Genomic DNA, 72,089 nt, shown 5'->3' on the forward strand with positions numbered 1-72,089 from the left:
ATTCTCATCACCTTTAAATAGCTGTGCTTGCCCCATTCCCTGAGATGCAGGGACTTCAGTGGCAATAGCTATAGAAGTGGAGTGTTGTAGGATTGCAGGGGTAACTGGTTCCTGAAAAAATCTAGCTGTTTAAAAATGGCTATGTTTGCAATTAGTTGGATATGAAATTACAGGCTTTGCATTATCAGAAGGGCGCCTTCATCTAATGTACACAGCATAGTCCTAAACACAGTAATGTAAGCATTAAAGTATACATTTATATGAGTGACATAAAGTAGTTTTAAAGTAAATATTAATATGAACTGCAAACAAGAGAAGAAGAGAAAGAAGGACTCGTAGTGTCTGAGGTGTGCAACAAGTGGCTAACTTGCATGCCACCAGTAATGACAACTGTGCAAGGCCGAAAAGTCCATCACAGTGCTGTGTTCCATATCAGATTAGTCTAAATGCTTTGGACTTTACAAGTTATTCCACATGGCAAACAATTGGTACTACAGAATTATGCATGAACAATACCTCAGAATGCATTTATTCAAAAAAAGTCATCTTCAGCTAAGCAGAGCCAATGCCACTTCAGATTTTTTTGAATACTTCCTGTAACCAATACCTAATAATTGTCTGTGTGTGTTTAAGATCTCATCCTCATATCTCCAGGGTCCAAAGAGCAATTGTACTGTCTCTGTGAAATTTGACCTCTTTATGTCTGCCTGCATTTTAGGTATTCCTGTTTCTTGTACCTCCTAAAATATGCAGGTTGATTTTTTACTCTAAATTGTTCATTATATTGTATATAATAGGGTCACCGTCCTACTGCTAAAAAAAGTAAGCAGCACAACTTCTCAAAGGAAGAGAAATCACTTACAAACCTCAGTTTCAGCAGAGATGTATAAAAAAAACTGCTTAGCCTGAAGATATGTAATAAAGTCTAGGCGATGCTGGGTTTTTGCTTGTATGTGTCTTCATAAATAGTTTTGTACACCAGAAAGATCAAACTGCATTTATCGTGGCATTCAGACTGTAGGCTGATGATACTAGAAGTGCATATAGAGCTCCTGATTTCATAAAGTTTGGGAAATGTTCAAAAGTAGCCAGTTTTTAATGAGAATCACAGAAACTAATATTAGAATTTGGGGGAGGGGAAATAAGATGTACAGCCTAACTGCTTCTTTTTCATTTCTTTTTTTTTTTTAGGGAACTGGTTGGATGATAGGAGTTGGAACCACAAAAACAGATGACTTCTTGATTTATTTTTGCCGATGTCAAGAAAAAATGCAATAACTAAAAAAATTAAACATATAGAAACTCCAAATATAAGGAATACTCTTTTGTGTGACATAAACAATTTAGAATCTTAAAGGATATCAGACAATAATTAGGCAAACCATGTAAGCAAATGGATGCTGTGATTACAATGCTGAAATAATATGGTAGTGGGTAGTATTCATTTTGTGTGGTAATAAATCACTTGTTACCTAGCTCCACTGGTGTAGAGTGATAACCCCCTGACTATAACACAGTCAAATTGTGGAAGAAAAAAATGACAAGACTTAAGACTGTTTGTCTCTCTTCAGAAGAGAAGGAAGTGGAGGGGACACATGCTCTTGGGAACACTCTCCATCTTATAATCCCCAATGGAGACAGGAGATCACACAGAGGTGCTTGTGTATAAGGACTGAAGGGAAAATTGATCATGTAACACAAATGAATGATGTGTATCATAAAGGCCTATGGCATTCCAGTGTCTTGGACACTAATGAGTATGCAACAGGAAGTCAGGGCTTCAGGGGAAGAACTTCTGATTCTCATTGGAATAATAGCATCACCCCCTGAATGCTCAACCCACAATCCCAGGGAATGAATGGACTAGAGTGCTTTCACTCTAGGGGTTAGGAGGTTAGTAGTGCAGCCAAGAGGATAAGCTCAAGGGACAGAGAAAGACTGGAACAAAACAAACAAATACATCACTTGCTGATAACTAATAAGTACTTGCATACATAAATTTGTGTGTGTGTGTGTGTGTGTGTGTGTGTGTGTGTGTGTGTGTGTGTGTGTGTGTGTGTGTGTGTGTGTGTGTGTGTGTGTGTGTGTGTGTGTGTGTGTGTGTGTGTGTGTGTGTGTGTGTGTGTGTGTGTGTGTAGATAGATAGATAGATAGATAGATAGATAGATAGATAGATAGATAGATAGATAAAAATACACAAATAAATCAACAAACAATGGGACAAATGGGAAAAGGAAGAGTACTGTATTTCTCATCCTGAAACGTCGTAGTACTATAATCCTTGTATAGTATGCAAATGTCAACCAAAGTCAGGTGTTTCACATCATAATAAATTCCTGCATTCTCTTATGAACCACTGCTGAAACAATGCAACTATTATAAAAATCATTCACCTTAACCTAAAAGAAAATAAAAAATAAAAAAATAGACTTTGCAATTCTGTGTCTCCACATATCCCATAAACATAGCATCATCTCACTCTCTCTCTTTCTCTTTATCTATATATCTCCTTCAAAAAATAAGTTAAAATTAAACATTAGTTTGATGAAGTTCTACCAGCTGGGCACATCTGCCACAGAAAGGACCACCCATGGAGAGGTACAAGAGAAGTAGAGAAGCAGCTGATTTTTTATAGTAAAGAACATCAAAAAATATTACTCGTAAACAACCACCAGTAATGAAAGAGAAGGAGACAATTGAGATTAAACTTAACTTGACTAAAATACAGATTACTTCACTGGATGTATATATAAATGACCAGACCATGCAATGACAGAACTTGGTAGTACTTGCAATAGTTCCATTCCAGCATTAGAAGACACCTGAGATGGGAATGATATTAGTCTGGCATTTCTGATGTGCAACACAAATAGTCTGACTATAGCTATAAAGTTTATGGAATGATCTATCTGATGGGAAAATACCCATAACCACTAAAACCACTGATGAGGCAATGACTAACAAATCATACAATACAAAAGCATCAGGAATCATGTTTGACAGCAAATGTGATCAAAGACCACTTTTGACTATATGGAACAGAAAAAGCAACAGAAAACCAAAGTTAATAGCAGCTGTAAAAACAAATACAACTTTTCATTAGAAAATATTTCAGATATCTTCTAAAATATGCTGTAAATGTATATTAACTATGCCCACCATGAATAAAGATCTTTAGTTCTTTAGCAATAATGAAATCCTGTATTTTTTACTAAAGTACTCAATAAACTTTATTTTTAGGTCAAGTATTACATGCCAGTACTTTGTTTTATCTTATTGAGGAGATACCGTAATGGTCTAGAGTTTATTAATTGCTGGTTTGTCTCCATTTTCCACTGGGAATTGGTGTGACATTTTTAACCAAGAAACATCTTTATTAAATTATCATATGTGACACAGGCAATCTTATATTTATATAAATGAAAATAAACCATAGCGACACAATCTCAGTTGCAAACATTATGCATTACAAACCGTGCAGACACAACAGTAGCTGCAAACATTATGCATTGCTTTTTAATATATCCAGTCATTCTTAGTCAACTATTACATAGCTCATTGGAATCCTGCCTTTGTTTAAACCTTGTTCCTCCTCTGTATGTATTTATCCCACATTTCCCATTTTTTCCTATGTAATTTGTTTCTAACCTTTTCTAAAAATCCCAGTTCCAGTTGTTTTATCTCTGTTACTATCTTCACTACTTCTAGCAAAGTTGGTAACTTTGCTTTACATTTTCTAGCAATTGCTTTTTTGACAGCCATCATAATTAGACTTATCGAGACCTTACTATGTGTGTGCCTTAGGGGTTTTACATTTGTTGTTTTGTATAAGCAATGAAACAAAATGTTTAACCAACAATAACAATTACAATTCGATTTACACACTAGTCCTGCAAAAACAGGCTAACAACTTTTTACCTTTATCAACTCTATGGGTTCAGTCATTTTTATCCAAAAATAATGCCCAAACCTAGCAATTATAGGTGTATTGTTAATTGCATCTTTCTCAGATATCAGTGTAAAAAATGTATAACAATGATAATGACCAAAGTAATATATTTCAGATTTATTTCACACAAACACATAGTAGCCATAGTAATGTATTCCAGATTAAAATCTGTCTAAAGATGATGATAAGATCATGAGGTACTTTTATCCACAGATAGCCCTTCACCCCACCAACCTATATAACCACTTTGTTGCCTGTGTATGTCTCTTATTGCTATGATGAAATAATCTATTTATTGGTAGTTTTGGATGAAAATGTATGTAAATGAAAAAGATCACTAGTATCACACATTAAGACCCAGCCATATACAGTTTAAGCAGAAGAGTATTTATAATGAGAGTATAGGAAATATCAACTACCTAATAAAATATACTGAGTCAATATGCACAATATCTGCAGAAGTAAAAGTCATCTAAATAATTCCACATTAAAGAGAACTATTATTAATGCAGATGTTACTGTTGGCAAGCAACTTTGCATCTCAGTTCTTCATCTCCAAATGCACTGCCTGCTACCCTTAAAGAATAAATGGCACTTGTTGCATTAAAAATTGGTGTGCCAATAGTATTGCCATAGCATTTCCTGAACTACATCAACTATGCAATAGAGAATGACTGGCAATAAATTACCACAGTTAATTAGTTAGTAGACATGCAGTCCAGGAGACCATTAAGGACCCTATCCCAAATTCCAATTGACCTAAAGCACTGCCTGGTTAAGGGACTTGGGTCACATGGTCAGTAACAGAAGGTAGAATGACTAAAATCATGCACCCTTGGCACATGAAGCAACTCTATTACAAGTCAGAACCTTTGCCCTCTACACTAACTGCTACATAAAGTAACAGATTTTAATTAAATGCAGAAATTCTTTAAAATTTGATCATGTAGAGAACAGTAAATCACAGAATTATACAACAATGGCTGCACAATGATCATCACTCCAAATATTGCAGAGTATGGCTGGAAAATGTCAACTCCTTCACATTTGCTTGAGGCAATAAAGAAGGTACTGCAAAATATGTTATTAAAATCCAATATATTTAGCCTATATTATACAATCTAAGCCTGTTAATCAATTAATTCCTTCGTTAGTACAATGAATAATGCAAAACAATTAAAGACAATACAGATGCTGCGACCACTTTTGTTCAACAACCCACAAGTTTTTTTGGGGGAGTGAGTGACATACTTACAGGGTACCTACATCTCATTTTTGTCCTCCTTATGACTTTCCTGTCATCAAAAATAGCTATCCTCTCTGACATCACTCAGTGCAGATCATCTGACCTACCTTAATGGCCAATAATGTCATATTGTTGCAACATACACCTCCATAATCAACTTAGCCAGATCTTGGTCAAATGGAGACATCTGCAGGATAATAAAGCAGGTTCCTGCCATCAATACTAATATGCCATTTCTTGTCTGTCTCTCCCCAGTTAACATAAAGCATTTTTCAAACCTGTCAATGTGAATACTATGTTCTTCTTTACTTTTACAATTATGAAAGAGATTTGGATTTCATTTAGAGCTTATAACACCATAACAACTCTGGTTCATATTTACAGGAGAAACACTTACAGTCATTTACCAAACAAAACACGCTCACATTGAAAAATAACAGCATAAGAAACAGTAAACACCTTTTCCATTGAAACTAGCATGTAATGAAATGCATCTGGTAACCAATTAAACTACAAGAAATGTCCTGGAATTCATAATCAAATAGTATATAGTGAAGCACTAATTAGTGTTATTGTGAAAGGTGCAGGAATTCAAAAGACAAATGTGCAACCCATTTGCTAACAGTCTGAAAAAAAACACTGGACACAAGTGCCCCTTTACAGGAGCAATCCATAACCACTGTCTGGTAATATAACTTAGACAGAGTCACACAAAAGGCAAATAAAACCTGAGGAAATCAAACCCTGTGCTACAGGCATCAGCTCTTTAACACCTCATAGCCTTATTATCTGTATTCAATTCTAGAGAAATTGTTGTAACCCAAACACAATGCATTTCACACATGCATGCCTACAAATATTAAACTAAATTAAAAATGTATTCATAGTTTAAGTATTAACTTTAAGCCCTATACACATAGAATGTGCAACCAAAGGTACAATTAAGTTTATAAACATTCTTCCCCATGGATGTACAACTGTTACCATGAATGTTGAGTGCTTTTTTGAAAATCTGCTACAGGTGCTCACATGCTAGTTGCTCTTGACACAACTGCTGGCTGCCACTTGTTCAAAAAGGCAAGTGCTCTAATCCCAGTAGCTCAATTTACTTAACTTCTTAGCCCTCCCAACATCCAATCCTATTATAATTTATAGTCCTACCAAGCCCTAACTCTATATCTAAAACTCCCACCCAGTTCCTTACCAGAGCCCTCTCTCCCTAACCCTAAAACACTGCTCCCCCTAACTAAACCTAACATACCCAATCACTCCCTAAACCTAAAACTCCAACTATCTTCACTACGTTTTAATTCCCCAGTCTCTTCCTTACCCTAATCTCCCTTCCCACTCCCTAAACCTAAAACTATCCTGATACTCCCTAACCCTAAACTCTTCTCCTGCTCCCTAATCATAAATCTCACCTCCCAGTTCCTAGCCTTAAAACTGTCATCCCACTCTCTAACTCTAAAACTTCCCTGCTGCTTCATAACCCTAAAATCCCCTTGCTGCTTCCTAAACCTAAATCCCCTTACCAACTGCTGTCTTAATCTACACTCCCACCCCCTCCCACTCCTTGCCTTGAATAATGTGCTTGAGTATGGTGCAACACCTGCTTGTCTAAACTCATCCTGTATGAGCTACAAGATGCTTGAGTCTCTGGCTTCGAGACAGTGGGCTTCAAACATTTAGGATTTGAGAACTTGAAGTAAAACCCTTGTTTTGACACTTTTATATTTATTCTCAATGCATACAGCATTGATATGCAAGTATACCTCACTAAGGCTTATAGCACTTAAGTGTATTCCTGATGATACATGCCAAGAATAAGGCTGTTTGTACAGTTGTGTTTGTCTGTTTAAATAGAATCTAATAAAGTACTATATGCAAGCAACAATCATATCATAAAACTTAATACTGAGATTACTCCCCAAAAACCTTTCTTAGATATCACTTACAAGAGAATGAAGCAAAGTGCAGTAATTCTTACTTATGTTTCTATATGTAGGAATATTTATGCTTTTAATATTAAGGCATGAATCAATAGACTCTGTAGGTACAATGCCTTTTTAAGAGGTAACATTGGAGCACTTGATGTTTAAAGACTTACTCAGAGCACTATAATATGAAATCTGACATTGTGAACATAATGGAACAAGCTTAGGTATGCTGGATGCAAAATATTTACAGGGTATTTCTTTAACTGCTGACTTATGTTGCTATCTATTTCCAAATATGTGGTTTTAATACAGAATGACTCATTTTTAGATGCTGCATGTGTAAAATTATGTTTACTGAACCAGAAACTAGGCAGACATATATAATCTGTTTTTGGGATAATAGTCTAATTTCAGTTTTCAAAAAGGATAAATATTCTGTTCATTCATGTTATAGGAGGAATAATAAATCACACAGTTATGGATGACATAGTGTTCTCCAACTGCAGTAAATATTTCATGTACTCCTGGTTATGTTAGCATTATGTATTACACTTGGCTCGAACGTTTTAATTTTCAACTTGTATAATAGAAATATGAAACATAAAATAAATAACAGTATTAGGATTAATGGAAATATTAAACATAAAATTAACAACAGTATTAGGATACCACAGTCTTTAACAGAAGTATTAAGTACCAAACAGAAAAAATGCAATGCATGTTTGACTAGCAAACATTAAATATGGGGTGCTAGTCCCAATACTAGATGTAGGGGAGAGCTTCCTGCAGTCCTGCCACTTATATGACCTAGCTTCATGTGTAATCCTCAAAGTTCAAAGGTCAGAATCAGAAAGGAGCTAATGGCAAGTAGGTCACTGATGCTACTTACTTTTGGGGTCATGGGGGGGTTGAAAACGGGCCATAAAAAGCAATGGCCCTTGAAGGCCACATTGTTAGAAGATGTGAGCATAGGCACTTGAAAGCCATGCCTGCATTTAGGATACTAGATGTTCATATTCCATGAGGTAGAGAGGACTACTGAGTCCAACAAAATACTAAAATAACCCCTCATTCCTAAAGCTGGCAAATTGTCACAGGACTATTAACACTGGCTGTGATGTTAATGAGCTGAGCTCAGTTAAGATCCCAGGTCCAAAAAGCCAGATATAGGTGGTATAAATGACTGGCTAACCAGCTCTTGACTGTCTTATCTAGGAAGAAGAGTAAATGACAGGATCAGTGGTAAATGTTCCTTGGTTGAGTCCAGTCGGATAACATTAGCAGGCTAAGTAGCTAAGTGTTCATAAATATGGAGCAGGAGTTGGATGTGACATGGGGACATGGTTACTTAGATGCATCTGTGAAGAAACTGAAAACATTGTCATCTTTGTTAACATGTCTGGCAGGAGATTTGTGCATATTTTCAGATTAACTTGTATTGTGTGCCAGCACGGTTTAAAGAGAATGTTTAAAGAATCTGTCACTCCTTTGATGCATTTCTAACTGCCCATGTTTGAGTGCATATTCTATAGTACAAACTGTGGAGAATCAGCTGAATAGTGAGGAATGTCATTGGAATGTTCCTGATTGCTAAGAGATTATTTAAACAGCTGATTGACAGAAATATATATTTTTTAAACAGCTGACTTGTTATATTTTGAAATTAGACAGTTGAGGCAGCAGTTTGTCAAGTACTGAGCAGTTTGTCAAGTGCTGAGCAGTCAGTGGACACCAAGAAAAGAAAACTCACTTTAGAAACTGTAAGCTTACCTTGGCCTTGCCACTATATGTTAGAGAAGATCAGGGACAGTATTCGTTAGTTAGATTAAGAAAGCTTAGTTATTAAGATACAGTTTTTCTAGAATAATGGACTCCTATCCTGCAGTCTGATTTTACATTTTTGGTGATTGAATTCTAGTGTTTATTGAGAATTATTGATTTACAGTCTTGTAATAATTTTTACTTATTATTAAATATTGTCATTACTTTACATTGCGGCTGGAAACCCGTGTTTTTTTATCGCGATTAGAGAGTGGTTCTACTGTTTGATGCTCCCCAGGCCTGGCTGTTCTGGTCATAGCTATCATTTATTCTGATAATTAATTTTCATAATTGGACACCCCTTTAGAAGGGCATGAAGACCCTCTGATTGGTGGCAGCATTACTATATTATTCTGGGAAAGAGGCACAGCTGGAAATCTGTGTCAGGCTTTCCCAGAAGTGTTTGAATGTGTGAGATTTAAATTTACTTTGAGTGTGAGTGTATCAGAGGTCTTAAACTGGGCACTTTGCTCTGAAGTGTGTAATAAGAAAATACATTTGAGTAGACAGAGGTATATAGTCCAGTCCTAGAAAATAGAGTGTGTTCCTGTTGTGCTCTTAGGGGAAAATTGTGAAATATTACTTCTGTTTAAGTGACAGTATCATATTGGAGTCAGTAGTGAGGATTGAAGCTCCTTAGTTACTGACCCAGGATAGTAAGGGACATCATTTAATTGTTGGCAATCTGGTGAGATATAGTTGGACATCACAGCATTTTCATGCTTAGGGATTATTAGAGGCAAGTGAAACCCCTCCCACCTACAGTATGATGAGGCATTTGGTCTCCAAACCAAATACTGGCTACAGCATTGCAGTTGTTATAGATTTGAAGATTTTCATGCCTTGAAAGTGTGGACCTTTCACAACAAGTCGACAACTAGCACAAATAAATATAAGCAAGCACTGTTGTAGTTAAATGGGTATAATGCACAAATACAACAAAAATAAAATGTTCTCCTTGAATATTATTGCATCACATGTTGGCTGCCCCATCCTCATACAGCATTAGAAATTCATGGGCCACAGTGGACAAATATAAACCTGCTTTGGAATCTGAACTCAGCAGTAAATGTGACTAAAAGAAAAAAAAGCGTGAAATTCTGTGGTACGTATTTCCAATTTACCTGAGTCTTAACAGGACAATTATGCTACTTTAGAACTGTCTTTGAACATGCTCCAAAAGAAGCTGTCATATTCAATTATCTGCTGTTTACTAACTTTATTAAAAAAAACTTAATTCACTATGGAATGAAGCGTAAGTTCAGGTTAGATGAATTAAACAATAACAAACAGTACCAGAAGTGGTTAATGGTGTGCTAAAATAAAATTCCACTGATAATATCCCCTAAAGTCTTGATTGCTGCATTTGAGTCTTGCAAAAAAGTATAAATCTTGTTGCTTCATTTCTCATCTACATCATTCCTGAAGCAAATTCTGGCTATAGAGGTAAGCTGTATATGTAATACCTAAATGCCTGAAAAGCTGATACCAGGTTTGTAATTCTTTCTTGTATGATGTATTTAAGCTGTAATCTGAAAATAAATGTTTATTAGTTTGCTGCTGTTCATAGCAACCAGTATAGTCATAGCTGACGTGTGTTTGCTTACCATTATATAAGGACACGAGTACCAGGATTCATGTACTTTTCTTATTTCTTCTTCTTGTTTTAGTAAATTAAAAATAAGTTGCAGTAAAAATAGTTTTGGAGTTTAAAGGAAAATATGATACAGACTATTACGATCGATTTTCCAGTCACAACCAGCTTGTTATGTACTAAGAAATTCTCTTCAAGAAAAGAGCAAAATGAAGCTGAAAGAAGTCATCTTGCCATCCAGAAGAAGAACACTTAACAAGCAAGCTATAATCATGCATATCTGATTGTAATTCTTTGTAGAACATGAATACATAGTTACCCCAATTTATTACTAGTTAAATGCTGCCTCACAGACAGCAGCTTATAAAAAGCAGTAGTACACTTAATTCTGTCATATGCAAAAGAGAAGTACGGTATTCCAAAGTGTTTGCCAGCTTTTAAGGTTCTCAACACTCTTCTGTCTTGGCTGCTATTGGTCTCTGTTTATGACTGTGGATAAGACTAGAGCTTAACAATGCAGAAAGCTATTTAATAAAACTTTGCAGTGCATGGAGCATGGTGATTATGCTCCTATATTTGTAAAAATACAAATCATTTAGGAGCTACATTGGCACAATACCCAACCTTAACAAATATTAAACATCCCCTGCTTAATTTGTTAAGGTGAGGTCTCATGCTAAGCAGTAAAATCTGCCAATACTGACCAGCAAAAACAGCAGCAGAATAAAAGATTAGCTTCTGCTTGCTGTCTGTATTGATAAAGTATCCCTTCCTCTTACAAATGTAGAAACTAGTCAGAATAACAGGATGTGTGTTCAAAAAAATGCGCCAAAAATCTGGACATTCTGTAAAAATCTGGACAGTTTAGAGGCATAGCAAGGACAGTGTAAATGTAAATGGCTATGTTACATTACGTTTCTGACAGCACTCAGTGGCTAAAAGCTTTATGGCTTTGAAAGCCAGTAAAACACTTAGTGTTTTTTTTCTTCTTTCTTTTTACTGTAACTATTAGTACACAGATCAGATAAAGCATTTGAGGTGAATTTGTTGGCATCCATGGCTTGAACACATTAACATTGGTTATGACTGGTGACCTGTATGATAAACATCTTTTCTCATCTGAAAGTTGCTTAACAAAGTGTGTTTATACCATATTTGCAACACAGTGACTGTGCTCTATGCAATACATAGAGGATTATGATCAGGTTTCCAGTAATGATGACTTTGTTACAAACTCAGGAAGTGGAAGTCAAGAAATTTGCCTTGAGAGTGGAGTGAAGCAAAGCTCAAAAAATGAACTGTGACATCCATGTCAGAAAAACATAACAACTGACTTATGACCAATCATAATTCTTTGCAGTACATAGCACGTGAGCCACCTTGATGCGTACAAGGTACAGAAAAAAATAAGAGCATGAAGTATTTTACAGCTATGAAAGATGTAAAACACTTGGTGCTGCTTCACAGAAAGTGGCCACAACCAAACATATCATTGATCCTGTAAAATGTTATAATGCATTTCATGCCATCACACACGAAAAAAGAAGTATGGCAAGTTTTTTTTGCAACATTTAAAGTTGGTTAACCTACTCATAGATGTTCTCTGGTATCTGGAACTGAGTACTCTTTATGGTCTAGCATGATACTAGACTTTAACAGTGCTGACAGATGTTTAACAAAACTTTGTTAGATACCCTTCTTACATAGAAAGATGGTTAATTTTTTTTACAAATTTAGAATATAATCTTGGCATTTTGTTTACTACAGTTTGTTGTTTAAAATAACACAGAGTTTAGTTTTACAATGTGTGTGTGTGTGCGTGTGTGTGTGTGTGTGTGTGTGTGTGTGTGTGTGTGTGTCTAAAAACTACAATCAGAATCTGAAGGAGTAATCATAAATGTCTGTAGATACATGCCTTGCACAAAATACTGGTAGTTACTCAGTAAGAATGTAAATAGAATAAGTAGGCACATTAGGAGAGAAGGAGGTAACAGATGTATAATGACTGCAAAACTGAGTTATTTCTAGATTTGCAGCATACACTTATTTACTTTGCAGTTTTTAGCTTTCATCACTGTAAAAGCAGGGTGGAATCATGATAATCCTATATTGATTAATTTTACACACTATTGTTACAGTAAACTAATAACTTGTTATCCACAGATGCAGCCTTCCTTGACTTATGTTAATATGACATTTGCTGAGTTAGTTTTACTGATTCATTTAAAAGACAAGAAGCAATATTTGCTTTTCTAATAATAAGAAATAGTACCAGAAGAACAGATTTCTCTACCAGTCATGTACTGATTGTGTTGATTTATGAAAGGAATCAGTGACTACTGATGGCTGAAGAAGAATAGGTGCAATCCAAACTGAAGCATGAAACCCATTTAAATGCATGCCATACAAACATCTGCAGATTTAACATTATATGTAAAACTGAATGAAAATCATAAAAGTTCTCATTTATGAGGAGTTTTTAACAGAGCTTCACCTGTCATGGGATAATAACAAGATGTCAGTATTTCCTGACAGACTATCAGAAAATATTGCCATTTTAGTCTACTGAAGTGAAAAAAATTCTGCAAGTAGAAATCATGGGTGGGGGCAAAAAAGAATATAAAGCATTCAGTAACATATATTAAGTTCCATCTGACTGCATGACGTCCTGTACTTTCTCCACTGTCAGTGCTATTGTTTTAAGCCTAATGAGTTCAAGTTCAAGCTCACATTTAGTAAATGCTTACATAACTAAGCACTGTACACTTAAAGATTAGGAATATAAATAATTAATATCAAATAAGCAAAGTAATAATAACAAAATAGCAAAATAATAGAAAGTACAATAAAATGTAGGTTCTACTATATATAATGCCCAAACACAGAAGGGAAAAAAAATAACTTCAATTTTTTTATAGGGGACATGTCCACCTGAAAGACTGATGTGGGTAGCAAGCCTCCCACACCCTTAAAGGTATACATACCAACTCTACAGTCACATCAACTCTAAGAAGGAAGAGATCTACAAAACAGAAGGGATTGATTGTCAGAACACACAGAAATCACACCAGCAATGATTTTCTAAGGAGCATATTATGTTTTTCATTTCCTTTTTCTTTGAGTTTTCAAGGAATTTCATTATGATCACTTGTAGAGAAACTGACAACTTATTATACTTTCCTATTATTTTGATATGAAGAAAGCAAATAAATCCATTTTGACTGAGTCATGATGAAGACGGAATTTGTTAAATGAAAATTCAAAAGAAAGCAGATAGCTCTCACATAATGTCTTAAAACCAAATACATAGCAGATTAAAATAAGATACAGCAGTTAAAACTTTGCTAGTACATACTTAAACAGAGACATTTAACAAATATTAAGTTTGTGAGACATTTAACAAATATTAAGTTTGCAAAAATACAGTTGTACTAAAAAACACATTCATCACTAGATTTACTATTCTATTAGTGAATGAAACAATTTCTAATTCTGGAATAATGAGACCAACAAATCGTATGTCGAAAATGTCAATGACTAGACAGGAGCAAACAATGTTGAATATCAAACCTCCTGATCTGTACAAACACAGAAACAAGTGCTAATACGGGTCCAGAAGTAGGGCAAGTCTGGCTATTTGCTCATGTGAGCCTCAACATTTTTGGGGTACGATCTTTTGATCTTGTTATTCTGGAATCCAAAATAGTTTCAATTACTAGTACAAGATAAAGCACTCTTACTTCAGAATATTAAATCACTCTTCACACTTGCCAGTTTGTCAACTGTATATCCACCAATGTCTCCCTCCCTGTTCTTACCAGTTTAACAGCAAAGTGCACCTACTGTTCAAAGGTGAAAATGATCAAAGTACAAAAAGGAAAACTGCAGAAAACTCAGTCTGCGACCATGCATCCAGCAGCTATTTTCAAATGATACTATAAGTAGTATAAAAGGTAAGCAGTTCAAAGCAGCTAAATTTAATCAAAATGGAAGCTGTTCGAGATATCCATTTATGTGTGGTGAACAGGGGAATAAAAGTGGTAACTAAGGGTGATTTGGGGACTAGGGATTTAACCAGGCAATATAATACTAAATTTCATTGACAGTGCTCCTCAATCTGCAATGGTGTTTTTGAATGCAACCTGTTGACTAGCTGGTAATGTGGTAGGGTATTATTTTGTCAGAGATAGATATTGTCAGCCTTGTTGCTCATATTTTGCTACTTTGCATATCAGCAATTCATTCTACTTCTTTGTGCATCACATACCAACATTATATGTATTAAATATCCACCGCTCTCTTGGCACGTTACCTGTACTGTGCATAAATGGTAGGCAATTCCTCAGACTGCATGTGTGTACTATTATGCACCATGGTTCACTGTATGAACTGTATACAAACTTCATTGCATACCTCTGTTTACACAAACTGCCTACATGGGTGATGATGTACTATGCTTAGAAATATCCCACTATATCTATAATATTAGTATAAAACAAAAGCATTATTTGGTTACATAACTTTAAATAAATATAATAGAGAAACCTCAAAATTTGTATATAAGAAATCCAGAAATAAAAAAGTACAAAAACTGGAAAAGTAAATCATTTGAATAATTGTACTTTTAAATGTGGAGTATCTTTAACATGTAAATGCATTCTTAAAGCTAATGAATTGTAGTGCCCTATTACAAAAATATAATACATTTGGAGGTAATTTGAACTACTATACTGACAATGCAGTTTATTTACCAGCATGCGTTTTACATTTTAAGACAAATAGAAGGCAGGGCAATAAATAACAGAGCATTTATATAGAATCAAAAGGCTTAAATGATACTCTATACAAACATATGTTTACTTCAGGGGCTGTAGACAAACTTCAGTTTTTATTTAAAATATTGCTGTTAACAACAGAAGTGGAAATGTTGAATATCTACTATGTATAAGATAGGTTATGTGTAATTAATTTTAGCCGCCAATGCATTTCCACTCCTTAATGGATCGGTCAACATCATACCTTTTAACCTCTTAGAAAAAGAAATACGGACAAAGCCATAAATAATGAGGGGGTCAAAGGACCAAAAATAAAGAAATTTTTTAAATGTTGCTCTTAGAAACTTAGAAAGTTGATAGAATTATAGGTTTTACATCAGCATGAATTTTCTGATGGGTATGAAGTCTGAAACTCAAATGTTTATCATTAGTTTCTGATTTCAGTCCTCAATGATTTGCCAGTGATCTGCCAGAAAAACATAATTTTATGTGAAACAGACCAAAAATATGAGGCAAAAATCTGGACATTCAGCAGAAATCTGTATAGTTGAAAGGTATGTCACTCAGCATCATGCCAATGCTGAAAGAAAAGTTATTAAAAATTAATTCAACAGTGCAGTTAAATGCATTACTGCCTCATATATATACTCTGACATTGCTCTGAATAAGCACGTTTTGCAGTCCAAAGAAGCATGCATGACATACTGCTGCATGTTAATACTGTTAATAAAAGTAATTGTCACTTCACTAAGTTATGTATTTGTTTACATACAGCTTTAGTTCTGTTCAGCTTTTAGTGGCACTGTGCTGAGAATTTTAAGTTCTCTACTAAGCTCCCTCTGTTGTGTGAAAGTACCAAAACAACTGCCTTCCAGTCCCATTTCCACATTCTACCTTGTTCACCATACAACCCATCTACATTCTGGTTATTACCTGGCTTAATCAATAGAAACTTATTACTGCCAAAACATGTTTCAAACCAATCTCTAGCATTCTGAAACTCCTCCTCCTTTCAGTCCTTATGAATCTATGTTTTCCAGTGTATCTGCAGAACTCGTATTGCCCATTTTATGCCACTTTGGTCATCATCTTTAATGTCACCTTAGCCTGCATGTGACCTTTTCTACCTTGCTCTAGTTGTTCATCTGTTTTTTTTTCTCTCCAACTCCAATTCATTTCTGTTCCTCATTATCCTATAAGCCTTCCTGTTTTTATTAATTATCCACTTTACCTTCATTTTTGGCTATGCTGGATGTTTTTTCCTTTTTATACATCCTTCTTTCCTTCCTTCATATTTTTCTTTTTCTAATACAGGACTTTTATTCCCTTTCCCTCCCTTTCATATTGTTCTGTTGGTGTAGTCCCACATCTTACCAACTATTCTGTCATTTTTAACATCTCTCCTCTTATTTCTTACTCTACTTTCTGCTAGTATATTGTTTACACTGCTGCATTCTCAGATCCACTCCAGAGGCAATGGACTACAATCTTGGCTATCAGATGTCTGATGTTTATCCTTGTCATACTGCATGTATCAGTAGACATAGAACAGAATTTTCCCTTTCCTTGTTGTGGTTCACGGTATACAATCACATAGTTGATCGCACTGTGTGAGATTAACGTATGTGCGTAAATCAGGTAGCAGAACCATTAGTGCGAGTACTATGTTGTCGAACCTTAGAATAGCGAACAGCCACTAAAGCAAGTTTTGACAGTGTAGTGCAGATCACACTATAGTGAGGATTGTGAAATGTATCCTTTCCTCAGTGTAGTGCGATCTCGGAGTTTGTATATATAAGTGGGGGGGCAGCCCCCCACATGGGGGTGCAGGGGTGCAGGGGGGCTTTCCCCCCTGCAAAACATGTTAAAATATGTTTAGCGGCTATGAGCATTTCAGTGAAGTTGAAATGTTTGACATTCAACATCACTGAAATGCTCAGTTCGGCATTTACTGTGGTCGGTGTTGTGATTTCCGAACATTTTCTTCGGATATCTGCACTTTCGGCCACAGTAGTGTTGAACATGTGATAGTAAACCATGGTTCACACTCTTAAGACACCTTTAAGCAGAGCATCTACTAATTCATTTGCCTTCCCTTCTTTGTACTTGACACTTGACCGTGCACAGCTGGAAGACTAAGGTCTACAATGACTATGTTTTTCTAGTTCTCTGTCTCCATGCCTCTACATCTCCTGAACATGTGTTCCACCTGCTGGCCTGCATATGGTAATCACAGTTAGGGATATCTTACTTTTTCCAAGGTCAAGTCCTTCCTTCCTTCTTTCCTTCCTTCCTCATGCTTCATAAACCTACATGGTGCACACTTACCCCACGCAAAACATTTGCCAAATTCATGTCTTCAGTTTTACATGGCTCTCTTATACAACCTGAATTTGGTATTACTCTATCCATGTTAGTATATATTGAAAAACACCTCTGTATTTATACATTTATTTGTCTGTTTCATTTAATTTCATTTAATTTTTAGATGCATTAGATGCATTAGATAAAGGCATTCCAGTGGGAATGAACAGTATGTAACACAAACACAGTATATTACTTGTTATGGCATCAAGACCAAGTCTGCACATTACATAGTTCAAAGAATGTTCAGCCTACTAATTCAGAATGCTACAACAGATGCAGTATGATTATCTTGTCATATAAATACAGCACTCCTGGGTGAAGGAACTGAGCACAAGCCATGAAATGCAAAGCAACAGTAAGTCACTCAACTGAAGGAATTGAAAAGCAAGAAATACAAGAAAGTACTAGGAATGAAGTAAAGGCAAATTTTACCATAGCTTATTCTTTATATTTCACAATATATGTGATTATGAAAATGTATTTTTTTACATTATACATTTTTTGTAGTATAAAGCAGTATATGAAGCCAGCTGTGACTATGGTTTTGTTTTATAATTGCTGATCTCACTATTTCAACTAATGTAAGTAGACTGTACAAAGAATGTTGATATATTTCAAAAGCCTAATGTTACCTCTCATGTAGGTGGATGCCTGTTTCAGAAATTACTGTCTCGTATAATTTTCTCTCCAATGCTGCATTACAACAGCAGCATTTCCAGACGCTGACCCCCTAGCCATCTGATGATAGTACTACTTATATAGTTAAACAGTCATATTAGCATACATACAATTTCTACATTTGGCTGTGTGTTTTATGTCCTGGTAAATGCAAAATGCCCTTTATATACAGGTGCAGGTACATAACTTCACAGAGTACAGCAGGAGCATGAGGTGCATTACGTCACTGGCACAGAGTCATAGTGTATGTAATGGAAATTGGGTGCTAGACACAAAAGATGCTTTACAATCCTTCAGGGATAATTAATACTTAACAGTATATCCAAGAAGAAGAAGACTTTATAAAGCTTATATTCTGGTCACTTTCACAGATTAATATAGAAGACTTTGGCTATGAGCTGCTACTAAATTTCGTCATGCTATCAGGGATTTAATTCTTGCAGTCACCATGCACCTCCCATCTGATTGTGAAAGTTCTAATGTTCTAAAGTATGAAGGTTAAAAGTCTAAAATAACATCTTTTCTTAGTATAGCAGAAGCATATTAGAAAGGAGTGGGAATGGAAATCAAATCAGATGCAGATGAAAATCAGGCAACAACTGAAAGTACCCAAAAAAACAAAAGGGGAGAATATTCAGAGAAATGCCAGAAGAAATGGAAAGAAAACTGCAAAACCTCAATTACAATGGCAAGTATAGAGAACTCCCGGAACAACCACATGTTGGTCAAGATTTGATGCATGAATGATTATGGAGGGGTGAATTCAAACAAAAAAAGCAACAAGCTAATAATGGTGGCCTAATGCATTAATCAGACACACCAGTAGTACAAAAGGAGTTGTTAACTGCATTTCAGTATGTTATCATTTAGAGTTATTAAATTTGTTGTCATACTTCCAGTGCAAGAAGTATGCAAGAAGTTTCTTACTGTAATTGGTACACCTTGTTTGCATTAGCATAGACTAGATCCAGGCCTGCTGAATCTAGTTTTGTTTGTATGCTTGTTATTTCCCTGAAAAGCTAATTCCACCTAAAACGCGGCTTTACAGCACTTCTGTGGATCCCTAGTGATATCTGCATTGCTTACTATACTTATTTCCTTGTTTCACTTGAAAGAAAGTTACTGTTTGTCATTTTTGCATTTAAGTTACCTGGCACTTGCTCACTAAAGCAATTATATAAGTCAGCACTAAAAAATTAAAAGCACTACACCCTCACAAACTCCCCCTGGAGTACCTTGCTCCCCATTGGCCATTTTTTTCAACTATAAAGAAATTCCCAATACTATTCTAGCATGTCCAAAGGTCAGTTGTCAATCTCCTCTCCAGTCCAGCTGGTGAATCTGGGAATCTTGAGGCAATGTTACAACTGCCTCATGTACACAGACAACCCTCTCCTCCTCCCAACAAATTCCAACACATGTGAGAGATGCAACCATATAGCCTAACTGGAGGCTAAGCTCTCTTAACTCAGTACTGGCGTAACCAGTCAGGAGGAGAAGGAAACCACACTCACTACAATTCCAGTCTCACATAGACCTACCACGACAGCAAACCAAACACATAAACACACAAAAACATACTTGGAGGCTCTAAATAAAAATCTACCTAAGCAGCAGAGACCTCCAAAGCAGATACCCAAGCAACCGCTACCCCAAAACAAAACACGTGCAACACATCGCTCACAAAGCCAGTGTGCCGAACAGTCAAAGCCCTTAAGGCTAAACAACACACCTGATACACTTGTAATAGGTGACTCTATCATCAGGCACACTGACACCAGGCTGAACAAGGAGAAGGTCACGGTGAGCTGGCTGTCGGGCACTAGGATCCGCCACATAACACAAGCACTCAGGTCACTCCAAGGCAAGTACAAATATGACTCAGTCATTGTCCATGCTGATGTGAATGACCTGAGACGCACCACCTGGACTACATGAAAAGAGACATAGAGGAGCTCTCTGAGCATGTAGCCCAGGCCGGTATGACCCTGACCATGAGTAGCATCTTACCCTCACCAAGAATGATGCCACAGTATAAAGACAAGATTATCAATTTCAACAATTGGCTTAAGTATTGGTGTCATTCAAAGGGGATCCAATGCCTGTCAGCCTGGGATGACATGCTCGACAAGCCACGATATGCTCTAGGGACGGCTTGCACCTGTCACCCCTGGGCTTTCAGATATTGGCAAAGGCTCTTGCTACCCCATAGTGCCTTTTTAGGCAAGGCTCAAAGACAAACCCACCTCCATAGGTATCACAAGGGATAAGAAACTAAGAGTAATGCTACTCAATGCCAGAAGTCTAAACCTCAAGATGCTCTAAACTCTCCTTAGCATGGAGAACATCGATATCTGTGCAGTAACAGAAACCTGTTTCAAGGCTCTTGAGAGCACCCCAGCACTACCAGGTTATACCTCATACCATGCTTTTCGCCCCCAAAACTTGGACCAAACCACAAAAGGAGGGGAAGTATCAATATTCGGCAAAGATACCCACACCTCCAGGTTGGTGGCACAGCCGAAGCATCAGAGACTATCCATGTGCAACTAACAGTGGGTAAAACTGCCTTCCAGTTTATAGCCTGCTACAGACCACCCTCCCAAACCCAGGAACCCCACTGCCTTCTTGAGAACACTGGAAAATATGAAGGTCTCTCCAAACACCATTATATTGGGTGACTTCAACTACCCAACCATAGACTGGGAGCATTACTCTAGCTCCAGCACCCAGACCAAATGTACCTCGAATTTATAAACACAAATCATATGGAACAACTTGTTACCATTCCCACAAGAGGGGAAAACATACTGGACCTGATCATCACCAACATGGGGACTCTATGCTCCAGACCAGAAGTGTATCCCTCACTGGTAAGATCAGACCATAAACTAATCTCACTGGATATTCACATCCCGACCCCACCCCATGCCCAGAAAACCACAGTGAAAAACTTCTAAAGCAAATTTCACACTCCTCAAAACCGAGGTGGAATCCTTCAAAGCCCCGGCCTGTGGATAATGCCCAGACCACAAAATCCTTTATAAACGCATACTATGAACACCTTCAGGAATGCATGGATCATGCAATCCCAAATAAAGCCAAGACCATATCCTCCAAAGGCAGACATCCTGTCTGGTGGACCCCAATATAAACAAACTATACAATAGAAGGAGGAAGCTACTTACTACATGATAGAGCAAAATCCCAAAAGGGAAGGCATCTCTGATCAGTATTAGCAAAAAACTACGGGCACTCATAAAATCATCTAAGGCCAGCTTCGAGAGAAAAATTGCACAGGACACTAAGGATAATCACAAGGCTTTCTTTAGTTATGTTAGGAACCTGGGTGGGAATTCCCAGATATGCTCAGAATTAGTCCAAAATGACAAAAAATACACCGAACCCACAGACATTGCCAACATCCTAGCTGACAGGTTCAGCGCAAACTTCTCCCCTCCCACCAAAAGGGCTAATATCTAGCCCAACAGAGTGCTGCCCCCCTGACATCCCAGATGCTCAGGTAAGAGCTGCCCTCTCCAAAGCAAGAAACACAGCATCAATGGGACCAGACGGTGTCCTACATGAACTCCAAGAAGAGCTAAACCCAAACCTAAAACTACTGTTCAATCTCAGCCTTACTACAGGATATGTACCCAAAGAGTGGCGTACAGCAACAGTGGTCCCTCTCCACAAAGGTGGTGCCTCAACGGATCCTGGAAACTATCACCCCATACGTCTCACTAGCTTGGTCTGCAAAGCTATGGAAAGGATCATCATGGACCTTATAAATAAAGATATTGGGGACCTACAGACACTGGATCCTACCCAGTTCAGCTTTGTTAAGGGCAGATCCTGCCTCTTAAACCTGGTCGATTTCTTTGAAACAGTCACCAAGGCCATTGACAAGGGGAAGGTGGTCCACACAGCCTACCTGGACCTCGCAAAAGCCTTCGATACAATACCCCACTTGGGCATTATAGATAAGCTCACCAGCTTAAATATAAACCCCTATGTCACTAGATGGGTTGCAAACTGGCTCAAGGACAGAACCCACATGGTTAGAATAGCTGGAGCCATGTCCAAACACTCCAAACCAGTTACAAGTGGCATCCCACAAGGCTCAGTCCTGGGACCTCTCTTGTTCGGTATATATTTCTCGGAGGTACAGGCCAACATGGAAGGACTGTGGCTGACCAAGTTCACAGATGACTGCAAACTGGGCGCCATAATAGACTCTCCAGCCAACACAAGCATCCTCCAAAAGGGCCTCATAGAAACAGACAACTGGTGCCAGAGCCATGGCCTCAAGCTAAATGCCAAAAAGTGTATAGTCATCCCCTTTGGCAAAAACAAAGTGCCCACAAATTACCACATAGGTGGTAATCCATTAAGTACAGAAGAAGTAATTAGGGACCTGGGGACCCAAGTTGATAGCAATCTCTCATTTGACAACCACGTGGCCAAAGTGGTTAGAAAACATTTTATATAGCCCACCTAATCATGAAGGGATTCACATCTAGATCAGGGGAGGTCATCGTGCCTCTTTACTCATCCCTCATCAGGCCCATAATTGAGTACAATGCCCCTTTTGGGATGTACCTTACCAGACACCTGCAGCAACTGGAAAGACCCCAAAAGTACCTCACCAAGAGGATCAAGGGGCTCAAACAGATGCTGTATGCTGCCCGGTTAAACAAACTCCAGCTTTACTCAGTGGCATACTGTCTGCTTAGAGGCGATCTGTGCCTGACGTATAAAGCCATGTCCAACCCGGAATTAATGGACATGCTGCACCTCAGAAAATTCAAATCCCATCGAGGGACTTGAACCTCAGCACTGAAATAAATAGGACATGCTGGAGGGACAGATTCATAACCCAGAGGCTCCCTTCACTTTGGAATAAAATCCCAGTCCAGGTTAGGCAGAGTCCCTCATTGACTATCTTCAAGAGGAATCTTGATGAGCGGATGGGAGATCGTAGGTTTACCCCGGGTATCACTTCTGTGTCACTGTTAGACAGAGGCACAGTATACTAACCTCGAAAAAGGGCATAGCAAAATTAATTTAAAATGGGTGGCGAAAGCCATACACACTCTGACTAGGCTTATAAATGCCCTAGGGCAGATAGCCTAGTATGAACCTATGAACCTATAAACCTAAGACAGCTGCCATTCTTAGTATCACTGAGCAAGATTATTGGATAACTTTGGCCATGCATCGTGACAGAATTACAGTTCAATGGACAGATCATATTGTGGAGATAAAGTAAAACACTCTCAGACAACATTTGACAAGGATAAAAAGAGAAGGACAACAGTTACCAGATACTCTGCTGTTTTGACTGGAAAATAAATTGCTTTTCAAGGTATAGAATGAATATTGCAGGGACCCTGGTTAAGCTGGTATACATTGAACCAAAGGATATTACTGCTGAGGAAGAGCAAGAGGAGGGGGAAAACCTGAAGAACATCAGGAAGTATCTTATACTAATTGTCACCTATGGATCATCAGGCATACAACATGGGCACTTGGAACAGAAGGACTTCACTCTGTGTGGACGCAAAGGCAATCAGCACTTTATACATTTTCCTACTCAGGTCAGTAACTTAGATGGATGGTGATTGTCACGCTGCCAGCCCAGATATCTGGAGTTTTGTAAATAATTATATATAATTTGTGAATATTGACATGATTTATACAGAACCGAATGTTATATACTGAGCTAAAATGTAACCACAGCATGCCCTGCTGATGTAGAATAGAAATGCATATAAGCTATATACCTATGCAAAATGTATATCTTAACAGTAGAAATTAGAACATACAAAGTTATCTTACAAACCTTCAAGAAAATAAGTTGAAATTAAGTTGCTTTATGACTGTGATATAAAATTTCTCTCTCAGTTTGTAGCAGACGCAATGTCTAGAGCTAGAAGATTTTGTATTGTCTTGAAAGAGAAGTAATTACTAGGTTTAAAATGTAAAAGCGTTTTATTGTTTTACGACTTCCAAAATCTGCAAACATCTGAGAGATATGTATTTTTGACACAGAGATGTTAAATTCTTTTAGTTTCTGTCTTAGCCTGGAAACTGAAGTCACGTGACAAAAAGTGATGTCATCCACACTAACCCAGAAGTAATATTTGATACTAATTTAAGAACTCTAGAGAGACTGGGCATTTTGTATTTTGTCTTGGACCTAGCAAGAATATCCACTCATCATTGCCATCTGCACTTGCCTTGCTGTAAGTAAGATTTAAAGCAGAGCAGAGTATATCTTTTAGATATAGTTAGGAATATAGTAAATATTAGTTTAGATGTTGTCTGTATTTATTTGAGACTGTCCTGTGTTAACAATGTTGTTTTAAAATATTTCCTGTGATTTTGAACTCTGAAGTTACTGTGTTGAGTTACTGAGTATTGTATTGTTATTTTATTATTTATTATTAAATATATTTAAGCCAATCTTTGTGAATGTTATTTGTGAGACATATTTAAGCTCTTAGAGTACTTGCATATGTGTTTGGTGACACTGTACAGGCCACTATCGAATAGCCTTGCAAGTCTTGGTCAGACTACCATTTGGGTAATAGTAACATTACACAGTAGGATTGCACACCCTTTGTAAGGGCCTTATAGTAGCTGATAAGTAGTGGCTGGTGGCAGTGAAAACTACCTTATAGTATGGGCAGAAAGGGGCATAGCTAGTAAATTGTGCCAGCCTTTTCCCAGGTGTGTGTGTTTGTATATAAACCATATCTCAAGGTGTGTGTCTCAGCTACTTGGGTAGGGACACGAAGCACTGGTTGGGCAGAGAGGGTGCTGGAGGTCTTGGCTTTGCCCCTCAGCTGAGATCTTAACCATATAGCTGTGCAAGTGGGGAGTCTTATTGTGGATGTGGAGAAAGGGGGAGAAACCACTCCCAGACTGACTGTGATCTCTGTGTGCTCTTAAGGAAAATTGCACTTTACTATGTGTGTACTTTCCATCCACCCAGTGTGTACATCCCCTAACTGTTGCCAGTGGTGACGACTGAGGCTCCTTGATGACTGGGCCAGTGCAGGTACATTGCATATTAATTGGAGGACAGTGTTGGGATATCCACATCAAATATTAATTGGTTATCAGTGGTGGGATAGTCACATCACATATCAATTGGCTTGTAGTGGTGTGGATATTGAATTCCTGTACCCTGTGTACAGTGGCCACTGAAGGTGTTTGTCCTCTCAATCAGCCATGCAGTGAACATTCAGAGTTTCATATCACAATTGTTTTATTTTTTGTTGTTGCTGTTGTTTGTTAGCTTAGTTAGTCAGGGAGAGCAGGCAAGTATGTCAGCAGAGGAGTATGGAAAGCTGACAAAGGAGCACTTGGCTGAGGACTGATGTATGCCAACCTGACTAAGGCAGTAATGATTGTAGCTTTTGGAAGAGCTGCATCACAGACTAGCAATCAGGAGGATGAGCAGGCTGGCCTTGGAGACATACAACTCTCAGGAAATGGACAGCTCAACCTTTCTACAGAGGAATTAAAAATCCATATGGAGTTAAAGAAACTTGAGCTGGAGGCCAAGCATATGGAAATAGAAGCAGCAGAGAGACTGAGACATCTAGAGGCTGGGGAAAATGAGAAACTGCAATGTCTACAAGCAGAAAAGAAGGAGAGGCAGAGCCAACATAAAAATGAGATGATGACTCTTCTCTAGAGTCATAGAGGTAATGGGTAGGGAATAACCGAACCCCAGAAGCAACAAAGGACAGTAAATTTCTTCCACAATTTACAGAGGGCAATAATTTTGATAGTTTCATTCATATGCTTGAGAGGGTATGTAAACAGTATAATGTAGACTAAGGGCTCTGGGTACAGTTCCTGTCCCCCTTACTCCATGGTAAAACTGTAACTGCTATTTCGAAAAGGTCTGATACTGATTGCTTAAATTATAACTTTGTAAAGAACTGTCTTTTAGAATGCTTTAACTCCTGAAGCTTATGGGAAAAAGTTTCATGAGCACAGACACAAGGCAGATGAAAGTGTGTTTGAATATGTTGCTGAACTAATCACTTATTTTCATAGGTGGGTGAGTGGATGTCAGGTCACCACTTTTGAAGGGCTGGCAGACCTTTTGGTGAGGGAACAAGCCCTTAGCACTTTGCCTGAGGACATGATAATTTGTTTAGCTGATAGACAATGCAATAGTGCAGATGAGTTGGGGAAGAAGGGAGACCTATACCTACCAAGCAGGGAATCACTGCACAGGAAAGAGACACCCAGTGCTGCTCATGGATCTAAGGGAACACATGGTGGGCAGCCCAGACTTCCCAAACAGAGTCTGCCAGTAGCAGGGGAAGCCACTAGTTCAGATACACATCCAGGACCAAGGGTTAAATGTTTTAAATGCAACCAGTGGGGGCCATGTAGCATATAGATGTCCACGGAGGCATGGTGGAGAACAAAAGGTGGGAGAGCCAGTGAGTGGGAATGACAAAATGCCAGCAGTAAGTTGTCTTGAGACAACAAGGGTACCAAACTACCTCAAGAGGTTATATCCTATCTTAGTGGATGGGAAAAAGCCCTTTGCTAAGAGAGACACAGCCTCTGACCTAACCATTGTGAAGCCTGCAATGGTTACAGAGGAGCACTACTTGCTTGGGCCGTCTACTCCAGTCAGAGCTTTAGGTGGGACTCCATTCCAAATACTTTTCGTTAGGGTTCACCTTGAGGGGAGGGTGGAAAAGGTAGCCAGCAAGTAGGTATGTTTGAGGATATTCCTGCAGATGTTCTGATAGGGAATGATTTTGATAATGAAGTACCCTTTGTGCATGCAGTTACATGCAGTCAGGCTTGGAGACAAGCATGTGGGTCTGGCAGCCTGGGGGAAACCCAGACAGACTGCACACTTGCAACTAGGATAGGTGAGGTGGTTACTTCAGGGAGGGAGCTACCCTGTTGCAGTGAGACAGAAGGTAAGCCACAGCTGCTTATGGGTACTGATGTTCCCTTGGACAGAGTTACTGCAAGGGCAGAGATGAGTAGTAGCACCTAGGCTGACAGTGAGGCCCCACTGTCAGAGAATACCAGACTTCCTGTGGAAGGGGAGCTGGGAAGGGTTACAAAGAGAGAGAGTTGAGACAGGGTCAGCTCTCAGACCCTACCTTACAAGGCTAGTGAGGCATCTGATTTTCAAGGAAAAGGGGAGTCTGTATACTGGTACAATGGGTTACTGTATAGAAAGTGGACTCCAGAGAGAGAGCTAGAGGGTGAGAGAATACAGCAGTTGGTAGTGCCCAGAGCCTACCATCTGGCACTTCTAGCCAAGTCTCATGATATTCCCTTTGCAAGACATATGGGCATAAAACATACAAAGAGACATACTATGCAGAACTTTTATTTGCCAGGGATTTCAAGAGATGTAACAGGGTACTGCAGAACCTGTGAGCAGTGCCAAAAGGTAGACAAGGCAGGAGACAAGGTGAAAGATCCTTTGATGCCGTTATTAAGAAGCCATTTCAGAGGGTAGCTATGGATATTGTGGAGCCTCTGAATACCCCAAATTCTACATGGAAAAAGCATATCCTAGTGGTAGTAGATTATGCTAGCAGATACCCTGAAGCGGTAGCTCTGTCCTCCATTTAGGCAGAAAGGTGGCAAATGCTTTATTAGAAATTCTCAGCAGGGTAGGTTTTTCAAAACAAATACTGACTGACAGAGGTGCAATTTCATGTCAGACCTACTGGCTTATCTGTGGAAGTACTGCGGGATGAAGCACCTAAAGACCACCCCCCTACCATACCCAGACTAATGGTCTTGTTGAGAGGTTAAACTCTACACTCAAGCCTATGCTATGAGAATTTGCAGACCAGTTCAAGAGGGAGTGTGACAAATATTTGCCCATGTGTTGTTTGCTTACAGAGAGGTTCCCAGGAATTCACAGGTTTTTGACCCTCGGAGTTGCTGTATGGGGATAGGGTGAGAGGCCTCTAGATTTGATTCAAGATTAGTGGGAGGGTGAGTGTGAATCCCACTTGGACTCTGTTGTGGCATATGTCCTAAACCTCAGGACAAGGATCAGGGAGCTCATGGGCTTGGTCCAGGGGAACCTGCCAGAAGCCCAACAGCAGAAAAAAGGTCTGATATGACAGGAATGCTTGAGATAGAGAGCATGCTGTAGGCCAGTAGGTAATGGTTCTCATTTCTGTCAGACACAACAAGCTTCAAGCAGTTTGGAAGGGACCCTACAAGATAGCAAGGAAGGTCAGTGATGTTAACTACATGGTAGAACTGCTAAACAGGCGGCAGGGGCACAAATTGTACCATGTTAACATGGTGAAACTTTAGCAAGATAGGGAGATCCTTGTGCTGAGTATTTCCAGTGGATGGCAGGAGGAGTCTGAGAGTGATCTGGTGACTGATCTCCTCAGTGAGACTCGAACTGACACCTTAGTGAAAGGAATAGCAATGTCCCAGCAGCTATCCCCTACCCAGGTTCGAGAAATCAGAGCAGTGTTACAGGAGTTTGGGGACATGTTCACTGGGTACACACACCTGGTGCAGCACCATGTGGATACATGGTCTATATATATGGATAAAGGCCTATTAAGCAAGCCCCTTATATGGTGCCTGAGAGAGTCAAACAGACTCTGAGGGAGGAGATACAGGAAATGTTGGAACTAGGGGTAATCCAGAAGTCCACCAATCCCTGGACCTCCCCAGTGGCACTGGTACCAAAGAAGGATGGCAGCACCAGGTTATGTGTAGACTATAGGAAATTAAATAGTCACACAGAGACAGATGTTTAGCCCATGCTTAGGACAGATGAAGCCCTACAGCAGCTGGGTGGGACTAAGTATCTTACCACAACTGATCTTACCAAGGGTTATTGGTAGGTGCCCTTGACTCCAGTGTTAGAGAGAGAGGTCAGATGTTGGGGTGAAAAATGCCCCCGTGACTTCCCAGAGGCTGTTAGAGCATTTTTTAGCAGGAGCAGAAGATTTTGCCCTTGCTTACCTAGATCACATTGCCATCTACAGCGATTCATGGCAAGAGCATCTTCAGCATGTCAGGGAGGTGCTGGGCAGACTACAGAGGGCAGGGTTGACCATTAAGCCCAGCAAATGTCAGGCAGGTATGGCAGAGGTCTTCTACCTGGAACATAGAGTGGGGATTGGTAAGATCAGGCCGGAACCTGCCAAAGTGAAAGTCATTCAGGCATGGCTTGCCCCATTACAAAAAGCAGCTGAGGGCATTATTGAAGACATTGGTGTACTACAGAAAGTTTGTCTCCAATTATAGTACTATAGTTGCTCCCCTCACAGACCTGACAAGGAAAAACAAGCCAGATAATAGTGTGGACCTCAGCATTTGAGCAGGCATTCCAGAAGCTTAAAGGAGCTTTGGAAGGGCAGCATGTGTTAGCCAGTCCAGATTACAGCAAATAATTTGTTGTGCAGGTGGATGCTTCAAGCCATGGGGTGGATGCTGTTCTTAGCCAGGTTTCCTCAGAGAGAGAGAAGAGCACCCAGTGGTATATCTCAGTCATAGGCTCCAACCCATGGAGGAATGATATGCAGATGTAGAAAAGGAATGCCTAGCCATAGTATGGGCACTGCAGAAACTTCAGCCTTATCTGTATGGAAGGAAATTCACTGTAGTTAAAGACCACAATCCCTTAACATGGCTACATTGAGCCAGCCAGCAAAATGCCAAGTTACTAAGGTGGGGCCTAGGGTTGCAAGCATATGATATGACAGTGCAGCACTGCAGTGGGGTTAGCAATGCCAGCGCAGATGGGCACTCAAGACAGGGAATGGGGAAATGTATTTCCAGATAGGTTCAACCCTCTCAAGCAACATTTCTCAAGGGTCACTTGAAAAACTAGTTTGAATTATTGAGGGGAGGGGGGAAGAAATGTCACACTGCCAGCTCAGCTATCTGGAATTTTGTAAATAATTATATGTCGTTTGTGAATATTAATATGATTTATACAGAACTGTATCTTATGTACTGAGCTAAAATGTAACCACAGCATGCCCTGCTGACTTAGAACAGAAATGCATATAAACTACATAGCTGTGCAAATGTATGTCTTAACAGTAGAAACTAGAACATAACAGAGTTAACTTACAAAACTTCAAGAAAATAAGTTGAAATTAAGTTGCTTTACAATTGTGCTATAAAAGTTCTCCCTCAGTTTCAGTGTAGCAGACACAATATCTAGATCTAGAAGTTTTTGTATTGTCTTGAAAGAGAAGTAATTACTAGGTTTAAAATGTAAAAGCGTTTTATTGTTTTACAACTTCCAAGATCTGCAAACATCTGAGAGGTATGTATTTTTAACACAGAGATGTTAAATTCTGTTAGTTTCTGTTTTAGCTTAGGAACTGGAGTCAGATGGCAAAAACTGATGTCATCCAAGTTAACCCAGAAGTAATATTTGATATTGATTTAAGAACTCTCTTAGAGAGAGACTGGACATTTTGTATTTTGTCTTGGACCTAGCAACAGTGGTGGCTCATCCTACTGGACTGCAGGACTGCAGCCCCCCAGCTGAAAACCAAAGAAAAAAAAAATCCCAAAACTAAAAAACTCACACATGCGTGAGTGGAAACTTGAATCTGGACTGCTATTTAACCAGTCTGGATTCAGAATAAGTCAGCAGTCTCACAGATGCCCCAGAAGTCTATGTGGTTACAGTTGCATAGACTGGAAGTGGATTGGACTGCAAGGTCTGCAGTCTGTGCTCACACACATGCATGCTAAGCATTCTGGAATGGAAATGGAACTAGCGAGGGCTAATGCTGGTGCCTTATGGAGGAGGAGAAATGGCAACACTTGCTTTATGGAGGCAACAATGCTTTGGACTGCTGTGCTTGCTTTATGGAGGAAACAGTGTGGGCTTATGGAGAAACAGAGCTTTGGACTGAGAGACCAGGTACTGCTTTACGGAGGAAACGGTGTGTGTGTGTATGTGTAATGCCCCCAGTGACTACAAGATCTCAGGAAATATACCTGGTAGTGGCTAGACTCAAACCCTGTACCTTGGGAGCAGGTAGCAGGAGCTTGAATTCCCTACCCACCACCACTTGTGAACGTTGTGCTTCATATTGCTGTTCTGTTCCTCATACAATCTGTGGTTTTCTGGAAAATAATGACAGGCATTTGAATTTCAGACTTCATATTCTTCAGAAAGTACATGATAACACAAAACCTTTTATTCTAGCAATTTTCTGCTTATAAGATCATTGTTGGCTTTGCCCAGGTTTTTGTGCTAACAGGTTGAGAGGTACAGTGAAAACTGAATTCACTGAATATGGTTGGGGGACTGTATTCCAACATTAATGGCTTTGTCTATGTGTTTTGTGCTAAGAAGTTGAGAGCTATGGTTTGAACTGAATTCACTAAATGATAGCCATTTAAGTTTCAGTCTAGCTGCCAAGAAACAGCTGATTTGGCATAGTGGTATATTTCTCTAACTGTACAGGGTTCTGGGTTCAAGTGTTGGTAGTGAAATGCATGGTGGTAACACAGCATTTTATTTTTCCTTTATATTGCTGTTCTGTTCTGTTCCTCATAAAATCTGTGGTTTTCTGGAAAATAATGAAAGTACATGGTAACACAAAACCTTTTATTCTAGCAATTTTCTGTTTATAAGATCATTGTTGGTGTTGCCCAGGTTTTTCGTGCTAACAGGTTGAGAGCTACGGCGAGAAGTGAATTCACTGAATATGTTTGGGGGGCTATATTCCCCCATTATTGGCTTTGTTTAGGTGTTTTGTGCTAAGAAGTTGAGAACTATGGTTTGAACTGAATTCACTGAATAATAGCTGTTTACATTTCAGTCTAGCTGCTTTTCATGAAACAGCTGATTTGGTATAGTGATATGTTGCTCTGCCTGTAATGCACAGGGTCCTGGGTTCAAGACTTGGCAGTGAAATGCATGGTGGCAACACAAGGTTATACAAGCGATGTTTAAAATGTATCCCTCGTTTTTGGACTTTTGTCCCCCCCACAATAAACATTATACCTAATAATAACGAACCTGTTATCAGTTTGACATCCATCCCCTATTGCAATATTACTAGCTTATCATTTTTTATGTAACATAGGAAATGTATTCCTCAAGGGCAACAGGCAATTTATTTGTAGATGAAACAATGAAATATAAAGTTGTTTGCTAGCAGCAACCTCTTCATTAGTTACAGATCTCTGTAATGTGAAATTATTTAGATGACTTTTACTTCTGCAGAGATTGTGCATATTTACTGATACTGGTGGATTGTAGAAATTTGAGTAGACTTTTATGATGAAAATGTTCTGAATTGGGAAGCTTTGTCATTTTTGGTACATGCACTTTGTTTCATTGTTTAATGGAAAAATGTTCCAAACAATAAATTTAAAACACCTTCTAACAACTGTACTGTATTATACAAGGAATATAATTTAATACAATCAGGAAGGTGTATCAAAGAACACATGTATGCTTCCTGCGCAAGGAGCCCAATGATTTGAAAACAGCCCAAAGTTAATCATTATCTGCTACTGGCCAGATGTATTTTCTTTGAATGTGGGTTTTAATGCTGTTTCAATGAGTCTGAGTTTCAATGGCAGAAAAGTTTTAATGCTAAGTCTATTTTCATTGTGAGACTGCATTGCTTTGTTTAGCAGATGTCTATTAGTGTTTGTGTTGTAAAATGTAAAATAAAACTTTTAAATGAAATCCAAATCATCGTAGAAGTAAAGCAGTATGCACTTTACAGTGTTTATGGTAAATGAGGCAAAATAGCCAAGTAATGAGACATTGGAAAAGCTGCAGGGGGAAGGCCCCATTCGACCATGATTTTGTGAGGGGGGGAAGGGTGGCAAATTCAGACAGCCCTGGCTGAACTATACCTCTAAACTGTCCAGATTTTTGCAGAATAAATAGATTTTTGCTTCTTATTTTTGGTTTGTTCCTCATAACATTTGTGGTTTTCTGATAAATCACTAAATAATGACAGACATTGAGTTTCAGACTTCATACCCTTCAGAAAAATGCATTTAAGACCTGTTATTCTGTGGACTAAGTTTATGCAAGAGCAATTTTTAGTACTGTTTGTATGCTCCTCCAATATATTTAGCCTTATCCAAATTTCCTGCAGTAAGAGGTATATGCAAGTAAATTGCTTTATAGAATTAGGTATATCCAAACCTTTCAACTGTCCCCGATTTTGGCTCAAAATGTTGCTCTCCCCCTAATAATTCCTCTGTAAAATGGCAAATTTGGAAGAAAATGTGGAGAGTTTACAACTAATAAATAACTGTAATGATCAGAGGTATAGATTACTTTTAATTTCAGAAATGCATGTAGATTCTCTTCTTTTGTCAGCTACTCAAGTTAACAGTTGTTGTTGTTGTGTCTTTCGGCTTTTCCCGGTTAGGGGTCTCCACAGTGGAACTCCAGTCCCCTGATGATTTTTAGTTGATTTTTACGTGCCAAGTTACCAGCCCTGACTCACAACCTTCAACAAGTTAACAGTACTAATATTAAAAAAGTGTCCCTTTGACAGGTTTCCAGCTGTATTATGTGGCTATTTTATATTTTTGCATCACATTTATGGTCCATTTTTCATAAAATTGTGGTTTTCTGGCAAATTAGTGGCAAACCATTAAAGATTGAAGTTAGAAAATAATGATAGGCATTTGAGTTTCAGATTTCATACCCTTCAGAAAATTCATACTATTGCAAGACCTAATTATCATTCTATGTTTATAAGAGCAATATTTAAAAAATTGTCCTAATTTTTTGGCCTTTTTCCTACTTCTATTTATGGCTTTGTCCAGATTTCTTGCTCTGAGGTTGAGAGGTATGACAAATGTGTCAGGGTCATCACCGTCAGCCAGAGACATTTCAAATTGTGACATACTTGTTGCACCCTAATCCCCCATGTAGTGACCCTGGATGTGTACAAGCAAGCCAAGGAGCAGTTATGCAGTGTTAAGTGTGCAGAATATCTCCGTATCCAAGGTAGACACAAGAACTACAGTGGCTTTTCATCTGTCCTTAATTTTGTGGAATGTTCTGTTTTTCTGTCATATTTTTATACTGATGATTTATGCTGCTTCTTATTCAGAAAATGCATGTTGTTGCAGTACATATTTCTCTGTGTTTAAGTAGCAATGCTTTAATGACAATCAGGTAAGCTCATCTGAGACTGTAAGATGCAAGTAAGCTTTAATTAGCATGCTGTTAAAGAATTACCAACATTGAAAGCCTTTATGTTGGTATGCAGACAATATTTACATAACAAGATAGAGTATAAGCCTTGGGTATTGAAATGTATATGACAGCATTTGTAATAAAGGACACGATTACATTATTTTCAGAAGCTCATTACATTTGTTGGAGACTTGCAGTCACCTTTGCAGGCTTTACCCGTAAACTAAACAGAATGCCAATCTATCATATGTGGTCCATAACGTGTGCAGTAATCCTTTAAGCAATTTATCTTGAGCTTGTTTCTCATTTGCTGTTCATTTTTTACTTTGATCATGTTTTCCCCATGAAACAAGTAAATAGTTGTCAGGCAGCAGGTCTTTTTTAGATAAGAAACATTTTTACAAGTGGGGGTATCACAGAGATTGCTACTTTCAGCATGTTACTTAGTACTTTTATAAAGCTAAATATAAATTATAATTAGAACTGCAGTAGAAGGAGAAGTGGTTTGAGTACAGTGCTGCTTGTTTTTTTATACTTTATTTTGACTGGCATTCCAGTAATTTATTTAAAAAGTAATTTATTTTTTTCATGCCTCACAACCTTTTTGTTTCCATCTTGATATTAAGTAAGTTGTCATGTAGCCAATGCAATGAAATATTTTTTCTTCTACACTTCATTTTGTTTTGATTGGGCTCTCATAATGATGGTTTGGCCCCCAGGGCAGTGTATTTAATTAAAGTTCCAGTTTTTGCAGTTTTTAGCATAGCCCCACCCCTTTCTAGTTAGCCACACCCTTCCCACTGGCACCAGACATTCACCTGTCTCCTGCAGCCCCCTCTTTGATTTGAAGCCACCAGCCTCCACTGCCTAGCAAGAACATCCACTCATCATCACCATCTGCCCTTGCCTTGCTGTAAGTAAGATTTAGGGCACAACATCTCTTTTAGATATAGTTAAGAATATACTAAAGATTAGTTTAGATGTTTTCTGTATTTATTTGAGACTGTCCTGCAATGTTGTTTTAAAATGTTTCTTGTGATTTTGAACTCTGAAGTTACTGTGTTGAGTATTGATCATTGTCTTGTTCTTTTATTATTTATTATTAAATATATTTAAACCTATCTTTGTGGCTGATATTTGTGAGACATATTTAAGCCCTTAGAGTACTTGCATATGTATTTGGTGACACTGTACAGTCCACTCCTTAATAGCCTTGCAAGTCTTGGTCAGACTACCATTTGGATAATAGTAACATTACACAGTAGGATTGGACACCCTTTGTTAGGGTCTTATAGTTGCTGATAAGTAGGAGTTGGTAGCAGTGGAAACTACCTTTTAGTCTGGGCAGAAGGGCGCATAGCTAGTAAACTTGTACCAGCCTTCCCCAGGTGTGTGCGTGTGTGTGTTTGTGTGTGTGTGTGTGTGTGTGTGTGTGTGTGTGTGTGTGTGTGTGTGTGTATGCTTGTATATAAACCAAATCTCAAAGTTTGTTTCAGCTATTTGGGCAGGGACACAAAGCACTGGTTGGACAGAGAGGGTGCTGGAGGTCTTGGCTTGGCCCCTTAGCTGAGATGTTAACCCTATAGTTGTGCCACTGGGGAGTCATAATGGGGATCTGGAGAAAGAGGAAGAAACCAGCCCCAGACTGGCTATGATCTCTGTGTGCTCTTAAGGGAATTTGCACTTTACTGTGTATGTACTTGCCATCCTCCCAGTGTGTACGTCCCCTAACTGTTGCTAGTGGTGAGGACTGAGGCTCCTTGATTACCTGGCCAATGCACGGGCTTCACAGCAATAAACACTTTGCCACTCTTCAGACTACATTGTATGCAACTGGAGGAGGAGCTCACAAATATGACCCTAATTTCCAAACAATGGCTCAGTTGAGCCTTCAAAATTTGGACAAGCTTGACTGCTTGATAAAGGGAGTTCTTTACACAAACTCTGTAGGTTATAATGGGCATTCAGATGTTATTATTTTGAAAATGTCTCAGATCCAGACAAGTGCCAGAAGATGCCTTAAAATCTGGAAATACCATACCCACTTCTTCTTGTGAACATTGCCTCTGGTGTTAGCATTCTTGCTGTCTACTCAAAGGACAACTATAAAAGGATAAGTGAGACCAGCCTTGGAGATGGGACATTCCATGGCCTTTGCTGTTTGCTCACAGGCTGCTTTACATTTGAAGAACCTTTGGAGATGGCATCACATGGCAACAACACCAAAGTAGATAAGTTAATGAAGGATATCTATGGAGGAGACTAGGTGATGTTCAGATTGCCTAGCTGGGCTTTGGTATCTAGTTTTGGAAGTATGACTTGTAAAGAAAAGACTGACTCTGACAGCAAAGAAGATGTGGCAATAGCAACTTTAGTTACCATTACAAACAATATTGACTCTATAGCAAGGATGTGTGCACTCAATGAGAATATCACCAAGGTGGTTTGTGCTGGTAACTTCATTTGAGTCTATATCTTTCCCATGGAACTTCTGGCATATGCCATGCATTACTGGTTAAAGGAACAGCTGAAGACTTTGTTTGTAGAGCATAAGGATAACTTTAGAGCAGTTGGTGCTTTACTGGAGTTGTTAGACACAGCACTTGAGGGAAACTGGCTAGGATCAAAATGGCCGGCAAGGACAGACAGCTTACTACTTACTAAATACCTGAACCTGCTTACACATTTGTTTTACAAAGCCTATAAATAAGTTGGAGTAACAGGCAAATGTAGGTTCTGTAATACGAAACAAGAAACCGCTGCACATCTCATTGCTGGATGCAATACAATCATGGCTGAGGGTATGCATATTGAAAGGCCCAATGATGTGGTAAGTCTGTTGCAATGAGGATTGTGCAAACACTACAATATTCAAGTGCCATACAGACACTGAAAACATGAACCACAAAGCATTATTGACAATGATGAAATTCAGACCACATGAGATCACCCAGTACCAACAGCGAAGAAAACAGATGCAAGAAAAACAGATATAGTTGTCCAAAAAGGACAAAAGTAGCATAATCATAGAAATAGCTATGCCCAACAGTTTCAGTGCCCTTCATACTGAAAGACACAAAATCATAATATACCAGGATTTTCAAGTAAAACCAAAAGCAATGGGGGATAAAGGCACCCAGATAGATGCAGTATAAGTAGGTGCAACATGGTTAATAAAAAAAAAGAATTTTTAAGGATACTTAAATATTTTACCAGTACATGTAACTGTCTGGACTGTACAAGTTAACAATTCTAGTTACATTGCAAATGCTGAGAAAAGCATTCTTGGCTAACATCAAAGACAGTTGACTTATTTCTTGAACCCTAGTCATACTCTGACTCAGGAACAGGGTCTATTCCTGCCACAATATTTGAAATCTAAAACATTTGAAGAAATTAAAAAAGAAAACACTCAATGTTTTTGTAAAGTTATTTAACTTTTAAAAGAGAATATATAGGATATAGTGATCTTTGTTTAACTTCAGCTAGTATACAAACTGCAAAAGTGGAACATAGGTTAAATTAATGATGTGAATATTTCTACATGTATCTCACTGCAAATATTCAAGTGGGTATATATGTCATATGTCAGCATACAATCTCCATTACTGGTAATCAATCAATCAAAACTAAATGCATCACTATTCTTATTATACCAGTCAGCTGGGCTTCAGCCAATAAGATTTTTTCCTCTGGTCTTGAAAAAGCCGAAGCAGCAGCCCTAACCTCTATTCTAAAATTAAACACCCACCCTCAGCTCAACTTAATCCTCCCAGAAATCTTGACATCTTAACTCCAACTATCCTATCTTCTTTTTTGTCTAAACGTCAATTGTGTTACTCTCATAACTCATAATTTATCCCCACTAACCAAGCAGTGAATTTCTTAACAACACCCTGTATTTTATTTCACAGTTAATTCACCACCACCACCTCTCCTTACTGTAACTAACATTCTGGCAAACTCATCATTAACTCATCGATTATAACACTTCCGTATATTTAACTTAGTAAAATCAGAGGTCTCATTTTCCCATGCACTTCCCTTTTCTTCTGAAGGCAAACTCTGTCTTCACTCTCCTAACAGCTATACTGTAAACATTTGCTTTGTCTTGAACTTATACATTTCTTTCTAAGTGTAATTCCCTTCTTCCTTTGCATATTTCTGGCTTACAGAAGTACACTACTATAGTATTAACTTGTCCCAGATAAGATGCCCCCTTCTTTTCTCCCACTTTTCCTTCACTTAATCCCTCATCGTCTCACTCTGCTCTTTTCAGCTTCTGCCTATACTTATGTTCCTTCACCTTGTGCCTATACTTATGTTCCTTCACCTTGTACCTATACTTATGTTCCTTCACCTTTGGCCTATACTTATGTTCCTTCACCTTGTGCCTATACTTATGTTCCTTCACCTTGTACCTACACTTATGTTCCTTCACCTTTGGCCTGTGCTTATGTTTGTTCACATTCTGCCTATACTTATGTTCCTTCACCTTCTGCCTGTACTTATGTTCCTTCACCTTTGGCCTATGCTTATGTTCCTTCACCTTGTGCCTATACTTATGTTCCTTCACCTTGTACCTACACTTATGTTCCTTCACCTTTGGCCTGTGCTTATGTTTCTTCACCTTCTGCCTATACATATGTTCCTTCACCTTTGGCCTGTGCTTATGTTCCTTCACCTTGTACCTATACTTATGTTCCTTCACCTTTGGCCTATGCTTATGTTCCTTCACCTTGTGCCTATACTTATGTTCCTTCACCTCTGGCCTATGCTTATGTTCCTTCACCTTGTGCCTATACTTATGTTCCTTCACCTTGTACCTATACTTATGTTCCTTCACCTTCGGCCTGTGTTTATGTTCCTTCACCTTCTGCCTATACTTATGTTCCTTCACCTTTGGCCTATGCTTATGTCCTGTTTCACTCCTTATGCAATTATTACAACAGTCTAGGCAGAGACAGGTTGTGCGAGTTAGCTTTTGCACAAAGCCTAGGTAGCCTATAGGCAGTTTATTTTCTACTTTTGCCAGATCCTCTTTCCTCCTAGTGTTTCATTGCCTAACCTAAAAGTTCATCCTTATGCATATCTACTGAGTAAGTTTTAGATAGACTGTACCACACATTGTTTCACATTCCTAGGTGGCAGATAGGCTGTTTTCCTTCTCTTATTAGGTCCATTTTTGCTTATACTGCTATGCCAGCAGTCTAAGAAGCACTTAGACTGCAAAATTTAACCTGTGCTCACAGCCTAGGTGGCAGATAGGACAATATCCTCCATCTCTTGTCAGATCCACTTGCTTTATTGTTCAAGTATAAACTGGATGTACTTTCCTTTGATTCCCTTCCTGTATACTACTACTCCAACAGTCTAGGTGGAAGACAGACTGTGCTTTTTAACCTATGCATTACACACAGCCTGGGTAACAGGAAGGCTTTGCTATTTAACCTTTCATTCCCAGCTATTTTCAACCTCTATACAACTATTACTCCAACAGACTAGGTGACAGATAGACTGTGCTACTTACCTATGCTCATAGCCTAGGTGGCAGGTAGGCTATGTTATGCTGCTTATGTATGCACACAGCATGTGCGGCAGGGAGGCTGTGCTACTTAACCTGTTCACATAGAATGTGTGGCAGGTAGGCTTTTATCCTTATCATCTGGCCATTTTAACTCTTAGCTTAGGTGGCATACTGCAGTTACACCTTTAACTTATAGTCTAGGTTGCAGATATTGGCTGTACTTTCAGCCTTTGCAGATAATAAAGTATACTGTCTTTTTCTGTCTGGAGCTTCTCCTTTTTAATTGAGTGGAATGCACTGGATTTACAGCAATGGTAAAATTTAGGCTGGGATGTTTTTTTAACCACATTTCCACCTCCTCTTAATAGGCTGGAAAAGAAATTGTTACATTACTTACTGTTATAGACTCCTAGCAGCCCTTTCTCTCCATTTTGCTACCTCTCTTACCTTCCAGGTACCCTGCTATATTATCTATTGCACCTCCAATATTTCCCCATCCATGTGCTATCTCTGGCTTTACAAGTGTTAACCCCTACTATCTTGTTGACTCATAATGCCAGTTGTTAATCTCTCAACCATTTCCTTAACATGCTGTCTTGTTATTTTGTGTGTCACTTTAGCCTTCTGTCTTTTCATTACTGTTACTTTGCCTCTTTCTCATTCATGTCAGGAATCCTCCAGCATGCCTCTCAACCTCTCAGAGCAAGAAATCTAGACAAAGTCAAAAATAACTAATGGAGGGACAAAGGCCCAAAAATAGGGACAGATTTTAAGGGTCTATGTTAAATATTTGAACGTCCAAAATGTCGAATACCATATGGTCGAGACCATATGGTTAACATTTGGAAGTTCGAATATGGAATATAAAAAAAACAAAAAACACACCTTAACAGTGCGAGCAGGGGGCCAAGCTCCCCTGCGCCCCCCCCTACTTAAATATACCAAATCCTAGACCACACTTCAGTGCAGAAAAGGGAAATTCTCCCATTCTGCACCATATGGCACTGTTAAAAGTCAATCTTCGAACACTTGAAATGTCGATCATATGGTCTCAACCATATGACGTTCGACATTTCCAGCGTTTGAAGATTTGACATAGACCCAATTTTAAATATTGCTCCTATAAACATACAAAGTTGGTAGAATGACAGGTTTTGCATTATTATGTATTTTTCGAAGGATATGAAGACTGAAACTCAAATGAAACTCAAAAGTCTGTAATTATTTACTATTATTGAGTGACTTCAATCCTCAGGGATTTGCCAGAAAACTATAAATTTTATCAGGAACAGACCAAAAATATGATGCAAAAATCTGGACAGTTGAGTGGTATCCCTTCCAGCCTTACTCAGGCACATTATTGGCAAGTAAGAATTCACAATCTACTAACTGGCACCACCAATAATCTCATTTATGCTACTAGGAAATTTTCTATTGCAATCCATGCCCTTACAGAGGTCACCAATCCCCATCCCAAAAATTAAGGATCTTCTCTCAAAACACCACTGTCTCCTACTCAGATATATTCAAGTAAAACACAGGACCACCTCAATTCAGCTCTCAGTTACAGAATCCAGTCACCTATCATAAGAGAGAGAAAAAAGACCTCAGAATTGCTTGCTTTAATGCATGCAGTCTTAATCATAATTGGACCAGTCTTGCAGCATATTCTTGCTACAATATAGCAGAAACCAAGATGAAGGATGATTGCTGCTCCTCTGCTTTGATATACACACATATATATATATATATATATATATATATATATATATATATATATATGTATTTTTTTTGTTTTTCTACACACACACACACACACACAGATATAAATATATATATATATATATATATATATATATATATATATATATATCTGTAAAATGACAAAAGACCAGGTCCTAAAAGAGGTGGAGGTGCTTCAATCCTAATTAAAGGAATACCTCAATTACTGTTGTGGATTGCATTAATTCTCATACTGCAGATGACAAGTGTGCCAACTCTGTGCTCTCTCACATCACATTAGGTGGGCATAATCACATGTGGCTTGCTGCAGTTAACATTCTCCCATGCTCCTCTGTCTCTCTTTTACATACAACTCTACAACATATGTTTTCTCAAGGCGTACATAACAACACAGTTATTCTTGGTGATTTCAACATCAGTGTTATTGGGAAAGACTCTCTGTCTCTGAACAAAATGTTGCAACAATTTAGCCTGGCTCAAATAATACAGGCGCCTACTCAAACAAATACAAGAACTGGTTCCAGCTCTACATTTGACCAAATAATAACCAACATACAAAATAGGTGACTTCACAGTGAAATACTCCCCAATGCTCTGAGGGACCACTCACCCATTAAATCATTAAATCTATTTGGTATTTTATAACATATAAAAAACATCCTTAGATAATTGAATGGAGATCTTTCCTTAATAATAAGTTACCAAATCTCAACACCCTACTCAGTGCTATAGACTGAAATCCCCTGCGTGCCATGTCTGAACCAACCACTTCTTCAGAATTTTTCAACACAAAACTGAGTACAAGTCAGGATACACTGTACCCCTTACAAAAGGAAAGCTTAGATCACAGTGTTGGCCATGGCTTTCAGTTGATATTAAAAACAAAATTAAAGCCAGACATTCATCCTGGAATAACTGGAAAAGGAGCCCTAACAATACAGAGCTGCACCAAACTTTTCTGAGTTTAATGAAGTGAAACAAGAATTGCAACAAATACTGAAAAAAACCCTGTACCTCAGACAGAAAAAGAAAGCAAACTAGTCCAGTCAAATTAGTTTTGGAAATAAGAAAATGTGTTACAGGGACATTAAATAATTCTTCAGCTACTAAGATTGAATCCCTAGCATTAAATCAATCCACTTTTGCCAATGATTATGTTCACTTTTTGCAGTCCACTATAACTGACATAACTAAAGCCTTTCCAACAATTTAAACCCCCAGCAAATGAAGAACAGAAACCTCCATTCCCTGATTAAGACACTCTAGCCTCTTATGCAGCAAATTTTCACTTCTCTGATCTAAATCCAACCATCTTTCCTCGACTTTCCCGGTCAACAAATGTTAAATAAATTAATAAAATAAAATAAAAATCTTCATCTCACCTTTCTAAGACCTAAGGCTTGCAGTTGAAAAAAAAAATCACTAAATCCTTTACTCATATCTGTAACCTCTCTCTCTCATCTCAGACACTGCCCTACCACCATTCAAGGATGCAGTTAGAAATCCTCAACCTAAATTCACTTCTCCTAATGGATTGAAGGAGTATGGACCTATTTCTAACCTTTGTCTTATTATCAAAAATATTAGAAAAAATGTATGCAAGCAACAATTTAAGCACATTAACAGTTATGGCCTAGTATGTGATGTACAATATGACTTTCATAATGCCTTCAGTACCCTGGTAATGGCTACTGATACTATTCATTGCAACATGAATGAGGGACTTATTATGGCAGGTCTCTTTGCTGACATGACAAGAGCTTTTGAATTATTCAGCCATACTGTTTTTCTCAACAAACTCAAAAGGCTCAGTTTTGGAGATAACACTATCTGCTAGTTTCATAGCTATCTAAAGACATAATCTTCTAAGTCCATAGCAACGTGTCCTCCTCTACTGCTGGAAAATGTAATGCAGCTGTACTGCAAGGGTTTGTGCTAAGTCCTGTTCTATTTTCTCTCTTTGTTAATGATCTCAGCTCAACCCAGCCACTGGGGATGCACAAGCCAGTGCATTTCTTTGTGCCGGTCCCAAGCCCGGATAAATGGGGAGGGTTGCGTCAGGAAGGGCATCCGGCATAAAACTTCTGCCAAAAATTACTGATGCGGAGAACTTTTCATAATTGCATACCGGTTCGGTCGAGGCCCGGGTTAACAACCACCAGTACTGTTAGCCAACAGGGTGCTGGCGGAAATTGGGCTACTGTTGGCGAAGGAGAAGAGGAGGGCGGCCCAAAGGCAGGAAGATAGGAGGAAGGTTAGGAGTGTAGCAGTGAGGGTAGGAACTTTGAATGTTGGCAGTATGACTGGTATAGGAAGAGAGCTAGCTGATATGATGGAGAGAAGGAAGGTTGATATATTGTGTGTGCAAGAGACCAGATGGAAGGAAGTAAGGCCAGGTGTTTAGGAAACGGGTTCAAATTGTTTTATCATGGTGTGGATGGCAGGAGAAATGGGGTAGGGGTTATACTAAAGGAACAATATGCCAAGAGTGTTTTAGACGTGAAGAGAGTGTCTGACCGAGTGATGTTTATGAAGCTCGAAATTGATGGTGTAATGATGAATGTTGTTAGTGCATATGCTCCTCAAGTTGGGTGTGCGATGGAAGAAAGAAATTTTGGAGTGAGTTGGATGAAGTTGTGGTGAGTGTACCCAAGGGTGAGAGACTAGTGATTGGAGCGGACTTTAATGGGCATGTTGGTGAAGTGAACAGAGGGCATGAGGAAGTGATGGGTAGGTATGGTGTTAAGGAGAGGAATGCAGAAGGTCAGATGATTGTGGATTTTGCGAAAAGGATGGACATGGCTGTGGTGAATACGTATTTTAAGAAGAGGGTGGAGCATAGGGTGATGTACAAGAGTGGAGGAAGATGCTCACAAGTTGATTATATACTATGTAGGAGGGCCAGTCTTAAGGAGATTGGAGACTGTAAAGTGGTGGCAGGTGAAAGTGTAGTTAAGCAGCATAGATTAGTGGTATGTAGAATGACGTTGGTGACCAAGAAGAGGAGGAGGAATGTGAAAGCTGTGTCAAGGATTAAATGGTGGAAGTTAAAAAAGGGTGATTGTGAAGTGGAGTTTAGGGAAGAGTTAAGACAGGCACTGGGAGGCAGTGGAGAGTTACCGAATAGCTGGGTAACTACAGCAGAACTAGTAAGGGTGACTGCTAGAAAGGTGCTTGGTGTGACATCTGGACAGAGGAAGGAGGACAAGGAGACCTGGTGGTGGAATGAGGAAGTACAGGAGAGTATACAGAGGAAGAGGCTGGCGAAGAAGAAGTGGGATTGTCAAAGAGATGAAGAAAGTAGACATGAGTATAAGGAGATGAGGCGCATGGCAAAGAGAGAGGTGGCAAAAGCTAAGGATAGGGCATATGGAGAGTTGTACGAGAGATTGGACACTAAAGAGGGAGAAAAGGACCTGTAGCGAATAGCTAGACAGAGGGACAGAGCTGGGAAAGATGTGCAGCATGTAAGGGTGATAAAGGATAGTGAGGGAAAGGTACTCACAAGAGAGGAGAGTGTGTTGAGTAGATGGAAAGAGTATTTTGAGAGGCTGATGAATGAAGAGAATGAGAGAGAGAAGGTTGGATGATGTGGGGATAGTGAATCAGGAAGTGAAACAGATTAGCAAGGAGGAAGTAAGGGCAGCTATGAAGAGGATGAAGAATGGAAAGGCTGTTGGCCCAGATGACATACCAATGGAAGCATGGAGGTGCTTAGGAGAAATGGCAGTGGAATTTCTAACTAGATTGTTTAATGAAATTTTGGAAAGTCAGAGGATGCCTGAGGAGTGGAGAAAAAGTGTTTTGGTACCTATCTTTAAGAATAAGGGTGATGTGCAGAGCTGCAGTAACTACAGAGGGATAAAACTGATTAGTCACAGCTTGAAGTTATGGGAAAGAATAGTGGAAGCAAGGTTAAGAAGGGAGGTGATGATTAGTGATCAGCAGTATGGTTTCATGCCAGGAAAGAGCACTACAGATGCAATGTTTGCTCTGAGAGTGTTGATGGAGAAATACAGAGAAGGTCAGAAGGAGTTGCATTGCGTCTTTGTAGACTTGGAGAAAGCATATGACAGGGTGCCTAGAGAAGAGTTGTGGTATTGTATGAGGAAGTCGGGAGTGGCAGAGAAGTACGTAAGAGTGGTACAGGATATGTACGAGGGTAGTGTGACAGTGGTGAGGACTGCAGTGGGAGTGACAGATCCGTTTAAGGTGGAGGTGGGATTACATCAAGGATCAGCTCTGAGTCCTTTCTTATTTGCAGTGGTGATGGACAGGTTGACAGATGAGATCAGACAGGAGGCCCGTGGACTATGATGTTTGCAGATGACATTGTGATCTGTAGTGAGAGTAGGAATCAGGTTGAGGAGACTCTGGAGAGGTGGAGATATGCTCTAGAGAGCAGAGGAATGAGGTCAGCAGGGCTAAGACAGAATATATGTGTGTAAATGAGAGGGAGGGTAGAGGAATGGTGAGGATGCAGGGAGTAGAGTTGGTAAAGGTGGACGAGTTTAAGTACTTGGGATCAACAGTTCAGAGTAATGGTGAATGTGGAAGAGAGGTGAAGAAGAGAGTACAGGCAGGGTGGAATGGGTGGAGAAGAGTGTCAGGAGTGATTTGTGACAGACGGGTATCCGTAAGAGTGAAAGGGAAGGTCTACAAGAGTGTAGTGAGACCAGCTATGTTATATGGGTTGGAGACAGTGGCATTGACAAAAGGCAGGAGTCAGAGCTGGATGTGGCAGAGTTAAAGATGTTAAGATTTGCAATCGGTGTGACTAGGATGGATAGGATTAGGAATCGGTATATTAGAGGGTCAGCTCATGTTGGACAGTTTGGAGACAAAGCAAGAGAGACGAGATTGCGTTGGTTTGGACATGTGCTGAGGAGGGATGATGGGTATATTGGGAAAAAGATGCTAAGGATGGAGCTGCCAGGTAAGAGGAATAGAGGAAGGCCTAAGATAAGGTTTATGGACGTGGTGAGAGAGGACATGCAGGCGGTTGGTGTGACAGAGCAAGATGCAGAGGATAGGAAGAAATGGAAAGAGATGATCCGCTGTGGCGACCCCTAACGGGAAAAGCCGAAAGAGAATGATGATGATGATGTTAATGATCTCAGCTTAGAAATACCAAATCTTAAAGTAATAATGTATGCAGATGGTATGTTGCTCCTGCAATCCAGTACTAGCTACTCTGACCTACAAACTATGTTACAGGATAATTTCACTCATTTATGCATTTGGACCACTACTAACAAATGGGTTCCTGCTATTTTAGCAACTGCAATGAATTGCGAATGCTGTTTAGTCGAACGTCATTACACAAAATGGCAAAATGCCGAAATCACGGAACAGCGATTTTTTTCCTAGGGGAGAAAAAAATCACTGGGCCATTTTTGGTACTTTGCCATTTCTTCCATTGTGGTGTGATCTCAGAGTTGATATATTTAAGTAGGGGGTGGGAGGGCACAGGCCCCCACATTGGGGGTGTGGGGGGGCAAAGCCCCCCCACTATATTTTGTGTTTTGATTTTTTTTTTTAATGGATCAGCGATTGTTTTTCCTGGGAAAAAAATCGCTGATCCGTGTGTTCGACATTTTGGGTTTTCGGGGATTGTGGGTCGATTATATGGCATTCCCAGTTCATTGTGTTCACTTATAAAATATAGACCCTAACAAACTACTAGGAAAACCAATGTCATGATCTTTGCCTCAGCCAAGAAATTACCCATTATCCCTCCTATTCTCTTAAGAGACTTAAATGGGAGCATACCTAATGTCACAGAACAGAGGTACTAGGCCTAGGCCTAATACTCAAGCCTACCCTTTCCGTTAACACACATTCAAATTTTGTAGCTAATAAATTCCTTGTTCAAATAAGGCTATCTTGCAAGATTAGTCACCTCCTTTCTCCTGCTGGTCGCAGGGCCATTGCTTAAATATTTTAATATCCAAAATGGAATATGGCCTTCATTTTCTTGTTATGCATTCAGTCCACAATACCGAGACAATGCAGATTATTGAGAATAAAATCTGCAGATCTATTCTATTAGCAGACCCGCAGAAACACCACTCCAATTTGCTAAAAAATTCCAAATGGTTTCCATTGTCTCATAGGGACACTTTTCTTCTAATTACTATAAATTACAAGGTGCTAAAACATGGTCACTGCTCCCCTTTAAGAGTGAAACTACCATTAAAAGGCAACCCTTACGTACTCAGAAGTACACAGGACAACAATTTCACTCTAGTACACCATCCATTTAAAACTGCTGTAGGTGAGGTAGTCTTCTCTAAACTGGGACCAGATACCTGAAACCATCTGCATACAGGCATCAAAAATCTAGAAACCATTAAAGCCTTCAATGGTACACTTAAATAGTATCTCTTTACTGAATCTACCTGCAACTGCTACAAGGACAATGGTTAGAAAATTTACAATTTCATATCATGAGTACTAGAAACATTTAATAAGCTTTTCTTAGCCTCTTAATGTGGCATCTTATATGCAAATATTTCACATGTAAAAAGGGGTTTATGTATTATACGTATGATTGCACTATATTGAATGCGCATCTGAGCTTGCATTTGTTTTTGTCTTTTTCAATGCACTCTGACTAGATCTTTTAATGTTACTCTATCTGCATTCAGTCTTACTATGACCTGAATTTTGTTATGTACTCATTTAGTATATAATATTTTTGATTGAAAGACTGGCAGAGAATTTTCAGTAGATCAGTCCACTTACCCAGCGAACAAATAGTAAGCAAATAAAAAATAAATAAATGTGTTGCCTTTCTTTAATTGCCAAACATAATGGATCACTGGCTTATCTTATATTCTACTGAAGTAGTGTGGTTGTATATTATTTGGTAATTCCTGTCCATTGCTGTGATGCTGTTTCCTGGTCTACAACAGAAGTTTCAGGCAGAATATATAACGGGATCAGGGAATCTGGGCATCTCATCGTTCAAGGGACAAAGCATGCCATGAGTTGTGTTATTCACTCCTGTGTTATTCACTCCTTAAAAAAGGGACAAAGCATGCCAGGAGTTGTGTTATTCACTCCTTAAAAAAGGGACAAAGTATGCCAAGAGTTGTTATTCACTCCTACTGAACTGCAGAGAGCATCCAGAATGAAATAACAAAGCAAGCAGCATTTCAGATTTGTTTTGGGGTACATTTATGATTGTATGTGAGAGATTAAAATTGAATTATATTATGTGATCACAATTATGAAACTAACTTAATGTTGCACTAGAATTACTCATTTAGCAGTTAAACATTTTTCCTTTTTATCTATAGGGTTGTCCTTGCATCCAGGTCATATATGGTAAAGGGAAATGGAAAATATTTCCAGCATTTCCACATTCGTACTTGGTGGATTCAGTGAAATTGATGGTTTTCAACATATCTATTTTGTCTGTTGCCTTGTATGTTATCTGTTCATTATACTTGCCAATACAGTGTTATGTTCAGTTATCATAATGGAAGATAAGCTACATGAACCTATGTACATATTTATATGTAATTTATCTGTCAATGGTTTATATGGAAGTACTGCTTTTTTTCCTAAACACTTGATTGACACACTGTCAGAAACCAAAGCCATTTCATATGCTGGCTGCTTCCTTCAGATATTTTTAACATATACATTTGGCTATAATGAAATCACATTCTTGGCACTAATGGCTTATGATCGACAGGTGTCTATATGTAACCCATTAAGATATCACAGCATTATGACAAATGTCAAAATGTGGAAAATAATATTATGTGCATGGCTGTATTCTTCTTGTTTTGTCATGATACTGCTTTTGCCAACATTAAGACTTCCTTTATGTGGCTTTATCATAAAAAGCATTTGCTGTGAAAACAATTCTCTTTTAAGACTGTCATGTGTAAATACTGATTTTGATCGCATAGCCGAAGTATGCATAACAGTGTGCAACATTACACTCCTTTCTCTCATTATCATGTATTCATATGTAAACATTTTTAAAGTGTGCCAAAAATCTTCATATGGAACAAAAATGAAAGCATTGCATACATGTATTACTCACTGGCTGTCCTTAATAATTTATCTTTTTTGTGGATTTTTTCAGTTCTTAACTCGAGTGGGTATAATTGCATACTTACCTTTTTTACAGACATTTACTTCAATAGCATTTTTTGTATTCCCTCCCCTTCTAAATCCCCTTATATATGGAATCAGAACACAAGAGATTAGGAATCGAGCTAAAAAGAAATTATATGGATTTATTGAAACTTTTAACAGCACAACAGTTAAGACGATCTGAGATGTTTATAAGGCTGTGCAGGATAGTCATTTTATATATGTATTGGTATTAGCAGGTATTATGTACCTTGAATAATAGCAACTTTGATTAGGCTAAGGCCCTCAGTCAGTCAAACATGGAATGACACATAAAAAGCTGAATTATGTTGGCAGAAAAAGCTTATTCTGGAATGCTCATATATCATAAAACAGCAAGATAGACTAGCCAAGCAAGTCCACTAACCCAAATTATAGATCACCCAGTTTCTTGTATTGTCATCGCCTAACGCATATATTAATACAGCTTATTCACATAAACTAAATAGTACTGATTTTAGAATCATTCCTTTAAAATTGTACCTCATGTTTCATGTAACATCAGCCTTCTCCTCTGAGTTGTCATGAATAAATGGTAGCTTTGTTTTTTTTGTTTTTTTTTTTTATGTTTCTTCTTCGTATGACATCTTTGTAAGATGAAAACATTATTCTGAGCTCAAAAATTCAAATGCTGTTCTGATAATATTCTGCAAAAATGCCTGCTGCATAAAGTGGCATTATTCGCACCCCATAGTTTATGTCCACTAAATATCTCTTTGTTGAAAAAATATGGCTTGCCTGTCATAACTTACTATTTCATGATGAGCACCATTTGGGAATGCAGCAGTAAATTCCAGAATTTTAAGTTGATGTTCTAAGCTAATAAAAGTTGTATGACTTGGGTTATAATTACTTGTTCCAAAGCAACATAATAAAGTTCTTCTACAGCAAAACTGGCTCTGACACATAACATCATTTTGCTGTTTGCAAACTATTGTTACTATTCAGAAACAACATCTAGCCAATGTGTACATGCATACATATATACCATTTATACATAAACATTATTCTCCTTTATGCCTGCTTCAGCTAATCTTAAAATATGTATCATTCATATGCATGACTAATAAGAATTTATGTTCAGCATATTACAGCTGTTTATATGATCAGATATAGTATTCCAGGAGTCAGATGCACTTTTACCTAAGTGACTGATTGCATTAAAAAGGCATTCATTTTTTATCATATTTGCCTCTATATCTGTCAACTATCAAACCTCCCTACAATCAGACATTGTATTATTCAAGGGGGACCATCATCCAGACAATCAAGAAGGTTCTTTGTGCTCTCACACGCATATCAGCAACAAGGCCTTTTTCTCTGGTACGTTCTACCCCATCCCTGGTGGTGACATGAGCACTTGCATAAGCACAAAAGCTGCTTATGACACTCAGACTGTGCATGTTTACTTAATCACATGTGCCAAGAGGGGCTATTGTCAAGGGTTTGTGTAGTAATGATTTCCCACATCATGATAGGCTGCTTGGCCTCTGCTCTCCAGCCTATGTCATATCATCAGAGCAGCAGTACAAGCCAGATGGGAACCCTGTCCCATCCCATCAAGATGGGTATGGCCATCCCCTGCCTGTGCTATTGAGTGTTTGAGCCACTAGTCGAGTTCAGGTCACCTGAATTCTAGTCAAGGCATTATCCCTTTATGCTACTGGTGCAACATTTTCATGGTTGTTTTTAAACAGTAACTGCTGTCCCTCCTTGATGAAAGTTCTTCTTATTTCAACTGCATGATAAAGACCAATATATGCATAGACTGCCATCCTGCATCAATTAATAAGTAGTTATAAGGTTGCCTCATATTATTCTGTAACATAATTTCAAGTTTTCTCAATAGTTTGTGATAGCTAAACTCTTACAGATCTCTTAATTTCCATAACACTGTTCTTTATGTATTTTCTGCTCTGTTTGTATTATTTTTCTAACAAGACCATGAAACAGAATCATATTCCAGCTCAGATCTTACAAGCATTTGTTTTTATTCTTTAACTGTCCTACATCCTTGACCACTCACTTCTCTGTTACCATCTTACAGTTCAATATTCCATTCATAGCTTGTCTTACCCCTCTCTTTCTACCCCTTCTTTTCTAAGAACCCTTCTCTACCTGCCCATTGTGATCACATGGAAGTCATTTTCATTATTCACATTTTAGCTTAACTCTACTACATTATGTACATTTATGCATTATTGACTCTACCACATTCTGCCCACATACTATGTATTATTGAGTACATTATATTGCCATACCTAACCTTATGATTGTAACAGTGTGTATTGCATGGCATATTACAGCAGATGTTACAGTACGCAGGGGACAATGATGAGGCTGCCTGTTACAAATGGTCTTCATTTGTATACATGTTAGCATTTCCAATGTACACTGTTATTTTGTACTTGCTGTCATTATATATTGTAACTAATTCAGGTGCTCAGGGCATAGTCAAAAATGTTACTTGAACTTACTCACTTAACCTAGTTAACAAATAAATAAATAAAGCAGATGCATAGTGATATTATCACATCTGATGTTCTCAACCCAGCTACTGGGGATGCACAAGTCAGTGCATTTCTTTGTGCCAGTCCCAAGCCTTGATAAATGGGGAGGGTTGCGTCAGGAAGGGCATCCGGCATAAAATTTTGCCAAATCATACATGCAGACAACAGTACAGATATACATACCGGATTGGTCAAGGCCCGGCTTAACAACGACCGCCACCAGTACTGATGGCCAACAGGGTGCTGGCAGAAATTGGGCTACTGTTGGCCAAAGGAGGAGAAGAGGTGGAAGGTATGGCTGAAGGCAGGTAAAGGCTAGGACTGTGATAGTGAGGGTCAGAACTTTGAATGTTGGCAGTATAACAGGTATAGGGAGAGAGCTAGCTGATATGATGGACAGAAGGAAGGTTGGTATATTGTGTGTGCAAGAGACCAGATGGAAGGGGAGCAAGGCTAGGTGTATCGGAGGTGCTTTCAAATTGTTTTATCATGGTGTGGATGGGAGGAGAAATGGTGTAGGCATTATCCTGAAGGAACAGTATGCTAAGAGTGTTTTGGAGGTGAAAAAAGTGTCGGATAGAGTGATGTTTATGAAGCTGTAAACTGATGGTGTAATGATGAATGTTGTTAGTGCATATGCTCCACAATTTGGGTGTGCGATGGATGAGAAAGAAAAATTTTGGAGTGAGTTGGATGAAGTGGTGATGACTGTACCCAAGGGTGAAAGACTGGTGATTGGAGCAGATTTCAATGGGCATGTTGGTGAAGGGAACAGAGGGGATGAGGAAGTGATGGGTAGGTATGGTGTTAAGCAAAGGAATGCAGAAGGTCAGTTGGCAGTGGATTTTGCGAAAAGGATGGACATGGCTGTGATGAATACGTATTTTAACAAGAGGGAGGAGCATAGGGTGACATACAAGAGTGGAGGAAGATGCACACAGGTGGATTATATCTTATGTAGAAGGGCCAGTCTGAAGGAGATTGGAGACTGTAAAGTGGTGGCAGGGGAAATTGTAGTTAGGCAGCATAGGATGGTGGTTTGTAGTATGACATTGGTGATCAAGAAGACAAGGATGAGTGTGAGGGCAGCACCAAGGAAAAAATGGTGGAAATTGAAAAAGGGTAATTGTGAGGTGATGTTTAGGGAAGAGTTGAGACAGGCACTGGGTGGCAGTGAAGAGTTACCAAATAGCTGGGTAACTACAGCAGAGCTAGTAAGAGAGATGGCTAGAAAGGTGCTTGGTGTGACATCTGGAAAGAGGAAGGAGGACAAGGAGACCTGGTGGTGGAATGAAGAAGTACAGGAGAGTATACAGAGAAAGAGGTTGGCAAAGAAGAAGTGGGATTGTCAAAGAGATGAAGAAAGTAGACAAGAGTATAAGGAGATGAGGTGCATGGCAAAGAGAGAGGTGGTGAAGGCTAAGGATAAGGTGCATGAAGAGCTGTATAACAGGTTGGACACTAAGGAGGGAGAAAAGGACCTGTACTGATCGGCTAGACAGGGGGACCGAGCCAGTAAAGATGTGCAGCAGGTAAGGGTGATAAAGGATAATGAGGGAAACTTACAAGCAAGGAGAGTGTGTTGAGCAGATGGAAAGAGTACTTTGAGGGACGGATGAATGAAGAGAATGAGAGGGAGAGAAGGTTGGATGATGTGCGGATAGTGAATCATGAAGTGCAGTGGATTAGCAAGGAGAAAGTAAGGATAGCTATGAACAGGATGAAGAACGGAAACGCTGTTGGTCCAGATGACATACCTGTGGAAGCATGGAGGTGTTTAGGTGAAATGGCAGTGGAGTTTTTAACTAGATTGTTTAATGAAATCTTGAAAAGTGAGAGGATGCCTGAGGAATGGAGAAAAAGTGTTTTGGTACCGATTTTTAAGAATAAGGGTGATGTTCAGAGCTGTAGTAACTACAGAGGGATTAAATTGATCAGTCACAGCATGAAGTTATGGGAAAGAGTAGTGGAAGCTAGGTTAAGAAGGGAGGTGATGATTAGTGATCAGCAGTATGGGTTCATGCCAGGAAAGAGCACTACAGATGCGATGTTTGCTCTGAGACTGTTGATTGAGAAGTACAGAGAAGGTCAGAAGGAGTTGAATTGTGTCTTTGTGGATTTATTGAAAGCATATGACAGGGTGCCTAGAAAGGAGTTGTGGTATTATATGAGGAAGTCAGGAGTGTCAGAGAAGTATGTAAGAGTGGTACAGGATATGTACGAGGGTAGTGTGACAGTGGTAAGGTCTGCAGTGGGAGTGACGGATGCGTTTAAGGTGGAGGTGGGATTACATCAAGGATCAGCTCTGAGCCCTTTCTTATTTGCAATGGTGATGGACAGGTTGACAGACGAGATCAGACAGGAGTCCCTGTGGACTATGATGTTTGCAGATGACATTGTGATCTGTACTGAGAGTAGGGAACAGGTGGAGGAGACCCTGGAGAGGTGGAGATATGCTCTAGAGAGAAGAGGAATGAAGGACAGCAGGACTAAGACAGAATATATGTGTGTGAATGAGAGGGAGGATAGATGAATGGTGAGGATGCAGGGAGTAGAGGTGGCAAAGGTGATTGAGTTTAAATACTTGGGATCAACAGTTCAGAGCAATGGTGAGTGTGGAAGAGAGGTGAAGAGAGTACAGGCAGGATGGAGTGGGTGGATAAGAGTGTCAGGAGTGATTTGTGACAGACTAGTACCAGTAAGAGTGAAAGGGAAGGTCTACAAGAGGGTAGTGAGACCAGCTATGTTATATGGGTTGGAGACAGTGGCATTTACAAAAAGGCAGGAGTCGGAGCTTGACGTGGCAGAGTTAAAAATGTTAAGATTTGCACTGGATGTGACAAGGATGGACAGGATTAGGAATAAGTATATTAGAGGGTCAGCCCAGGTTGAAAGGTTTGGAGACAAAGCCAGAGGGGCAAGATTACGTTGGTTTGGACATGTGCTGAGGAGGGATGCAGAGTATATTGGGAAAAAGATGCTAAGGATGAAGCTGCCAGGTAGCAGGAAAAGAGGAAGGCTTATGGATGTGGTGAGAGAGGACATGCAGGTGGTTGGTGTGACAGAGCAAGATGCAGAGGACAGGAAGAAATGGAAGCAGCTGATCTGCTGTGGCGACCCCTAACGGGTTCAGCTGAAAGAAGAAGATGTTCTCAATCTAAAAGAATCCTAAATAAATAAAATACCATGGCTTCTTGCAAAAATATTTAATATGCTTATAAAAATAAGTTTATTGTATAAAATTAACCCACTTAATCTTTAACTGCATCCTTGTATTCAGTTTATTTGCTCTCTAGTAAATATGTGAAAGAGAGCTTCCTGTTCTTAAATGACAAAAATATTATTCTGTTTTATGGCTTTATTAATAAATTATTCCTTTCAATCCATATCATTACATTGTCTGGCTATAAATCAGGGTTATTAAAGTATCAGTTTTGATGATTTTGAGTTTTCTTGTCCAATCAGATTCATGATGTCATGAGCAAAATTTGTTTACACTTCAGGTTGTTAACTTTGCTCAGATGTGGATTCCAAAGCTTAACAGTACACGTTCCATTACTGCAGTATGAATATCAATAAAGATAATTTGACTTAATTACTCTTGCATTCAAAAGTTATGAGTCTCAAGCAAGCAATTGTCCTCCAGTTGAAATCAGCTCATGGGAAGATCCCCCTTTAGAGTTTTTGTGGCATATTACAGAAGCAGATTGCCAGACCCAGACCTTTCTTCCGCACAGATACTGCTACTGCTCAATTGATCCTCAACCAGGTTTCCAACCCAGGTCTACCAGTTGGTAATCCTGCTCCTGATCTTGTGTTATCAGGAAGGAGAAAATTCATTTTTATAGCATGCTGTGATTTATGGGGAATGTAAGTAGAAATATTGATAAGCTTATTTGCAGCACCAAGAATATAGAATTTAAGACTGAACTTCAGTTTAATCATCTGTTTTGTTGGTCTCTATTTATGAACTGATTTATGAAATGATCTATGTGTGTATGTTGAAACCATCTGTGTGAGTACCAGTGAAACATCCTCATTTTTAGGGCATGATTAGAATGCAGGATTGCATAAAGCCCAACAATGTGAGCAACTCCCTTGCTGACACTGCCTCTAGCTGCAAACTCATTTGGAAGTATATGTTCAGATTAGCATTTTGTCCTCTGGGTTTTGTAAAGGTGTGCCACCAACAAAGCCAACATCCTTGAGGGAGTCCGGTTTGTTTTGTTTTTGTTGATAGTGAAACCCTGATCACTAAACCAATTCATGGGAAACTTCAAAGCCTGTTTAATCCCCTGTTTTGATTCCACTCAGATGAGAAAATCATCCAGGAGGGGAAAATGTAGCTGCCCTTTGTCCTACAATGGGCAGTTACTGGACCCAGACATTCTGTAAAGACTCTGTGTTCAGTAGACAATCCATAGGACAAGGGTGTGAATTGGAAATGTTTCCTCCTGCTGGATATCAGAGAAACTGACAGAGCTTTTTGGCTGTAGGGATATGCAGATATAATTCCTTTAGGTCTAAAGAGATTATTATGGCCTGGACTGGTAGAAGTGGTAGCAGACTTTGGGGAGTTAACATTATGAATTTTGATACAATAGGAAACATTTAAGTAGAACATGTCAAAATGGGTCTCCACGTGCCTTCTTTTGGTAGGATCAGTAATTGTCTTGGATATAGCCATTGTCCTTCTTTTCCATCTGGGACCTTCTCTATTGTCCATTACTGTGATTAACTGATCCTTGGGGATTATTGAATGTCTCTGCATTGTGAAACATTGTATACTTGTAATTTCTAGCTTTCATGAAGAACATTTAGCACCTCTAATCTTGGGTACTGATTTACCATTTTTTTGCAAAGAAGGCTAAGTGCCCTCCAAATCTCTTAGAGGGAAGATGGACAGTTAGAGGAAGAGTGATGGACTGGGTGGATTTAGTAGAGGGGGAGACAGCCAAGCCTTCTGAAACTCATGGCCCTGAGGGTCACAGGTTTATCCTTTGGTCTTGTTTGCTGTTCTCTTTTGAATTTTCTATTTTTCTCATTATCAGACTTGTTTTGTCCTGTTTATGGTATAATGGTTTAACTGGGTAGTTTCCTGCTGTATTTAAGAGTGTGTGTGTGTGTGTTTGTGTGTGTGTGTGTGTGTGTGTGTGTGTGTGTGTGTGTGTGTGTGTGTGTGTGTGTGTGTGTGTGTGTGTGGAGGGGGGCTTTTTAGGATGCATTATCTTGCCTTTTTCATTCAGTCATTTGAAAGCTCCTTCAGTTGAGATTCCAAAGACAAAACCCTTGTTTAGTGGTGTATGAAGGAGTTTCATCTCAATGTGATCTGGAAGGGGCTTAGTCCTCAAGCAAAGATGTGTCCCACCCAAGCAGAGATACATCCCTGTTTGATGACTAACTACCAATGCTCTAGGCTTAGGCAACCCATAACAATACAGTATCTGAGCTAGACCCCTGAAGACTCCTCAGCTTCTCATTGAAACATGTCCTTCATTTTATGAAATATCCCCAAAGAAAAATTCCTCTGGTGTGGAAGCAGAAGATAATGTGTCATTGTTGCCTGATTCTAATGCCTCAGTAGAGGGGATCTGTCCAGCATAAGCCAGTTTATCTATATCTGAATCATGGAGATTGGAATTATCAATCTGAGGTTCCATCCATCTTTTTCAAGAAAGGTCCCAAGATACCTGTGGAATTTCTAATTCTGCATTTTGAATTTCAAAACAGGCATTAAAATTTCAACCAGTTAGACAAGTTGGATAGCAGAAGCCAGGGTAGTAGAGGGGACTGTGGCATTGCCCAACCTAGACCAAGGTAAACTGGCAGGCATTGGTTTTGTCTTCAGTGCATTGTGTCTTGTGGCTTCAGATACAAATGTCCTAGAGGTTTCTAGTCATGGGTGGCAATTAAGACCTCAATCTCCATGTGCCACCTCAAAAATAAATGCCCTGGGGATCCCACTTTGTCCTTCAGTAGTCAGAATGTAAGCCTCTGAATCCAACAGTCCTTCAGTCATGGGAGGTGCAGCAGTGATGTTCATCCAGAAGAACATATGAGACACCAGAAGAGTGTTTGCCTGCAAAGAAATCATGCTAGAGGCTTCAGATGAAACTGATTTTGAGGGCAGGGGGTGCAAAAGTGTATTTTCAAGCTCAGAGTTGCCAGACCAAGGAAGAATCAAGTCATCCAACAGAACAGCAACTGTTTCATTTTCAGAGAGAGGTTCCTGTAGGCCTTGGATAATGCCATGGTGGCTCAGAACCAGGCATATGGCCCTTTTATCACAACAAACACCTGGAGAAACTTTCCTTTTTTTGTTTTGTCCTTGGAGTGAAGTTAACATGATGTGGGCAGGAGTCTTTGTCATACTCTGGACCAATTCAGAGCAAAGACATATCATGAAAATCCTTGTGGGGAATCTGTTTCCCACAAACAATAAAGTTGTTGACTTTTTCAAAGGTCAGAGTTTCAGATTCAATATAACAATAATATTCAATAAAGAAGTTAAGAAAAATTCCCCATGTGATGCTTATCTGGCTCCTGTGACCAGACTGACCAATGGGCCGACAATGCTATGAAATGTTCAGTAAGTGATACTGCACAGCAAGAAAGACCTAAATTAGGCATCAACTGATGTACTTGCTATATCACTGACGCCCTTGCATAGTGTTGGGAAGGCATCAACTGAAGCCCTGGGGGAGGGTAAACTTCTAGAAGTTGGGCTGGCCAATCAAACTACATGTAGGCAGGAATCCCAAAAGTAAGAACTGCAGCAATAAATACTACAATTAATATTTTGTATAAACAGGGAATACTAATGTAATTTCTGAACTTCTGTTGTATATACTTTTAATGGATGTAAAACACAATAAATAATATAATAAAAATGAAATAATCTAATATACATTACAAGAAAAAATGAAATGAAAACCATGATACATAGCTGATAAGCAAAATGATAAAACAAATTAAAGCAAATGTGATGTTTTTTTTTTAATTCATGGTTTGTAATTCAGAGTAAATACTTTCATCTGTAACTCTAGACTTCACCGAGTAATGCTGCAAATATGATATGGAGCCTTCACCATAATATGGAGACAAAATGTGTATAACAGCAGATGAGCCAATACTTAAATAAACCAATAAAATTAAAATTAAAACATTTGAATGAGTCAATTAAAATGTCATACATAATAATAATAACAATAATAATAATAATAATAATAATAATAATAATAATAATAATGATGATGATAATGGTGATATTCTTAATGAAAAACTAATAAAAGGTCAGTAGAGGCCCACATTCTACCAATTCTCTTCACATAAGGACCAGTGAATGAGAAATATTCAAGAAGATAGGCAGTCAATAAGAAGTTCACCAGTGGAAGTGCTGCTGCTTTTGTTCACATCTATCCAGTCATTATAGACATGTACCAGAATGGACAGACTGTCCCAATTTTTGTCTCATACTTTTAATCTGTTCCTCATAAAATTTGTGTTCTTCTGACAAATTATTGAGGATCGAAGTCATTAAATAATGACAGACATTTGAGTTTCAGACTTCATATCATTCTGAAAAAATGCATGCTAAAGAAAAGTCTGTTAGTCTAGCAACCTTTTAAGTTTATAAGAGTAATATTTAAAATCTGTCCTTAATTTTGGGCCTGTGTCCCCCTATCATTTTTGGCTTTGCCCAGATTTCTTGTGCTAAGGGGATGAGAGGTATGATCAAGGGAGGAGAGGGTTGTTTGTTCTTGCAGTCCTCCCAAATCCTTATGATTGGAATGAGTAAACCTCTCTCGTACAGAGACATCCTTCTCTCATTACATCCCCTATCTTTATACCAGTCTTTATTCTAAACTTGTTCACCTCATTCTTCTCAAAGCCCTTTCCTCCCTTCTGCCTGTAAGGTGAAAATCTCATAGATGTGTAAGTGCACTTTACAATTGCATCATTTCAATTATTCGTGTTTTCTTTTACTATTTAGAATATATAGAATACAATTAAAATGTATAACATGGAAGTAATTAGTAAAGGCTGAGTAAATAGCAGTAATTACATCTGATTGTCTCTAAGTTGATGATTACTTTGGACCATGATGCTTGTCTAGTATGCATTACTATACAGCTGAACTAAAAAATGAGGTGCATGGATCCCCTCAAATTATCTATGGTATGATCCCAGTTACTATCATTAGAGGTAATATATAATTATTAACTGTGGGATGGGTAAGGTCAGGCTCTAAAAATGGGATAGATTAATTCAAGCATAAAAAAGGAAACTGGCTAGCCTTAAAATGGCCTGCAAAGGCAGCTAGCTTAGTACTTAACTATGACCCTATGAAAATTCATTTTTTACCCAGTTGGAGGTTATTATTTTGATTACATATACAATTTATGGTGCGACTGAAATGATATAATTAATAATAAGCCTGTTTTATTTTTGAGGAGGCTACAATTTCTACTTTATGTTAAACAGTAACCCCCCCCCCAATTCCAAAATGTTACCTGCAGCATCTACTTGAGCTATGTGACTGATTTATCACTACAATATTTTATTGTTTTATTGAGAGTTTCTTGCTGTTCAGCTAGTGCTAATTTAGGGCACTAGATTTTTTCTTAATTTATATACTACATATAATGCTTAAAAAAGTATAATGGAAAATAATCCAGTATGTTTTTATTGCAGTGGTTCCGAGTAATTATTTATGCCCCAGATCACTTCTGATCCATGCATGTGGTCAGTTTGGCTGCTGAGACAATGAGTGGCACCATTTTGGTCTATGGAATGAGCATATTAACAAGTCATATTTCTTTTGTTTTTGTTTGAAACACTAGGAGCAAAACATGTTCCAAGAAATTCCTAAGCAACATAACTGTTATAGATAGTTAACAGATGTTTGAACTAGAGTCCTTCTAACTCTAATCTCCAAACATATCTTACTCTTAGAAAGACAACCAGAATAGAAAAAATTGAGCCAAAGCAATATACATACATACAGCAAAAACAAAACTACTCTTGCATACAAATCTAAGCTTTTCTTGACTGAAGTAAAACAAGTTGCCAGTAATATCACTGATTTTGCTAAAGACTTTAGGAATTGCATTTTCACTGCAATAAAGGATATATCTAACTCTATCTTTTCCCATAATCACATAACTCCCATACTGACATAGCTCACACACCCACACAGCTCTATGAACTGGTCTCCTACTCTGACATTTTCCCTTTAACAGCCATATCCATTAACCAGAGCTCTTCATTCAAAACAATGCTCTTCCAGGGCCAAATTTAACAAATTATATCCTACATTCGTTAAGCTGGCTACAGGAAACAAAAAAATAAAAAACACTAAACCACTGACATGTATTTAATATATCTCTAACAACTGGCAAAGTCCCAGCAGCCTTCAAACACTCCATTATCATAGCTTTTCCAAATGTTTATGCAGCCAATGAACTCAGAGATTACAAACCAATTTTATTTCCTTGCCCATTAGCAAACATTTATGAAAAATTAATATACAAGCAACCCTTTCAACACATAAATAGCAATGGCCTTTTCTGTAATTAACAACACAGAAACTCATTTGGATCCTTGACTGTTCTATTTTCTGCTAATGACAAAATCTATAGGTATATAAATGATGGCCTAATTTCAGGTGGTATTTTTATTGGCATGATTAGGGATTTTGAAACAGTAAACCATGGTCTCTTCTTGCACAGACTTAACAAGCTTAATTTTAGAGATAATACATTACTATGGTTCTTAAATTATCTAAAAGACAGAAATTTCTAATTTACTTTAACAATACCTTCTCTGATTAAGGTGCATTCAACACTGGTGTTCCTAAGGCTCCATTTTAGGGCCACTACTTTTCTCACTTTTTATTAATGATAACTCTCTTGACTTTCTAAAGCAGAATACTATAATAATATAATATAATATAATATAATATAATATAATAATTGTGATATTATAATGTATGCAGATGATATTCTGATGTTAGATGCCAGTAAGACAGACCAGTCACTATAGAACAACTTACAATCTAAGTTCACAGAATTATGCAAGTGGCCTCATGCAAACAGACTTTAATTAACAGTAAGAACACAAATGTTGCATTGTTTTGTACTCCCAAAACCCTCACCTCGTAAGCCCCTTTTTCTCCTACAGACATAAAAGATGATATTATCCCTAATGTCATACAGCAAAACTACACAGGATTAACCCTTTCTCAACTTCACTACTTATACAGGCAACACCACCTCACCAGTCCTTTCCCACTGTAGATTATGTTACTGCATGCCATACCTCACCTCTGCAGCTGCATGTACAGCAATTGCTTTGAATGTTTTAATTTTTAAATTAGAACATGCACTACCTATTATTAATCTCCATTCAGCCTGCATTACTCAAAAACTTCAAACAGCTGAAAAAAATATGCAGATTTGCTCACCTAGCCACCCATATAACACACTGCTATGACTTATTAGAGAATTTCCCCCTGGTTTCCTATTACTAACACAGCTACTTTAATGCTAGTCACCGTGATCTTCTAAATACTTATACTAAGATATTGCCCATCCCTGAAAATATAACTCCCTATAAGAAAGCAAAACTGCAAAATTCAACCTTGCTTTTAGTGAAACAAATTTTCTCTAAAATGTGGCCTACTGTTTTAAACAACTTGCCTAATTATGTAAAAAAAAACTATTAGCCCTTCTACAGCTTCCAGAAATCTCTGAAAGAATTCCTTCTGATTGAGATTAAGTCACTTTTGATTCTATAATATTGGCTAATCTATCAGCAATTCCTACTCATTTCCTAGCAACAACATAGCAGTTTTGACTTAAATGAAGGGAAGTAAATACTCTGGGAAGAAATAGCCAGGGAATTGTTATGGCTAGGCTTGTACAGGCCCTGGGGCCAATAGCCTAGTACCAACCTATGAACCTATGAATCTATGTATTTCCATCAGCAGTGTTTTCTGTCATTGAATTGCATATAGTGCATATATAATCTCCCATTTGCAAAAATGATCATTCTTGCATTTGTATTTAAATTTCTGTCAGTATTCTATCCAACTTTGTGCCAATGTACCTTGACCTGGAAAACATACATAATCTTATTATCAACCCCTAGTTATTATTGTCAGAGTCGTAGCTGGCACATCTAGTTCCACAGTTTCATGGTGCTGCTCCTCAACTGTGGAGGAGCAAAATACAAAAGCAGAAAGGGGGTCTACAATGTGGCTGCATCTCTTAAATCCCATGTGCTATTTTGTTCCCCACCCCTCAATTCAAAAAATAAAAAAGGGTTTCTCCTGCTTTCAAAACTGTAGCATGGGGCTTTCTACAATGTATAGCTTACACGAAGCATTAAAGTGCATCAGTACTGCAGAAAATCAGTATCAAAATGAATGCCTGCACCAACATTCAAAATGCAGGTACAAAACTGAATGCCTGTACTGCACTGATGGTGAGTCAGCATCTCCCATTCATACTCCATAACACCTTGCACCTGTTGCCCCACCATAGCTACACTACTATATGTTGTATTGTTGTACTTTTGTATGCAGGCAGTAGCTGGAAAGGGTCAGTAGACTAACTTACATGGTTAAAAAATTGAAATAAATAAAAGTATTTGCAGATAATTGTGGTAGTTACTTATTTTTCAGTAACTCTTAGTGTTTCCAGGTCCACACACACACACACACACACACACACACACACACACACACACACACACACACACACACACACACACACACACACACACACACACACACACACACACACACACACACGTATATATGGTTAGATATAGGGCTGCAGTCTATAAGAGCAAATGCTTTTACAGTCTTGTTTTTCAGCCTTATGGTTGCATTGCATGTGAGATTGCAGTAAATTGGGGTCTGGGTATTTGTCCTTACCCATTGTTGTGCAATATCAAAGTTGCTAAATATAACTTGCAGGGGATGTGGGAGGTATGGGAGGCTTGGTCCCCTGCAAAAAATATATATATTTTTGTGTTTTGATCATTTTACATTCAGCTTAGATTTCTCTTTTTGTATTCGCTCATGTGACAGTTTGTTCAGTAGATATATAGATATAGATACAGATATAGATATAGGTGGATAGATAGATAGATAGATAGATAGATAGATAGATAGATAGATAGATAGATAGATAGATAGATAGATTACATAGACAGATATTACAATATGTCAGTTATGCTGTTAACATGTTGACTGTGGAAAATGTGCTTGTGTCTTTAAACACATTTTCAGAATATGTGGAGTATGGGTACATTCTCAGAGTTGTTAGCCAAGTCAGAAAGTCATAATTGCTGAATAATATATTATAAAAGGATACTAAATTAAGGAAGTTAGTTCCTCACTGAAGGATCATGTAAAAGGAAAACAAGGGGAAGACCTGGAAACACTGAATCAGAGTGGGCCCATTTGAGTCTAACATATGGAGTGTATCCTATGAATTATATGTTGTGGAAGTTCCTGGCTTTGGAGATGAAAGAACAGCCTGCTAGAGGCCTGTCACCTTGGACTTTCTTTCAATCCTGGAAGAGGCCTACAGACTGGGCCTTTCTTTCTGGTTATTAAACTGCCTGTACCTTGAAAAAAAACTGTATGGATTAGTCACTGTCATGAAGCATACCTCTCATACTGGAGATATCAAAAATCTGGACAAAGGCCCATGAAAAGTAGGTACAATTGGTCAAATCTCTGGGCACTAATTGACATAAAATGTGCATGCATAATCTAACTCCACCCACTCTGATGGAATTGTGGATACCAACATTAAATTAATTGTGAAAATGTTCTCCAATTTTAACATTAACTCTGAAAATACACATTCCACGCGGAAACACAAATTAGTCCCTTTACAACATTTCCAAAAAATGTTAACGGAAGTAGTAGGCAACAGACATGTAAAACATTTTGCATTCAACTATCTATCCTACCATACTTCTAGAATGTATACACTGACATTCTGTTAGCTGCATGCCACATTAGAGAAGATCTTTAGCAAAGGCATGTAAATTGACATCATGTATGCAGTCTGCAAAGAAATGAATCCTAGACTAACTGCTGCAAAGATCTTCTAATGGTTATATGAATTAAATAAGAGTGACATACTCAAAAAAAAAACTTGTCTTAAGCTGATATAACACAAACTACTGGTTCTAAACAACCACTTTCTCAATATGACTGGAATGAAAAGTTAATTCCTCTCAGCCTTCATATCATGAGTCTCCTAAGATGTTCCCTCGATCGTGTCTCTGTCTGTGCATGTTTGTGTGTGTTTTGGTGCTGTGACATTAAAGTAGGTATGATAAATTTCTCTCCCAACCCCACCCTCACACCCAACTCTAAATTTATTCAAAGTTAGCTACAGCAGAAGGTGGCGACAAGCAAGGTCTCAACTTACCACGCAAGACTACAAGGTGAGACATAGGGAACTCTTTAGGCTGGGTCCAGATGTTACAGACTTGTGATATCTTTACCCTTTCTTCTGCAAGGCACACAATGTCTTTCACCTTCTCATGCACCACTGTTTTCCACAGAGATCATATACTCTACCTTTTGGGTGGACTTCATCCAACCTATCACAGTGCAGCACTATCCCATGCACCTTGCAGCAACAGAACAATTAACGTATACAGGGAAGGCACTGCTCTGTTTTTTTATCAGAACAAGTCTTTCCAGAGATCACTCACTCCCTCACCCTGCCTAGCAAGCAAGGAAATTGAGCAGCCAAGGAGGGAACATGCACTGTGACTTGGGGGTCAGGGAGCACATCAAGTCAGAAGTAATGTCTCTGTGTTAATCTACGGCACACAAAATGACACTGTGGGAAATGATTTGATGCAAGAGTGTAGTAGTGTCAAGGCATAGATGTTGGAGTGCAGATAAGTATAAACATTGACACAGCCCTAGGTCGTTAACATGGGTAAACCAGGGGTCGGCATGAAAGCAACATTTTGAGACTTATGTTTCTTGTTTTGCAATGTTATTTATTTCCTGAGGTGGTATTTAGCTTCACAAGGGTAGTTTACAGTTACATTGTTTCAATTTAGCTCCCACTGGTGCCCGCTTACAACTTTGTCCTATGTGGGTTTCCCAGAAGAGCACTGCGGTGCTTTTTCTGTCCCAAAATTTGAAACCATACAGAAAATATATGAATAAACACCACTTGACATTTTACCTATATGTATGCTAATGTGGTTTGACCTTAGTGTATTAGCCCAGCATCCATCATGTAAATCCCATGGTGAATAAACACATTTAGAAGGGACATCTGAGCTTCTCAAATGTGCTGCCGGTACATAGCCTTCAAATACATAAATCAAACATAGAGTACAGCTAAACCAGCACATAAAGTAAATATGTCCACAGTGATGAGTGGCTATACCTAGCAGTTCAGTTAAATGGTATATATCTTGCAACTTTAGTTACGTATTTGGGCTGTACACAATAGGAACAATTATTTTACAAAGCCCAACAGTATGTGAGTTTGCAGACCAAATCTGAAAATTGTAGTTACACTTCTGACTGTATTTTTTTCTGACTAGCACTTAGATGTATGTTGACAAGTAGTATATAGTGCCTGTACTGTTTTTTAGAGAGAGAGATGATTATATAATGGATGGGCTACATGTCACTTAATATGCAAAATGTGCACCACTGCCATGGTAAAACACATGCACCCTCAAGTTATATTTAAGATTAGTCATTAATTTTAATGTTACCTCTTTGATGATTACAGTCAGTTCTAAATGCTGCTGCCTAGAGAGCAGCACTTGTACTGTTTTCCTGGTCTGATGTAAAATCAGAGATCACACATTAACAATGCTGCATGATATGCCCTTTGTGCATGATGACATCAGCATGAACATAACAACTGAATTTAAAAATTAAATCGGGGCCACTCGGGAATTCTTGACACCCTATTTTTTTAACCCAAACATGGTAAATACCAAGGAATTCGGTATGGTTGAGAGGTATGTCATGAAGGTAGTGTTTGTCCTATTTTGGAATTGCAAAGCCAAGTTGGCTAATTTTAGTTTGTAGAGTTTGAATAAACCTGTGTTTTGCAAATGTCCTTCCTCCAGTACCTCATGGAATGTGTGTGTATGTGTGTATCCTTTTATCATGAGGAAAGGTGAGATTTATTGAATCCTCTGAGTGAAGAGTCAGGTCTTGGTAGGGGGTTGTTGAGGGAAACTGTAGCAAGTATTAAGCAAGGAATTGTGCAATACTTAGTAGGTAGGGGTTCTGTTATTTGATTGTTAACTTAGCAGTGTTATGTTGTATAATGATTTTGTTCTGCCAGTAAGATGACTGAGTTCATGCCAACATATTTCATGATTAGTTAGTACGGTTTGTCTTTGTGTTCAGCAAGCCATTTTTTGCCTTCCCTGGAGGAGGAGTGTTCTTCAGCATTCCGGAAATATTCCATGCCCTCTTTTCATTGGCTGGATCATGCTACAGTTCTGTTGTTAACTAAGTAGCTAGCGGACCATGGACTTTCTTTGTCCCTGCTGGGTAATACTTCTCCTTAAGGAGTAGCAGGATATTCAACAGCTATTCAGGAACATTGTTATAGCCTTTCTGTGTTGTCATGCGAGATGGAAAGAGGTATATTGCTTCGTTGCTTGAGTAAATATTGAACTTCTGTAAATAAAGGTACTGGTAGCCAAGAGGCCTATGGTGAAAAGTATGCTGCATACCTTGAAACCTCTTAGGACAAGAAATCTGGACAAAGCCAACAGTAATGGGGGCAACTGCTCAAAAACAGGTACACATTTTAAATAGTGCTCTTAAAATTTGCTAGAATAAAAGGTTTTGTGTTACCATGCATTTTCTGAAGAATTTGATGGTCTGAAACTCAAATGTCTGTCATTATTTAGTGAACTCAGTCCTCACTGATTTGCCAGAAAACCACACATTTTCATAGGTTTGTAGCGTCAAAGCAGCTTACTAGGTTAACAGCTTAAGAGCCCTTACAAGCCTAGCCATCATAACTTGATTTTACCCAATATATGGCCCCTAGAGGCAAGAGAATGGCATGCATTTCTGCCTAGGCATTGAATAACTTACAGATAGCCCCATCCATAAGGGACATAGGCACTACCCCAGATGTGATTTTGCAATTCCCTATCCATTGATCAAAATTGCATTTGAAGAGGGCCAGGGATGGACTCTGCTTAATGTGAATAGGAAGCCCGTTTCAAAGAAGGAGCAATCTCTGAAACATTTGTGTCTCTCCAGCATGTTTTGTTTGACTCGCTGACTAAGTTTAGATCCCTAGATTGGATGACACTTGTGTTATTTTCCTTGTGAATGTGTAGCAGCTTCATCAGGGTTGGATTTGCAAGTGCTTTGTAGGTCAGACAAAGGTAGGCATATGTACTAGACAGAGTACAGGGATAAGGCATTTAGCCTGTCTGCATAGGACATGTCATTTGCACCCTCCATACCTCTCAACCTTTTAAAGCAAGAATTCTGAACAAAGCAATAAATAATGGGGGGACAAAGGCACAAAAATAAGGACACTTTTAAAGTATTGATCTTACAAGCTTAGAAAATTGATAGAATAACAGATTTTGCATTAGCATGAAATTTCTGAAGGGTATGAAGTTTGAAACTCAAATTTTTGTCATTATTTTCTGACTTCAAACTTCAATGATTTGCCAAAAACCCACACTTTTTATGAGAAACAGACCAAAAACATGAGGAAAAATCTGGACATTCTGCAAAGGTCTGTACAGTTGAGAGGTATGGACCCTGTATTTTCTTTGTGAGGAACCTCTGAGGTCACTCCAGCTGCTATAAGTGCCTAGTCAAGTACATTCCAAAATGGCGCATTGCACTCAATTATTGGTCTAATGAGAGATGAGTATAGTGGGACTATAATTTCCTTGAATCTGGATGTCATAACTTTACTTATACATTGTGCCACATAAAAGGACTTTTTCACCACTGTGGACAAATGGCAGTCAAACTTCAGGCTACTATCTGTCTGTGTAACTAGATCTCTCACCTCTGAGTCTACTCTTAGAGGTGTACTATTGATGTTGTATTTTGCAGGTGTATTTGACTTCTCAAAGGGTATGATCATACATTTTTTCACATTAAGTTTTAGGCCATGGTTCAAGCAGATACATTTGTTTGATCTAGACCCTCCTAAAGGATATCTACATGCTCAGGGGATTCAGTGATTACCCCAGCTTGCAGTCTTCAACAAACTTTATCATCCAGAGGCCTTCCACATTAGTCTTGACTTCAGAGAAGCATATTCTGAACAGGAGTGGTCCCAGCACTGAGCCCTATGGCACACCACTAGCAGCTGGCATCTTGCTAGATCTGCATTCACCCAGTTTAACCACATGTCCTGTCCATGAGCCAACTGGCTATCTGTCTGATGACAAAGGGATTTATGCCCAGTTGTGTGAGTTTATTTGTAATACCTGAGTGAGGAGTTGTGTCAAATGCCTTGGCCAGGTCGAGGTAGGTGGCATGTACTGTTTTACCATCTTCTATAGCCTTAGTGACTTACTCAAAGAAATTCACCAGATCAGTAGGCATGACCTGCTCTTGATAAAGCCAAAGTGTGTTGGTTCCAATGTTTGGAGGTTTCCTATGTCACTTTATATCAGGTCCATGATTATTCTTTTCATGGCCTTACACACAAGACTAGTCAAACTAATAGATCTGTAGTTTTCCGGATCAGTAGATGGTCCCCCATTTATACAGAGGGATGACTGTTGCTGTCCTCCACTCTACTGGGACAAAGCCAGCCCAGAGGCTGTGGTTAAGCAGAAATCTTAATGGGCCTGATAAGTCCTGATTTAAGCTGTTTAAGAGGCAACCTGGTATCTTCTCAGGCCCCATTGAAGCACTGTTTTTAGCTTTTGCGAGCACAGTGGCAACCTGTTCTTTGGTGATGGTGGAGTGGTGGAAGGTATTTCATAGAAGAGAACTGGGGGTGATGGGGATGTGGAATTTGAGCTGCATTTGAGGGACAGCAGATTTGCTATACCTTCCAGTGGATCCCTAGCAGTTGATCAAGTTTTCAGAAACTTAAAATTCATATGGTCGAGACCATATGATTGAGTTTTTGAAAAATGAAAGCTTTTGAATACAGATGGTGGTGCAGGTAGGGTCAAGAAATTTACCTTTTTCTTCACTGTAGTGCAGTCTTGGAGTTGGTATATATAATTTGCAGAGGGTGTGGGGGTGCAGGGGGGTATGCCCCCCTGCATAAGCATAACAAATTAGATTTTGTGTTTTTTTTCTTTGATGTTCCAGTTTTGAAACTCAATTGTATGATTTCATCCCTATCAATTTGGAGTTTCTGAAAACTCGATCATCTGACATAGATCTCTTCCAACTGACTACAGGTGATGCCATCTACAACTAATTCTGCGCATTGTTGGATGTTGCCCTTAAGATTGCAGACATAACTGAAATTCAGAAAATTGACTAGGCCTAAATTGACTTGTTTAGACCAATGAGGGATTTTTTTTGCTCTCTTGGGTACATTCCCTCTTATTTCTTGACAGGATTTTCTTCCTTTTGTTGTACAATTATTAATACCAGGGGTCCACCAGGGTGACTTGCTTTTGTGGTTTGACCTGAGATTATTTTGGTCTGCTACTGCCTTTTCTGTGCAGTTATTTACATGGTCATACAGGGCTTTTGTGTATACCTCTGCATAGATTTCTGTGTTTTCTGGATTGTGGGGCCTGGAAACTAGCTATGCCATCCCTTAATAGGGGGTAATTTACCTTAGAGAAGTTCTTAAAGTTTTTGGGGTTAGGTGTAGGGATGAGTTTTACCTTTATTTCAAAAGAAACTACTTTGTGATCTGATCTTACCAGTGAGGACATCACATTAGGGGGGGTACAGCATTCTCCCATATTTGTGAATACCGGATCTAGGGTATTTGTTCCCCTAGTGGGAGTGCAGACTAACTGCTCCAGGGCATTTGAATTTACAAAGCCAAGAAATCTTTAGGTCTGCATGTTAGTGGTCATGTATGCCTCCTAATTAATGGATGGGTAGTTAAAATCACTCATGACTATGATATTGGTCTTGATGATGAGTGACTCTAGTAACTTCATATATGATGTATGAGTTTCCTGGCTCATGGAGGGGACCTGTAGCTAGCAAGAAAAGGGTAATAGATTTTTCCCATGGTTAGTTAGACATGGAGTAGCTCAAGCATGTCATATTGTTTGACCAGCCTTGAGGTGTGCTTATCCTTTATGTAGATAGATACACCTCCATCTTTTGCTATTTCTTGTTGAGTGGGTGGTCTGAATGCATGAAAGGCATTATAGCCATGCACCGCCAGAGTGCTTTTCATGGCTTTGAACCATGTTTCATTAAATGTTCAGACATCATCATTCTCCATGGTGAGGAGAGCTTCCAGGGAGTGCAGTTTCTGGTTAAGACTCCTAGCATTGAGCAGTAACACCTTTAGCTTCTCTTGAGTAGCTTTTGTTATACTGGAATGTTTGCCTGTTTGGCAATGCCTTAAAAAGGCACTTTAGGAAGTG

The 72,089-nt window shown here is 38.7% G+C and overlaps 2 protein-coding genes and 1 pseudogene across 2 annotated transcripts; all 3 read left to right on the forward strand.

Moving 5' to 3' along the window:
- The first annotated feature begins 23,742 nt into the window (after positions 1-23,742).
- Positions 23,743-37,272, forward strand: LOC122802248 (annotated as a pseudogene).
- A 1,502-nt stretch (positions 37,273-38,774) lies between these two features.
- Positions 38,775-39,572, forward strand: CCHR5.PART0H1orf68 (chromosome chr5.part0 C1orf68 homolog). The gene has a single exon (XM_044071903.1). The coding sequence runs from the start codon at positions 38,775-38,777 to the stop codon at positions 39,570-39,572; it is 798 nt and encodes a 265-aa protein (XP_043927838.1).
- A 9,602-nt stretch (positions 39,573-49,174) lies between these two features.
- On the forward strand, positions 49,175-50,131 carry LOC122802250 (olfactory receptor 2K2-like). The gene has a single exon (XM_044071904.1). It carries the CDS (start codon positions 49,175-49,177, stop codon positions 50,129-50,131), a length of 957 nt encoding a protein of 318 aa, XP_043927839.1.
- The last annotated feature ends 21,958 nt before the right edge of the window (positions 50,132-72,089 follow it).

This window comes from Protopterus annectens, chromosome 5.part0, assembly GCF_019279795.1.
Source record: "Protopterus annectens isolate FY-2018-M chromosome 5.part0, PAN1.0, whole genome shotgun sequence".
NCBI lineage: Eukaryota > Metazoa > Chordata > Ceratodontiformes > Protopteridae > Protopterus > Protopterus annectens.

Bases quoted from the DNA above. Each gene is read 5' to 3' on its own strand.
- CCHR5.PART0H1orf68 (XM_044071903.1), top strand. From the start codon at position 38,775: ATGCCCCCTTCTTTTCTCCCACTTTTCCTTCACTTAATCCCTCATCGT.
- LOC122802250 (XM_044071904.1), top strand. From the start codon at position 49,175: ATGGAAAATATTTCCAGCATTTCCACATTCGTACTTGGTGGATTCAGT.